This window comes from Phoenix dactylifera, chromosome 11, assembly GCF_051530095.1.
Source record: "Phoenix dactylifera cultivar Ajwa chromosome 11, Ajwa_hap1_PhDact_Kaust_v1.1, whole genome shotgun sequence".
Taxonomy (NCBI): domain Eukaryota; kingdom Viridiplantae; phylum Streptophyta; class Magnoliopsida; order Arecales; family Arecaceae; genus Phoenix; species Phoenix dactylifera.
Window position 1 is genome coordinate 21,542,875 of NC_143200.1, and position 70,875 is coordinate 21,613,749.

The 70,875-nt window shown below is 39.5% G+C and overlaps 7 protein-coding genes across 10 annotated transcripts; 2 read left to right on the forward strand and 5 right to left on the reverse strand.

Annotated features, from left to right (window-relative positions):
* Positions 1-8,118: 8,118 nt before the first annotated feature.
* Positions 8,119-8,637, reverse strand: LOC103715838 (VQ motif-containing protein 25-like). Its single transcript, XM_088707917.1, has one exon. It carries the CDS (start codon positions 8,635-8,637, stop codon positions 8,119-8,121), a length of 519 nt encoding a protein of 172 aa, XP_088564043.1.
* Positions 8,638-15,586: 6,949 nt separating this feature from the next.
* On the forward strand, positions 15,587-20,433 carry MEF19 (mitochondrial editing factor 19). Its single transcript, XM_008803618.6, has one exon. The coding sequence runs from the start codon at positions 15,888-15,890 to the stop codon at positions 17,580-17,582; it is 1,695 nt and encodes a 564-aa protein (XP_008801840.3). The 5' UTR covers positions 15,587-15,887; the 3' UTR covers positions 17,583-20,433.
* A 136-nt stretch (positions 20,434-20,569) lies between these two features.
* LOC108511564 (outer envelope membrane protein 7) lies at positions 20,570-20,955 on the reverse strand. The gene has a single exon (XM_017844636.4). It carries the CDS (start codon positions 20,953-20,955, stop codon positions 20,719-20,721), a length of 237 nt encoding a protein of 78 aa, XP_017700125.2. The 3' UTR covers positions 20,570-20,718.
* Positions 20,956-23,978: 3,023 nt separating this feature from the next.
* On the reverse strand, positions 23,979-25,010 carry LOC103713939 (uncharacterized). Its single transcript, XM_088707229.2, has one exon. The coding sequence runs from the start codon at positions 24,806-24,808 to the stop codon at positions 24,317-24,319; it is 492 nt and encodes a 163-aa protein (XP_088563355.1). The 5' UTR covers positions 24,809-25,010; the 3' UTR covers positions 23,979-24,316.
* A 10,093-nt stretch (positions 25,011-35,103) lies between these two features.
* On the reverse strand, positions 35,104-43,507 carry LOC103713946 (plant intracellular Ras-group-related LRR protein 4). Of its 4 annotated transcripts, none has more exons than XR_015971328.2 (5): positions 41,660-43,507; positions 40,454-41,367; positions 40,216-40,376; positions 39,944-40,088; positions 35,104-35,209 (listed from the first exon to the last, which is right to left on the reverse strand). XR_015971328.2 is itself a non-coding variant. In XM_008801010.6 (4 exons), the coding sequence occupies exons 1-3, from the start codon at positions 42,267-42,269 to the stop codon at positions 40,233-40,235; spliced, it is 1,668 nt and encodes a 555-aa protein (XP_008799232.1). In that variant the 5' UTR covers positions 42,270-43,507; the 3' UTR covers positions 39,775-40,088; positions 40,216-40,232. The 4 variants fall into 4 exon arrangements, 2 of the variants coding, with proteins under 2 accessions (XP_008799232.1, XP_008799240.1); XR_015971327.2 differs by lacking the exon at positions 35,104-35,209 and adding an exon at positions 35,679-39,646; XM_008801010.6 differs by lacking the exon at positions 35,104-35,209 and having other exon boundaries at positions 39,775-40,088.
* An 8,010-nt stretch (positions 43,508-51,517) lies between these two features.
* Positions 51,518-53,580, forward strand: LOC103713967 (cysteine protease XCP1-like). Its single transcript, XM_008801035.6, has 4 exons — positions 51,518-52,448; positions 52,560-52,792; positions 52,888-53,028; positions 53,116-53,580. The coding sequence occupies exons 1-4, from the start codon at positions 51,950-51,952 to the stop codon at positions 53,329-53,331; spliced, it is 1,089 nt and encodes a 362-aa protein (XP_008799257.3). The 5' UTR covers positions 51,518-51,949; the 3' UTR covers positions 53,332-53,580.
* A 792-nt stretch (positions 53,581-54,372) lies between these two features.
* LOC103713976 (damage-control phosphatase At2g17340-like) lies at positions 54,373-65,465 on the reverse strand. Its single transcript, XM_008801046.5, has 12 exons — positions 64,954-65,465; positions 62,848-62,913; positions 61,020-61,086; positions 60,825-60,893; positions 60,587-60,727; positions 57,953-58,081; positions 57,323-57,409; positions 55,485-55,559; positions 55,327-55,404; positions 55,134-55,211; positions 54,941-55,003; positions 54,373-54,809 (listed from the first exon to the last, which is right to left on the reverse strand). Exons 1-12 carry the CDS (start codon positions 65,121-65,123, stop codon positions 54,726-54,728), a joined length of 1,107 nt encoding a protein of 368 aa, XP_008799268.1. The 5' UTR covers positions 65,124-65,465; the 3' UTR covers positions 54,373-54,725.
* Between the last annotated feature and the right edge of the window lie 5,410 nt (positions 65,466-70,875).

Below are 70,875 nucleotides of genomic sequence, written 5' to 3' on the forward strand. Positions count from 1 at the left end.
AGTAGCATCTTTGAGCCCATTATAGTGTCTCTTGGCTAGATAGTATTTCATTATACTAACTTGCATGCATGATTAAAAAAACAGCATAATCATGGTGCATACATGGCCATAATTTATGAGATCATGCAAGTTACTTATCCATCATAACATATCATGCATGAATAACACTTTAAAAACTTAACAAACATAGTAATATGATCCACAATAAGATTAAAATAGATTACTTACCGTGATTCGCTTTCCAAATTTCTCAAGTTCAGATGACAAATCCTTAATCACCTAAAACAACATCATAGAGATTACATCATTTTCCATTTATTTATTATAAAATTTCTTAGTTCATCATACTATGAACTTATTTGCTTGGATCCCATCCAAGAATTTAGCCCAAGTCCAATTTGAAGCCTTTGGGATTCGATTTAAAACCAGATTGGGTCCACATGGGTTGATTGGGTTTTTAATTAAAGGATTGGGCCTCGTTTATAATTGGGTCCTCTGATTTGGTCAATGTGGCTCATTTGGGCTTGAGTCAGGATTGGCCCAAGGTCAATTCGACCTTCTGTCAGTTGAATTGGGCTTGAATTGGGCATGATTCACAATCAATTAGGTCTGCTGAGACCAACTCAGCTTAATTGGGTTCGGACCCATTTCAATTTAACTTAAATTAGCTCGGATTTAACCCAATTTATAGTTTGGGCTCGTCCAGACTTAGCCCAATCTGATTGAGCTCGGATTTAGACTTAGCCTAGTCTAATTGGGCTTGGGTTAGTCAAATTTGGCTAAACCCATTTCATTTTTGTTCTTTTCCTTTTTTTACTTTTCTTCGCTTTTCCTTCCTTTTCTTTTCTTTTTCTTTCTCTTTCCCTTTTTCTTTCCTTTTCTTCTCTTCTCCTTTTTCTTTTCTTCTCCTCCCCGAAGCTTCCTCTCCTCCCTTCTTCTCTTTCATCCCGATCTCCCCTTCCTCTCTTCTCCGACGAAGGGAGGACGGCAAGCGAAAAGGGGGACGGCGAGCGGAAGGGGGTCGGGCCACGACCGGTGGCGTCCGCGGCCAGGCCCCGCGGCGTCCCCGACCGAACCTGTGACGGCGGTGCTCGCGGCCGAAGCCGGCGGCCGCCGCACACGACGACGAGGATGAGTCCCCTCTTCCTCTCTTCTTTTTCTTCTTCCTTTCTTTCTTTCATTCTTCTTCTTTTCTTCAACCTCCCTTCACCAACCTCCCATATTCTCTCTCTCGCTCCCAAACCCTCTCTCTTCCTCTCTCTATTCTTCTCTTGTGAAGGAAGAAGGGGAGTTTGAGAGGTCCGGGCTCGCGGCGTCCTCAGCCGTGCCTGCGACTGAGCCCACGGCCGCGCCCTTGGCCCGCCAGCAGCCGATGCCCGCGCCGACGGGGATCGCGGCCGAAGCCAGTGGCCGTCGCCGGTGGCCCTCGGCCTGCCAGCAGTCCCCTTCCTCCCTTCTTTCTTTGTTTCTTTGTTGTCCCGAATGAATCCATGGGAGAGAAGGCAGGGGGGCTTACCTCGCTTCCGGGGATGAACTGCGATGCCTCCTGCTCCGGTGTTTCAGCCATCGTCCTAGAAAGTCCTTGGGGAGGAAGGAGAGCAGTAAGGCTCTTTTAGCTAGGGTGAGGTGTCACCCCCAGCTTTCCTGTGAAGGACCTAACACCTAGGCCTTCCTCTGATCCCCACCTGGCTCTAGTCAAATCCATGCATAAAGTAGGAGGTGGCAGCCATCAAACGGGCTGCCAACCATGGGCCCGGTTAGCCTATTAGATGTCATGGCCCAATGTTCAAATATGGGCCCAAAAAGAAGTAATTGGGCCCAGTTGATTTTTGGGCCCAGGTATTACATTCTTCCCTCCTTAAATAAATTTCGTCCTCGAAATTAGTCATACCTTAAGGTTCAGACTTTAAAAGTATTCAACATCGAGTCATCCTCGAGATCTCAGTTAGTCTCCCTCTTAAAATGCTTGCTCATAAGATTTTGGCAAAATCATGGCATCTCAAAACTTGATTCCCTCCATATATGATATAGGAGTTCTTTTGATCTCTTCCGAAAGAAACTAATCTTCCCACCTTAGATTTTAAATGCTATAATTCTTGGCCCAAGAAATTAATTGCTCTCGATTAAATCCACACAAAGATCGTAATCGGCTTAACAGAAATAGGTGAGACCATTAGCATCAAATAGTTTTCATAATCTATAATCCTTTTTCTTCTCTTAACTTTGCCTACAATTTAATGATCAACCTTTATCCCAGCAAAACCTCAAACCCTTTTCGAAGAGATAGATTGAAAATGTCATAGCTAGGTGTAGGGGCCATTCCAGGTCTAAGCCCAATCAAGGAACCATCAATCCGTTAATACTAAATTTAAGATGCTCAAAATCTCCCAGAAATTGCCAACAATAGAAAAACTCACTGGTGAAATTATATAGCTATCTCCAGATTATTCAGAGAATCAACAACACTTTTCTCCATTAGAATTCTAATTCAAATTTTTCAATAATTCTATTCATCAATACAGTTTCATCATTAGATCTTATCAAAAGAATAAGTCTAACATTTTCAGATTTGATCCTTTTGGTAGGTGATCTAAATCAAACTTTTCTCTTATACACGAAAATCTACATCTTAATTCTGAATAAGAACATCAAGTTTCTTTGCCAAAATATCAACTTCTCTCGATTAACCGATCTATCACAAGTATGATCACTAAATACAAACTCCTAAAACATCATATGCTATTGGGCATGTTTTCGTATCAACTCTATTGCTGATTCCACTCGCATTTCCTAATGACCCCATGTCATCATCATTCTCTTTTTATATAATATTTTCATGCATAATTGTCATACAAATTTCATCCTCGAAGAATATAAAATCTTTTCTTATCTAAGTCTTAAACAACTTATGAATGAACCCTATCTTGCCATCAAAATAATTAACTTCAAACTAGAAATATTATCCACAGTACTCGGTATCAAGTTAAACTTCCAAAATTACCTATATACTGATACACAAGTAATCACAATGTACTTTAACATTCCATGGCTGGTACTCCACTTAATATCAGTCAAAATCTAATTTAATCATAATCCAAAAAATACAAATTACTCCATTGAGAAATCTCCAAAATAATTTATTCTTATTTTGACATGGCTCGCTAGCATTCTGATTCAAAATACCAAAATCCTTAGTAGTCTTAAATCTTGGATTCTAATACCATACCTGTCATAATCATGCTCCTAGAATAATTTTATATTAGCCTTAACTTCTTTCTTTTTGTTGCTCATTGTCACCTATCAAAATATTTATGCCAAGCAGTTTTCGTGACTGATCGACGATGCAACCAATAAAATCTTTTCTTTCTTTCCAGTTATACGGAATCTCACTAAATGAGACTTAACTACCCATTTCCTTATTAAAACTTTATTATTTTTTTTTACTCATGATTAACCTATCGCTCTGATACCACGAGTTGTCAATCTCCGGACCCGGATCCGTGACACGGCCGTACTATTGCCGACTACCGCCACAATAGCACGAAGCCTCATACATGGGTAACAGGGTAGTCAAACCAACCAAACATTTTCATATGAAAGCATTCTTAGTACAACATACTGGTCAGTACCCAAATACAGAGCTTCTATATAGTTTATTTACACAAAAGTATACTTGCTTTACCCCAAAAGAAAGAAGCCCTGATACAAAATTAAAGTGTCTCTGGCAGCTTTCAGTGGTGAGGATCTGGAAAAAAATGTAAATAACGGGTATGAGCTACACAGCTCAGTAAGTAATCATACATAATCTTACTGGATCGAACATAATGGTGACCATGTTTATGCAGGGTTTGAGAAGCTGACATGCGTATTATCTCACAATTTAACAAGGCAAAATAGGTATGCTTGGAAAACAAAGCAGTATTTTCAGTCAAACAAAATTTTCATAAAACATGCATATGAAATCATGCCCCCGGTATGCCGTGGTCCATTCTCTCAGATGCTACTGCGAAGTCATTCTCGGCCACAGGTGGGGTCAGCTTAGTCATTTTCGGCCACTAGCAAGGCCAGCTTAGTCATTCTCGGCCACTAGCAAGGCCAGCTCAGTTGCATTCGATTAGTAGCATCTTTGAGCCCATTATAGTGCCTCTTGGCTAGATAGTATTTCATTATACTAACTTGCATGCATGATTAAAATATCAGCATAATCATGGTGCATACATGGCCATAGTTTATGAGATCATAAAAGTTACTTATCCATCATAACATATCATGCATGAATAACACTTTAAAAACTTAACAAACATAGTAATATGATCCACAATAAGATTAAAATAGATTACTTACCGTGATTCGCTTTCCAAATTTCTCAAGTTCAGGTGACAAATCCTTAATTACCTAAAACAACATCATAGAGATTACATCATTCCCCATTTATTTATTATAAAATTTCTTAGTTCATCATACTATGAACTTATTTGCTTGGATCCCATCCAATGATTTAGCCTAAGTCCAATTTGAAGCCTTTGGGGTTCGATTTAAAACCAGATTGGGTCCACATGGGTTGATTGGGTTTTTAATTAAAGGATTGGGCCTCGTTTATAATTGGGTCCAGCCAATTGGATCCTCTGATTTGGTCAATGTGGCTCATTTGGGCCTGAGTCAGGATTAGCCCAAGGTCAATTTGACTTTCTGTCAGTTGAATTGGGCTTGAATTGGGCCTGATTCACAATCAATTAGGTCTGCTGAGACCAACTCAGCTTAATTGGGTTCGGACCCATTTCAATTTAACTTAAATTAGCTCGGATTTAATCCAATTTATAGTTTGGGCTCGTCCAGACTTAGCTCAATCTGATTGAGCTCGGATTTAGACTTAGCCCAGTCTAATTGGGCTTGGGTTAGTCAAATTTGGCTAAACCCATTTCATTTTTTTTCTTTTCTTTTTTTTTTTCTTTTCTTCTCTTTTCCTTCTTTTTCTTTTCTTTTTCTTTCTCTTTCCCTTTTTCTTTCCTTTTCTTCTCTTCTCCTTTTTCTTTTCTTCTCCTTCCCGAAGCTTCCTCTCCTCCCTTCTTCTCTTTCATCCCGATCTCCCCTTCCTCTCTTCTCCGACGAAGGGAGGACGGCGAGCGGAAAGGGGGACGGCGAGCGGAAGGGGGCCGAGCCACGACCGGCGGCGTCCGCGGCCAAGCCCCGCGGCATCCCCGGGCAAGCCTGTGACGACAGTGCTCGCGGTCGAAGCCGGAGGCCCCCGCACACGACGACGAGGATGAGTCCCCTCTTCCTCTCTTCTTTTTCTTCTTCCTTTCTTTCATTCTTCTTCTTTTCTTCAACCTTCCTTCACCAACCTCCCATATTCTCTCTCTCGCTCCCAAACCCTCTCTCTTCCTCTCTCTATTCTTCTCTTGTGAAGGAAGAAGGGAAGTTTGGGAGGTCCGGGCCACGGCCGGGCTCGCGGCGTCCTCAGCCGTGCCTGCGGCTTAGCCCACGGCCGCGCCCTTGGCCAGCCAGCAGCCGACGCCCGTGCCGATGGGGATCGCGGCCGAAGCCGGGGGCCGTCGCCGGTGGCCCTCGGCCTACCAACAGTCCCCTTCCTCCCTTCTTTCTTTGTTTCTTTGTTGTCCCGACTGAATCCAGGGGAGAGAAGGCAGGGGGGCTTACCTCGCTTCCGGGGATGAACTGCGGTGCCTCCTGCTCCGGTGTTTCAGCCATCATCCTAGAAAGTCCTTGGGGAGGAAGGAGAGCAGTAAGGCTCTTTTAGCTAGGGTGAGGTGTCACCCCCAGCTTTCCCTGTGAAGGACCTAACACCTGGGCCTTTCTCTGATCCCCACCTGGCCCTAGTCAAATCCATGCATAAAGCAGGAGGTGGCAGCCATCAAACAGGCTGCCAACCATGGGCCCGGTTAGCCTATTAGATGTCATGGCCCAATGTTCAAATATGGGCCCAAAAAGAAGTAATTGGGCCCAGTTGATTTTTGGGCCCAGGTATTCACTGACCCGCACCCCACTGTCTTAGTTACAGATTAAATTAGATCTGCTAACAAAATGCGACAGTCTACAGGTACAGTGGTTCCTGCATTTTGTTGGACAAGAAGCTTCAGCGGACTCGTCACCACTTCTTCATACATGTTTACAGAGTCACCACCCATTCACAAGCCTGTCTCGTAACGAATTCCTTGTATCATCCCTCACTTTCTCGAATGACAAATCCAGGAGCCGCTTTATCTGATGTTGCAGCAGCATCAAAAGTTCGCCTTCAAGGTTTCAGGGGAAGGAGGTAGCCATGTAACGAGGGAAGATGGATTTCTGCCATTATGTAGCAGAATACTGCTACCCCAGTTCCCGGACGAACACTCACAGGTGGTTTGGTCATTTGGATTCCCATTTGGAATAAGATAGCTGAAGGCTTTAGTCACTAAATGAGGTCGTGGTTCCTTTTTTTTGGATGAACATGAGGTTGCCATCTTTCACACACAACTTTAGGGGTGGTTCGGGCCACACACACTCTATTGCACAGTGAAAGTGCGGGAAGGAAGGCCGTCTTGCATCCTCCATAAAATAATTTTACTGTTGTAATGCGTGATATTTTTGTAAAGGTTTCACAATTTTCCAATTGAAGGGATGCAAGAAGGTACTTCTGGCAGTGAGGGGTTTGGATTGGATTGTTGGCTACATTCATACCCAAACCTAATCTATGTTTTTAAATCCACATTCAAATCAAGACCTAATTAAATTTCTATACAAATACCTGACATTGGAATGAAAAAGGTCGGATATCGACTCGGTTTTTTTTTGGTATAGATTGGATATTTAACAAGTTATATAATTCGTTTCACTTGGACTATTTGTCAAATCATTTAATACTCCCAAAATACTCACCATGAAAAGAAAATCATGAAAAGAAATGAAATAGAATATTGTATCTAAGAGTGGCCATCTATTCAATTTTTACTTCTATTGTCTGAATTTTGCAATGATCAAATGACATGATGAATAAAAAAAAATTATATGATAACTAAACCCGGTGTAAATAAATGTACGGTAGAAATACTTCCACAAATAACAAGTATGGGAATTTGATGTAATAAACTGGGATACTGTTACTTTTACTTGATTTTTCCTTTTTATAATTTAAAAAATGAGATATATAGGCATGGACATGTATGTCAATATATTTATCTATTAATTAAACAGATTAAGCATGATGGATCAGATTATTTGTTTATTTAAAATGGTATATTCAGATTTGAAATCGTGCTATGTTTAATAAATATGTCAAATTGAGGTAAATACATGTTGAGGATAAACCTGCTTAATCTGTTCTATTAACTTATTTAATGAATAAGTAATATGTTTAACCCAATTCAATCTAATTATTAAATGGGTTAAACGGATTAAGAAGTTAAAACCTGAGCCTAATCTGATAATCAAACAATTTAAATTGGTGGATCTGTTTATGATTCATACCATTTTAGTCCAAATCCAATTCTGCTAACTGCTAGTCGAATATGAGTTGCGTTAACTTTTCGGATCGCACCGGCCCTAGCAAAACTTTCTATTTGGTTCGGTTGGTTGGCCGCCCCGGCCGGCGCTCTCGGGAGGTTTTCCGGTTTCAAACTCAAAACCAGCATTCCCACTGTAATTTTTCCAAGTATAAAAAGAGTTTCTTAATGTCGGCCCGTCCAACCAAAAGGTTACGTGAGGACCCGGCCAACTAGTTGAGATTCACCACAAAGAGGCAACCAGATGGCAAGATTGGGAACACATAGACCTAAAACTACTGAAGGACGGAAGAGAGGTCTCAATCTTAAAAGGTCAAAAGGCAAGACCCCTCGGTTGCCTTGAGCAACTTCAACTCTCAGAAATCTCTCACCCCACCCACCCAAAATAATTATAATAATGGAGCTTCACATCTTCTATGATTTCGACCAGAGGAAACTCCAAAATAAGCAATATAACATTAGCATGCTGCATAAAGATTTACAGTTCAAAAAAAGAGAAGAAAAATTTAATGAAAAACTACCCATATTTTCCTTGCATTAATCTCAAAGCCCAATCCCAAACCATTAAAAGAAGAAGAAAGGGAGAATTCGTGATCCAGACTCCTATTGCTCCAACTTTTTCCTACGGAGCAGTTGCCTCACCAATCATCACATCCATGTGAGATGAACTTAAAGGAAGCAAAGGAAGATCACTGAGACCTTGGAGAAATCCATGATCAATTTCTCCCATGTCGCGAAGGAAACCACCTGAGCTGCTCTCCACGCACAGCTCCCTCTCCACCTTCTCCTCCTCCGCCTCCCTCTTTACTACTTCTCGACACCCCGAATCCTCAAGCTCCTGCCGAGATCCCACAACATCGAATCGCTTGCACCTTCTCACCGCCTCTCCATTAATCGTCACGGGAGGAGTCCTCCTCTTCTTCTTCTTAGCTCCAGTTCTCTTTGTGGGCTTCCCGGTGAGCCTCTGCACGAGCTCCCGGAAATTGGCAGCGTCGGTCTTTATTATCTCCGGCGCAAATATGTGTACAATTCTTATCTCTGGCTTGAGCTTCGTGATCGCATGCGAGTTGTCGTGCATGGCAAGCGCCGGAGGTCGTGGTTGCAGCGCCGCACGCTCCTTAGAATTCATGAACTCCTCCATGATGACTTGCACTTGGAAGCATAAAAGATGGCGGGCAACGGGGTTGGAACTTCTAGTTGGGGGCGGAAGGGAACTCGGTAGAGGAATAAATAACGTTCGGAGGGAGTTGCACTTGTAGATGTGGGGGAAAGGGAGAGAGGAGAGCTTAGTTGAGGTGCAATGGAGAAGGGGTTTATATAGATGGGAGATCAGAAGTTTATATTTTAGTGTGGGAGGGGAAGAGTAATGGGGGTGAAGAAAGCAATGTCGGTTGGAGGCAAGGATTGGGTGAACTCTGGGGTCTGACAACAAGGAGAAGTCGATGCACACAAAAGGGAACGAAGAGTTTCCTTACACCCTACAAGCACATAATTAAGCATAATTTGGAGAAAAAAAAACAAAAAGAATGATAGGGTTATTTTCCTATCCTACTTTAATTTTCAAGTAATTTAAACTCTAAAGCATGCTTTAAAAAAAACACCCTTATGGAGGATTGATGCCTTGATTGTAGTTCGGTAGGGATCAAATGGGTCTGATTGAGTTGCATCAACCTAATTATGATGTAACTTTTGAACTAAGAATTCATTCAGCATTTCAACTTCGCTCGACTTGGATCTGATCATGATATTTGATCAAGCTAGGATAAAATAGGTTGATCATAGTGTGACGGATAACCGATCTTCTAGAACTATAACTAGAGCTTTCTCCCAACTCTTTGGGATCATTAGGGCTATGTTTGAAGTTCCTGCAAATTGTTAGATATTAATGAGGGTGACTATTAGCTCATCAACTAAGAAAGATAGCTTTAGCCAGCGTGTCCTAAGATAAGGATGAAGCTTTTCAAGCTGCATGGTTGAAAAACAAAACCAAATTGCCACATACAAAACCCTACGTACTGATCATGTTGAAAATATTAATTTCTCTGCTGCCAAGAAGTCTTCATCCTAGCTATAATTTTCATCTTGCAAGCTTCTCAAACTCATTTAAGAGTTCCTTTTCTTTTGAGACTACATTATATGAAGTGGTTGAATCAAGTCAATTATATTAGATGTCAAGCATAGTAGTTTTCGATGGGTAACCGAGTCATATACCTATGGCTAAACAAGCTGATGACCTTGTCATCAAAGGCTATATATGTCATTTGGATTCTCGGCATACCTCGATTCCTAGATTCCACTAAACAGTCCATGTATCTGAGTAGGGCAGGATTGCTTGAGCTTGCATGGGAGGCAATCATGCGAACATCCATGTTCTTGGGTTCCCAACATACCAACTCTCCCCAAAATTCCATCCTTGGTACCACCCCAAAATTTCATATAATTTCTAGAAATACTAGCTCCAAAACTCACCAGATTTGGGCCTTCTGCGGGTTTAAGGCATAATTAATTCGCCGAGCCAATACAATATATAAAAGGAGCGAGTCCCATTCTTGAGTTATGACTCGACTTGAAATATTATTAATCTTATCATTTATATATCACTAGTTGAATGAGGAGGGCTAACCTAGGGATATTTCATTTGCTATGTGATGTCTCACCATTCGATTTCTTCTCATCTTTGGGTGCTCATGTTCTTTTCCGCTCCATCAACTCCCTGCATTCCTCACAAACCTAAAAAATTTTAAAAGGATGATTAGGCCAAATGGTTATTTAAATAACCTAAGTAGCACATACGCGATGATAATTAGTCATACTCCAACCATTAAACTATCTTCTCAAGTTGGCTATCCCCTTAGTCATACTCCAACCATTAAACTATCTTCTCAAGTTATCTTTTGAAGCTGTCCCCTTGTAGTCTTTGTTTTCCCCTCTTGTATGGTCATCAATGTGTCACATCCCAACAGCTAAACCTTTTCTTATCCATTTGAACGGTTAGCTTTGTGAATCCTATGTTGCCATTTGTTTGCATACAAGCATGACCGGCAAACCTTTATTGTTATCATTTATCCACTATTTTAACAAAGCTCTTATATTTATTCTTTTCCTACTTCAGCATTATCTCATCAATCAAAGGTTTGAATGAGTGTCTTTAGACTCTCCATACATATGTATTATAATTTTGAGGTGAAAGATTAGTTTTTTTTTCTTTATCAGTGCAAGAGACATTTAATATAAAAGTTTTTAATATTTACATACAAGAAAGCAATATTAGCAGAATTCTCACTACTTGTATTCAAATTCATGAGGGTAGAATTGTATGAATAAACTTTGTCAGTGAAATTTTTCATCTAAGCAAACTTTTGGATGCTCGTTTTCTAATGAATAATGCCACATACTTTGAATTATAATTCATGGCTCTAATTTTATTCTTTTAATCAAAAATTCTTACTATCTTTTTTTTAAGATAAGATAAAAAATAAAGATAGAACCACTACTCCTTTTGCCCCCGTATCATTGTATATGACATAAACAAAAAAAGATACTACTAAATAAAAAACTTTCGCCAAGCTTCCTTTGCAATTTTCATCTTTCTTCATAAGTTTAAAAAATATTATAGTTGTGATTCTCATCAAAGTCTCATTATTTAGGATGGTTTAATAAAAAATCAGCAAAATTTTCTACTCCAATAATTTTTGGAAAAAGGAATATTTACTTTTTTATTGTGCTGCAATTTAGGGAGGAGTTAAGCAAGCACTAAGAGGCCGGCTGATGGCTCCACGGATGGGAGGTCGTGATCCGGATTTTCCGTGCAAAACCGACTGTCCGATGCCGCACGTGAGTGGGGCCCATGTGGCCAAGTCCGCGTTCAACGACCGCCGTGAGCGCGCACGAGATGCGCGCCTGCTGACGATATCCCGCGGGACAGCGTATCCTTCCACGCGGTGGCCGTGGGACAGCATATCCTTCTTTCAGTGCGAACCAGCTATCAAACTCCCATGGGTGACGCGGCGGGCCGTTCCGTGACGGAAGGTTAAGAGCCAGCTGTCGAAACGAGGAATGCCCAAGGGCTGCTTCTTCCTTCTTTCTTTTTCTTTTTTTTTTTTTTCCTTAAGAAACACAGTGCAGAGGAAATGCATCTTTATACTGAGACACGATGTGAGGATCCGTATAGACGTGTGTTTAGTTTTACATCGATTATTTGTTGAATAGATTTTAGGTACTTCTACAAGATTAAGAAATCCAAATAATATCTTCCGACTAGCCATTTTGGGTGATGTCCTATATTGTTACAAATGATATCAGAGCGGATCCAACCCATAACCTATGTAGACTAGAAGACATTGCAGCACGGATCCATTGGAGCTGACCATGAGCCGATCGTGGGATTTGTGATTAGATTTGAACTCTGACGAGAACGTCAGGACTTGAATGGAGGAGTATGTGAGGATCTCTGTGCGAGCGTATGTTTAGTTCCACATCGGTTATTTGTTGGATAGATTTTGGATACTTATATAGGATTAAAGAACCCAAAAAATACCTTCTGGCTAACTTTTTTGGATGAGGTTCTGTGTTGTTATAAAAGGTCTGGCTAATTGACAGCTAATATGTCACCTGATCTATATAGCATTCTGGTTTCATCTTCTCTGGTGTTTATTTATTCATTTTTTCAAAAAAAAATTTCTGTTGGACGTTTGTAGGATGGACTTTAAAAGTATTGTGCATGAGGCTTTGTTCACTTTTCTTGAAGTATCTTATTGCCTCGTTCAATTTCTTTTATTTTATACTTTACGTACAAGTGTACAACTTATGTGATAACGAAAATATTCAGGAAAGTTGGAGGATCACGACCATTCATAACACTATTTACATGTATTTCATGTGCCAAAGTCTAGTGGGTTATAACCTTAATATATGGAGATCCCACTACTAGAAGGTAATCTAGCAACAGGTATCAGATTAGAGTTCCTTTCTATATGTTGAGGTCTATTCAGAACATCTTACATCCATAAGCCAGAGTGGCTTCTCAAGTGGTTCAGCAAAATACTTGCGTATTGGCCATGGTAAATTAATTTCTTGTGTGATATCTGAGAAAATTAGTATCATCCAACTTTTCTCCATATTTTTTTTCTTTTCGGTATCGAATTTTCATTGTGCTTGACTCTTGCATCGAAGTTTACAATAATGAATATATACTTAGAAATGCCACAAGTCCTTTCTTTGAAAATCAATGTATAAATATATACTAATTTTTTGAAGTATTTTTAAAAATTATGTGCTTTGAGATAATTTTAAACCTACCCATAGAGTGAGTTAGGAAGGTATCATGATCAATAAGATCCTTAATTTGCATTTTCTTGTTAGATATGATGATTTGCCCTGCAGCTGGAGCAAAATTAAAGCTGATCCTTTCAGAACTATTCAACCCTTGTGCTTGAAAGAATTGCATAAATCACTGGAATTAAAAAAAAGGGGATATATAACATGTTCTTCCCAATATCAAGAGGATTTTCTAACTAGCGAAGCTTGCATGATATATATTTTAGTGCCAAAATTGGCTTGATTAGTTACAAGCTAGGATTTTCTTATGAATAACTTCTATACTTGATTGGCTTAGTAGTGGTGGATTAGCATAATTAAGCGAAACTATAAGCGACGAATAACTAATTATGCCGCTCAAATAGAATTTAAGCTTCCATTTGTTCCAACTAAAAATTAAAAGTACTTAAATGAACAAATGAAGATTCAAGATAAGTCATCTTTTAACTTTCTGTATGGTGATGACGTATACCTGAAGTAAGGGTGACAAAATTTGTGCAAGGGCCAATGTGACAAAAGTAACTATATCAAGAAGGTTAATAATTATTGAATGATATAGTTCAAATCTTCAATTCCAAGTCTCCCAAAGTGCAACAACCATGCCATACATGAGTTTTATTAGAACAAATAAGGTATGCTGATGCACTGCTTTAGGTGTTTATTTATCTATTTATCAGTGGATTAAAGGCCACCATCTTGGATATTCAACCCTTGTGATCTCAGGAGTATGACGTTGCTTGATGAGTATTATTTTCACCTGCAAATAAATAAAATGTTGGAACTCGTGATAGCCAGCGACCTAAATTTTAGAAGATACCAAAAGGTTTTCGGTTTGGTGCAGAGCTAGCTCATGGGCGTCCCTTAGCTTGACTCGAGCATGTCAACGACCCTTCCAAAGTCAATTAGCCACAAATCGAATTGATTTTTAAAAATTAAAAACAACAATATCTAATTAATACCCATTTGATGTACTATTCATGCCATCTCCTTTCTCACCGCTTTTTTACAGTCATGAACCATAGAATCATTTATATATTTTCCAAGGGCATAATAAAAATATGCCTCCAACTGCCGCGATGTTGCAGGTCATTTTGGACTGGCATTATCATGGTGATGATGGGCTTAGTGTCGTAGTGCAACACTTAATATGGCTCCAAAAAGAGAAAAAAAAAGTACCGGCTCCATTGATAAGCTAATGCTAGACGCCAAAAAAGTTTAAATCAGCAGGGGTTAAGTTTGGATTAGAAATTCTTGAGTCAAGTAGGGTGGTCATATTTAGAGCTGGTTGTAGGTCAAATTTTAGACTTAAACTATATTCATTTTTAGTCAAATAGAATTTATTTAAAACATAATATTTTTTAGGTTGAAATTCAACTTTTGATCAGCGCCATCATTCAGGATGGTCATGTTTTAGAGAGGTTATAGAAGAGAAGTTGATACTAGCTCAATTGATAAGCTAATGCTAGACACAAAAAAGGTTTTGTTGTGGGATGGGGTTCCCAGTTTAGTCCCACATCGGATAATCAGCGGAAAGGTCTGTGCCTTAAATGGGGGGTGCAAACACCTCTTCTTACCGAGGGCCCTTTTGTGGGACAAAATCGTGAGGGTAGGGGTAGTACCTCCGCGGACCCCCGCGCCGGCAGGGCTCGGGACTGTCATTGGGCCACGGCCCTGGGCGACCTCCCGCAGACCCGAAGCGGCAATCCCAGAGCGGACAATACCTCGGGGAGGACGCGGATGCTTTCCCTGCTCGTCCGGTGTGCGGGCTGGTGTCGGGGTTCCGACCCCGCATCAGATGGCGCTAGAGGAGGGCCCCGGCCACGCACAGACCTTCCCGCTCGGGGGGCTGTGTTGTGGGATGGGGTTCCCAGTTTAGTCCCACATCGGATAATCAGCGGAAAGGTCTGTGCCTTAAATGGGGGGTGCAAACACCTCTTCTTACCGAGGGCCCTTTTGTGGGACAAAACCGTGAGGGTAGGGGTAGTACCTCCGCGGACCCCCGCGCCGGCAGGGCTCGGGACTGTCATTGGGCCACGGCCCTGGGCGACCTCCCGTAGACCCGAAGCGGCAATCCCAGAGCGGACAATACCTCGGGGAGGACGCGGATGCTTTCCCTGCTCGTCCGGTGTGCGGGCTGGTGTCGGGGTTCCAACCCCGCATCAGATGGCGCTAGAGGAAGGGCCCCGGCCACGCACAGACCTTCCCGCTCGGGGGGCTGTGTTGTGGGATGGGGTTCCCAGTTTAGTCCCACATCGGATAATCAGCGGAAAGGTCTGTGCCTTAAATGGGGGGTGCAAACACCTCTTCTTACCGAGGGCCCTTTTGTGGGACAAAACCGTGAGGGTAGGGGTAGTACCTCCGCGGACCCCCGCGCCGGCAGGGCTCGGGACTGTCATTGGGCCACGGCCCTGGGCGACCTCCCGCAGACCCGAAGCGGCAATCCCAGAGCGGACAATACCTCGGGGAGGACGCGGATGCTTTCCCTGCTCGTCCGGTGTGCGGGCTGGTGTCGGGGTTCCGACCCCGCATCAGGTTTAAATCAGCAAGGGTTTAGTTTGGATTAGAAATTTCAGAGCCAAAGTCGGGTGGTCGTATTTAGAGCTAATCATAAATCAGGTTTCAGACTTAAATTATATTTATTTACAGCCGGGCTTCTAACAGAATTTATTTAAAATTTAATATTTTCTGCGTCGAAATCCAGCCTACGATCGGCTCTCGCATTCGGGACGGATATTATAGAAGAGAGGTTGGATGGAGATAGCTTCCTTCGTGCGAAGCCAACGCTGGATTACCAACCGCACAGCTCTCAAAGCTTTGCGATCGCCATCACTTGTCCGTCTGCACAGCTAGTAAAGCGTCAGCGGATGATCCAACGGTGATTTGCGTGAAGGAAGGTGAATCCTTCTTTCGGGCGAAAGATACAACCGGTCCCCAGGTTGGATATATGTTGGCTGTCTACCCAATTCAATCCAACCAAACTGCAGTCTGAGATCTGGTCGAGCGGTGCTGGATTTAATTTTGTGGCGATACCCACCCTTCCCACTCCCAAGAGATCGAAAACTAGAGACAAAATCTATGGTAACAAAACACACCATCCTCCCTCTGATAGAAGGTTGCCGAAGCATGAGGCAGCTCAAGCAGCTGCAGGGCCTGATGATCATCACGGCACTCATCGGCGACGTCGTTCCCCTGAGCCGCCTTATGGACTTCTGCGCCGATGCCGAGACTGGAGACATGAGCTACGCCCGCTCCATCTTCCTCCAAATCGATCGCCCCACCACCTACATCTGGAACTCCATGATCAGAGGCCTCTCCGGCAGCGACCAACCGGAGGCCGCTCTCTCCATGTACAGAGACATGCTGTACTCCGGCTTGTCGCCGGACAACTTCACGTATCCCTTTGCACTCAAAGCATGTGCGAGAATCTCCGACCACCGCTCCGGCCGGTGCATCCACGGCCGCGCGACCAAAACCGGTTACGAGGCCGACGTGTACGTCTTCAGTAGTCTGATACATATGCATGCTTCCTCCGGCGATATGGACTTGGCGAGGCGTTTGTTCGAGAAGGCGACGAATCGAAATGTGGTCAGCTGGACGACGATGATTGCAGGCTATGTCGACAACGCTCAGCCTACTGAAGCGATCAGAATGTTCAGGGTGATGGAGCTTGAAGGAGTGGTGCCGAATGAGATCACCATGGTTCATGTTCTTGTTGCTTGTGCTCAGAGCCGGGATCTGGAGACGGGAAGATGGGTCCATCGTCGACTGCATCAGCTGGGGATCGACCCGACGAGGTCGAACGTCGTTCTTGCCTCCGCACTGTTAGATATGTATGCTCGTTGCGGCAGCTTGAAGACCGCAAGAGAGATGTTCGAAAAAATGCCTCAGAGAAATGAAGTGTCCTGGAACACAATGATCGGTGCTTATAACCAGTACGGCCGGTCGAATGAAGTCTTCCAACTCTTTAAAGAGATGTGTACTGCAGGCATGAGACCGGACAAGGTGACTCTGCTGGGCTTGTTGGGTGCTTGTGCTGAGAATGGAGCTATGGTTTTGGGTCAGGGGATCCATGCTTACGTGGAGAAGACGGGGGGTGGCAAAGATGTTGCTATTTCTACTTCCCTTATGGATATGTATGCAAAGACCGGGGACGCACAAAGGGCATTCCAGATTTTTGGTAGCTTAGAAGAGAGGGATGTCTTGGCATGGACTAGTATGATCATATGCTTGGCGATGCACGGCCATGGCATGGAAGCTGTGGATGTATTCAGAGAGATGCAACAGGAAGGAGTTGCTCCTGATCATATTACGTTTATAGGAGTACTGACTGCTTGCAGCCATGCAGGAATGGTCGATGAGGGTTACAAATACTTTGAATCTATGAGAAGTGATTATGGCATCAGACCGATGATGGAGCACTATGGATGTGTAGTCGATCTATTGAGTCGGGCCGGGCGCTTGGAGGAGGCTGAGAGGTTGGTGAAGTTGATGCCATATCAACCAAGTGTAATGATCTGGGGGAGTATTTTGAGTGGTTGTGAGATCCACGGGAACGTCGATTTGGCAGAACGAATAGGAAATCAGATAATGGAGTTTGATCCTCAGGGAAGCGGAATCTATGCGCTCATTTCCAATATATATGCAGGGGCGGGAAGGTGGGAAGGTGTTGAGAAGGCTAGAAGATTGATGTGGCAGAAGAGACTCAGAAAAACTCATGGGTCTAGTTCTGTTGAAGTGAACATTTCATGTTTAGAAATCAACCACAAGTGATCAAGGAAACAGAGAAAGGTAGACTAGTGAGTTTTTCTCATCAAGAAGACAAGAACCTAAACTATCTTCAGCTGCGGGATATCGCATGTTATCATGTAAATTCAGAGAAGAGAAGCTTCCTTCTCTTTCTTGTTCTTGGGGTAAGGGGGTCGAGAAATGGTCAATCACGAGGAAACATAGAGCCAGTGGCATCAAGAGCTGCCAGGTACAGCAAGAAAGAAAGGAAATCGCTGAACCCGGTGCAAGTATCTGCGGACGTTGCCATGCACATAGCTAGGAAGTCAAATCGGCAGCTTGGTCTCCTTCTCGAAAAATTCCAGAGAGATGGAAGTTTGAAATAATTTAGCAGCTTGTTTAACGCACCGGTGCAAAGGATGGTTGGAGGAGGATTCATGAGATTCGAGACATGATAGAGGATGAACCTCCTCGAGCGACGCAAATGGCATGAAAATGTGATCGGAGCACCATTGAGACGCTCCCAAGCAGCTGCCACTTCAGCAACGAGGACAGAATCAGTGCGCAAATGAATAGCTCCCGCCAGAAGAACATAGCCCTACTGTTCCCTGGACGCATGAGCCACATAATTTAAGCGAACTAGGATGGAAGGCGTAATTTACTTCATCTCATTAGATATCTAATTGATTTTAATAAAATGGGTTCTATCCTGGATCCAAAGTCAAATACAGCAAAAAAAAGAAAGAAAGAAAATTTTTGAGAATAAAAATAATGACCGTCTTTGCTGCTGTTGTATTGTATTGTATTAGTAGACATATACTTATATAAGAATACAGATGAAAAGTTTGGTCCAATTAAAATGATGTTGTCCATAGTCCTCCTTTGAAGCTGACTCAAAACTCAAAATGATGCAAATATTTCTCTTCTTTTAGGCAATTTCCTTATCCTTTATGCTTTTCTTTTTCTTTTTTTTTTCGATGGAGTATGTTTTGTTCTTTCTGTTTTCGAGTTTTATTTATTTATTTTTATTCACTGAAAGACCATTAGCGAAGTGTTGTTCTTTAGTAATAAAATTTGTAGCAGAGAGGTTGATTTTGCCCCGGAATAAAAGCTGATAATTCTCATAGTAATTCAAGCCCGAACGGATTGTCAGTCACATCATTACCCAGGTTAATTAAAAGTTACTCCACGATATACCTCTCAGCATATATTTGTTTATATTTGTTTTTCCGTTTGTCGCAATTTTTAATGCCACTAAATTTTTAAGGGCTCGAAAAAGTGTGGTCAACGGAAAAGTAATGAGATGCCTCTTATTTGGTTGGAGTTTTCAAAGGAGAAAGATGAAAAAGTTGTATTTTTATGGAAATATGATTCCCATATTTCATGGAAAAGTTTTTTCCATGAGAAATATGGAAAAATTACTTTCTCATGAAGCAGAAATCACTCCATCTTTATTTTTTCCCAAAAAAGCCCTTCAGCATTAAAGAGACATTAAAGATCTAATTTTTATTAAAAGTATAATAGGAATTACATATAACTTTTCCCAAAAAGTGAATGATCAATCAAACTTAAGCATTCAAATCTGTCACTTTTTCATATTTAACCAAACATACCAAAAGTACATTTTTAGGCATTCTCTTCCTAGGAATATTCTTTTCAGGAATCATATTTATAGAAGGAAAAATGCTTTCCACGAACCAAACAAGCCCTAAAGGGTTTTCTCACCAAAGACACGATGGTTGATCTTTTCTTTTCCCAAAAGAAATCACTATAATACAGAAAACATCTTATACACTGAAGAATCAATTGAGATACCAACATTAATCCAGGCACGCAACTCCAATGTGGAGAGTGCAAGGCTTCCATGCCCAGCCACCATTTCACTGCCTGCCATGCCCAAACCTTGATAGTGCAAACCGAATGAACTCAAGGTGAAGAAAGAAAGTCCTGACACAAGCTCCATTTATTATAATTTAGATTGAACTCTCTGCAAGAAGAACCTTCTGCCCACCCTCAATAAAATTTTAACTTCATTACAATTTCAATCAATAGCAACAGAGTAATTTCGAACCTAATTCATAATCTCTGTCTCGCGGCCGTGTGAATGAAATTAGGACAGTTCGATGTTCGAATTTAGACAAAAAGAAGCCAAAAGCTCCTGCACTTCAAATCTAGGGGTTCTGCTGTGTATGAAATGCATTGCTTGAAATATTTAACAACCCCTTTGTTCCCAAAAGCTCCTCTTTTCATTTCTGAGCATGAAAGAAATAAGCATTGCTGAAAGGGGGCTTTGGATAAATAAATACATGCGCAATTTTCACCTTGAAGGCCATCTAACAAATTAGAGGTGCTTCAATTGTCAATTAGAAATGGAGGATTCTGCTGATAAAGGGAATAAGATTGGCCATAGTATCTTCTTCCCCAACCCTGACAAGTCCTATATTTCCAGCAATATAGGTAAACAGATAGTAACAACAATATATTGCCTTGAATCAGGTTATCTCCCTCACCTTTAGTCATTCAGAGTCCCAAAACAGCAACAACAAACGGCTATTGCCCTCATCACTTCACCCTTTCCCTAAAGCATTTGCAAGCATCCACTCCCCATAACCTCCTTACCAGGTTTCCAGGGAATAATCCCCTACGAATACAATAGCATTACAGAATCAAAGGCAAACCAAATAAGTTTCCGCCGGAAACTACCGACTTCGAGTATTTTATCCACGTATATTTCTCAAAGCCTACCTTCATCCCTCTTCACACACTTGGAAGTCCTCATTTTTGCACCAAGACTCTCTCGTCTTGACATCATTTTCCAGTATGACACCTATTTACACCAAAGTCTCTCCAAGCTTTCCAATGTTGCAAATCCGCTTGTCCAAAAGCGTGGGAAAAGAAAGCGCGGCGCGCTGCTCAAAGACTTAAAAAAAACGCGTCATTCTTGATGCTCAAAAGAACAAACACATTCTAGACAAAAAAACTAAACCAATTCCAACTAATCAAAACATCAACGGCTCATTGCAAAATTAAAGTGAGAATAGAAATCCAGATCGCATTATCCCATAACCACTGCAAGTCAACAAGGAAGCACTTCGTACATTAAATTATTACTTTTTTTTCTAAACATTAAAAGCCCTCGCGGATCCACAACCCTAACCGAAGTACGATGGATGAACACGATCTAATCAGATTTCGCTACTACCTCGGCCTTCTCGTCCTCGTCGGATACGTTGACTCCGGAGGACCCGTCGGCGTCGTCGTCGGGGTCCCTGGCGGGATCGGAGCGGGCGATGGAGCCGCGGACGCGATCAAGGAAAGGTTTGAAGGCCGTCTCCATCGTCAGCCAGCCGAGCACCAGCCCTCCGGCGACCAACAGCGCCGTCTTCAGCCCGCCGCCCTCGCGCTCTCCTCTACCCATCTCTCGCTCTCGTCGCCGCTACTCGCTGTGGGACGAAAAGGGAAGGGGAAGAAGCGGAGAAGTTATAGAATGGGGGCGAAATGGCGCCAAGCGGTTGACGGGAGCCGGAATAGGCCCCGGGTTCTGCCTTCGTAATTAAGGCAGCCGAGTTCGGATGGCCTGTTCCACGGCAAACAAGATACAGCGTTTGCTACAGCGTGTGTGAAGACGAGATAGCTGGTGCCAAATTGAACTTTGGGGTGCAACTTAAGCTGGCTAGGTCCTATGGAATATATATATATATATATATATATATATATATATATATATATATATATATATATATATATATATATATATATATATATATATATGTATATGTGTATATATATATATATATGTATATGTGTGTATATATATATATATGTATATGTGTGTGTATATATATATATATATATATATATATATATATATATATATATGTATATGTGTATATATATATATATGTATATGTATATATATATATATGTATATGTATATATATATATATATATGTATATATATATATTGTGGTGGTTCGGCTGCTCAAAAAACACTAGTAAAAGCAGAAGGAATAATAAATTTTTATTTGGACCAGATCCACCATGATGCAGCACGGAGAGAGACATTTGTATTGCACTCTTTTTCTTTTTGTCCATCTCTGTGCATGCTGCTTTGTGGTTGGATTGGTCCTTCAGCTCAATGGTAAATCTGATCTCACCAATAATAATCACTCTACATCAAAGACATATTTGATTCCAGCCAAATCCAATCCAACCACAGGCCAGGCCTAACCATCTCAGTCTAGACCATGCCCAACTCTAATAAACAATTTGGGAGGCAGGATTAACTATTGGATTGGTTGTTCCAGGGAAAGTTTAAGCTAGCTTGGGATGAGAGCATTATCATACAAACAAGGGTTAAGAAATGAATCTAGGAGGAGGTGGTGGTACCTTATACAAATCGAATCCAGGCCTAACCAGCTTGCCTTTGTCATGTGAATGACTTGGTGCTGGTTAACGAAGCTTATGGAGATGGGGTTCAAAAGTAAACTAAACCTTCAAGCATAATTTGTAACATTTTATCGATCCCTCCGCATGGGTATATCGACAGAGTTTCGACTTCCACCGAAGGATTCTGATCGCTTTGCGTCGTTGGTTTTGTGCAGTAATTGTCTCCGGGTCTCCCCCTCTTCTTTTATATAATGCAGCATTTTTTTTTTTTTTTTGAACTCATCATCGACACAGGAGGCATTGCCAGTGTGACAACATAAAACATCTCAATTGTCGATGACTGTTTCATTTGATAGGTAGTAAAGTAGAGGTGGGTGGCACCCTTCCATCCAATTCTGCTGGCTGGGCCCGACAATCGAAAGCCTTATATCAACGCATATTGGTATTAGAGATTGTCCATTGGGATTTTACTTTCTTTGCGAAACTGTAATTCTGAAACATTTTTTTCCTTTTTTTCTCTGGGATGGGTCTATTAATCGAGATTTTTATTTAAATTTTATTTTACTTGCACTAATCACAAAGTCATATTACATATCTAACAACTGATGCTGCATTGGACTATCAAGTGGCCCCATGAGTGTAAATCCTAACCCGAAACCCTCGAGGATATCACAATATATACTTGCTATTGCGCACAGTGCTTGTAAGTAATTATTCTATCTAGCTTCTCTAATAGTTGTAGGCTAATGCCAACATTAGGTGCAGAATGGAATCCGAACAATGAAATGAGCCACGACTTAGTCACAGTTGGATGCTATTGTTATCCATCTCTTAATTGATACTACAAAGTGGCCAACAAGGAGCTCTAAAAATGAGGACCCCGGACAGGAAGATAGCTTCGTCCAATGCAAGGCTAATAATGAGAGACATCTTCAGCAAATTTAATAGTAAAATTTGTTGCATTGGATCTAGTATTACCTAAGATGGCATTCCAGAACTCGTCGACAAGAACATCTGATCTGCAGGCTCCCCCCTCTCCAGCTTGTGTTTAAAAAGGAGGCTTGTTCAGCTCCAAAATACTCAATGTTGTTTAAGGCAGGCATCACAAAGACCATACGAAATCTTCATCGCATCAAGATTGACTCTTCGAGATGATTCAAATGCAAGATATGAGACCAACGGCTATTGTTGATGTCACTGAAAATGGCTTGATCACCTGAGTTCCTAGACCCCCATCAAATGCAAGTTAATTGGTGATGCTGTCTGTTCGGAGCAAATACAATTTTTAGGAAGAACGTTGGTGCAAGCAACATGGAGAGGCCACCCACCAACCCCCCTCAAAAAGGATGCATCACCTAAATTCTTTTGTACACATACGAATCTCATGACCATGTTGAGATTGTTAATTATCTATGCATATAATTAATCCATTTCGATTAGATGAACATGGGGTTGCAAACAGGACCATTTATATGTGACATGTCACTTTGTACCATCGATTGTGGTAGAGCCCACCTTTCATGTGATGGATCCCTCCCAAAGTTTGCGATGTAAGTGGGCCGACATATCGAAACATAGTCCTTGCTGCCCATCCTGATTTTTAAGCACCAAATTTTATGATTTTCCATTACTAAATTTAGGCTTGTAATCAAATACATATTGGAAAATAAATCATAAACGTTGGATCTAAATTGCTAGCTGGAAGATATTATTTGAGTTTTTTCATCCTGTATAAGTACCCAAGATCTACTAAGAGAATAACCGATATGGGACTAAACATAAGCCTGTATAGATCCTCACATCTACAGACTTTGGAAAAAAATAAAGAACTGAAACATGCCCTAGTCATACGTGGTGGATGTTAGCTAGCGAAATTCAGGGCAATTGTGGTCCAGTTTGGATTAATTCGCCATGAGAAACATGACAAGAGAGATTACTTGTTACTGTCTGCCCAAGCCTACTTTCCAAACACAATTGGGGAATAAAATCGCATATTAAAAAAAAAAAAAAGAAGCTACAACATTGCAGAATTTGCTTGACATCCAAAAAAAATAAATAGAATAAGACTATATAGATGACACATTCATGCATGATTTCTAGAAGAATTATTCTTTCTTCGTTCAAACATGCTAGATCTGAACAATCTAAAACCACTTCAACTCCGTTAGACTGCTCGAGTCCGTAATCGTTGAAGTCTTTATGTGCTCTTCTTGCATGGATCTCCACTAGCCATAAGGTGATGAATTATGACAACATGAACATATGCTTAAGCAGCTCATCTATGTATTCCTCTTTGACACACCATGATTCACCTCCAAGAAAGAGAAGAGAAGTATGTATCGAACACCATGAAGCCTGACCTGTCCCAAAGGTCGCCGCCAACTCGAACCTCACTGCTCTCCTGTCTTCCCATCATCGAAATTTTTGGCATAGCTGAACGAATCATACCTGAATTGCTGCGTGGTTGGCAAGGTGTTCGATCTCACGAGCTTCCTGAACTCCGACCGCACCTTGTAGAAGACGTGCCGCCAGGTCCCCTTGCTGCGGCATCCGAGCATTGCCGTCTCCTCCTCGTTCATCTCGAGGTCCCGGGCGAAGGTCGGCTTCCTCGAGAGGATCCACCCCCACCCCCAATCCCACCACCTTCTTAGAGGGCCGCTGGTGAATTCCCCGATAGAGGGCATGGACTCGGACCTCCTGAAGGCCCATGCAGCGGAGGCGGAGGACAAGGGCTGGATCCTCACGGAGAAGGAGGAGATCCTCCTCCTGAGGCCTATCATGTGGGTGTCCTTCTGGTGGTCTTGGGAGACGGGAAGGTCATCCTTAAGGGGCATGGTGGGGAAGAACCTCCCCTTTTGGAAGTTCTCAAAGAAGGAGCTCATGGCTGGAGGAGAGGAGGGAACAAGGTGGCTTCTTCTTTTCCTCCTCTCCTTGTCTTCAGTACCTGGAAGAAAGAGGGGTGAGGGTAGATAGAGAGGATTAGGAAGGAGGCGGTGGCGTGGCGGTGTAATGGTGTTATGTTTAACAGCTCTTGGACAGCCTGGTTTTATTCCTGCATGTATGGGGTGGATGGGGGGCCACGTAGTATTTTAGAGTTTGGTTCTCTTCCTTTCGATGGTGGAATCTTTCTGGCAATTTCTCAGGCAAGTCATCTCTCGTGAAGTTCGCTTAAGTTCTCGACAAAATGCTCTCTTTTCTTTTGAGAATTCATGTTTTTGTGGTAGTTTATATTTAACTTCCCTATATCAGAAATTTGGCGTAGTGTCTTAGTCAACCATCTCATCAAAATTGGTAGAAATGGTTTGATTTCTGGTCCCATATTCTTTCTTAACTAGCTGGCAATCATATTAATTTGTTAATACACTGATAAAATAATAATACTAATGTGATTAATTACATTTAATAGTCCCTATCGGAGCAAATAATTGCTCGTAAACAGGGAACACCATGGCTCTTTAATAATTATATGCAAACATCATAAGTAAAATTGCTCTTAACTCATTGCTTTTTTGTCTTTTTCCAATTATTCACAAATTTTAGAAAGAATCTTTTGGGTATCTCTATTTTTTAGTCACATCTTATCCTCCATTACATGTATCATATAATTTTTAATATATCTTCAAAATAAATTTTAATGCATGATAGTTATAGAATTGTCCATTAGATTAATCCATGAAAGTAAATAATGAAAGTTGAGAGCAATAACTAGAGTTATCTTTATATGCTTATGAAAATGAATCAAGATAAGAAAGTGCAACTAGCTTTGCCACAATCATTATTTGAGATTAAATAACCTCCTTCCAAATAGAGGGTGGTATCCTTCAGAAATTTCTATACGCTATTTATTTTTAACTATTTACTTCTAAATCTTAGATGGATTGATTCTAAAGTAATTGCCCATGCCAAATTGCCAATGTTGTGGCTTCAGTCTCAACATGTATTAAAGCTAGAATTTCACGAGAAATTTGATTCAAAGATCCATTTGTAATTTTTCTAGAAAAAGGAGGAGGAGGAGAAGACGAAGAGATATTCCACCGCTAATACATCCACCATCCTGTGGTCACGGGAAACGTGAGGCACGGTTTGGTGCCCTGTGAGAGTGGGTCCCACGGAAAGTGTCGTCGGTTGGAAGGTCCGCCTCTCTGATAGTCGCCCCCTCTTCTTTGGCCGTATCCGCTTCCCTTCTCCTCCCCGGCTTCCTCGCCGACACCGCATGAGATAAACGAAGGAAACGGGGGGTTGGTAGAAAAAGAGGGCTGCCTCAAGGTCCGACTTCAGCATCCACCATCCATCCATCGTTGCGGGCTCACCAGCTGTTTGATTTGTGAAAGCTAAGGAAGGGAGTTCCCATCGTAAATAGCAAACTAGAAGAACCGCTCGATTTTCTCCTCTCTTTTAATATTGAGTGCTCTCCATGGATCCATCGTGATACAACTAGCTGCAATATAAAAAATCCAAAATTTCACTCAAAAAAAAAAGCTAGTTAAAAAATATTTTTTTTAAATCCTTTAGTCTTATATAAATATCTAAAATCTCTTCAAAAAATTATCATATATCCCTCCGGTTTAAACTCTACTATCCTAAAGGTTCAAATCTATTCAAATTTAATTACAAACATTACGATCAGTCGGTGATCACCCTTAATGAGCATGTACTGTAGTATTTCTAGTTCATATGGGCCATAAACTTAGCCCGTTCAGATATCATTTGCAGTTAGAAAATAATTTTTAGGCTTCTTAGTCGTGAATAAGTACTTAAGATGTTTCTAGCGAATAATTAATGTGGTCCTCACATACGACCCGTTGATAGAATATGGCAAAGTGCTGCAAATAGGATGCATCATTTGATATTGAGACCACCGGTGGCATTGTATGGGTCTTCTCCTATACTTTAAAACAACTATCCTTGACGGGCCTTTTCCACCCTCACCGGAAGGGAAATCCAAGTTTTCATTAGGAAAATAAAGTAATTAGCATTTGCATGTGAGTCACTAGAGAGGCTGCAATTCTTGCTGAAAAGTTAGCTGACCAAAGGAGAGGAGAGCTGTGATCAGCCAAGGATCGCTAGTAAATTAACTGCATGGAAAAGAGAATAGAAAGTGATGATTAGTAAAAAGAAATTTGTTCCAGAGCAAAGTAAATGGCCTGCCTTGCGATCATCTTGGGAGTACAGCAAGATAAAGCTGGCTGGCTAGGGCTGTTGCCATCTAGGAGCTTTTCAAGGATTTGCCCTCTAAACTCAAGAGAGAGGAAGGAAACAAAGAAAGGCACCTATTTGGATCAATTAATTAGGTCATAGTTGCAATACTTGTGATATAAACCCTATGATGGGGATCAATTAATTAGGCACATATTTGGATCGGTTAATTAGGCCATAGTTGCAACACTTGTGATATATACCCTATGATGTTTCCTTTGAGGATTTTATAGGGATGGCGACAAGGTGGAATGAGACGAGTGTGCCATTATTTACACTCCCTCTATCTTGGGGAATCATATATCCATCCCCAACTCGTACCTTTCGGGAGAGTCAGGATATCCGAATATACTTAAATTTCCGAACACATCATGCTCCATCCTGTCTAGAGGTGGACAAGATAGGTTGGGATGGATCGGGGCAAGTAAAACCACAAAAATTCTCTCTCTCTCTCTCTCTCTCTCTCTCTCTCTCTCTCTCTCTCTCTTTAAAGAAAATTCAGCATACAAATCAAATAAATAAAAAGAATTCTGCATTAAATTAGAATACCTCATGCAACATTAGACAAACTAAAATTCTAAGACATTAAACATGACAAAACCAAACATTTGATAACAGTACAAACAATAAATAGAAATATTATTTTCCAAAAAATCATAGATATCTTAAACTAAAAAAATCAAATAATTAGAAAAAGGGAATTTTAGTAAATACCTAATGTAAAGTTCAAGGAAGGGGGATATGCCATTATCTACTTTTGCTCTGAACCCACTATAGGATTTTATTTTAAATGCGCATCTCTAAATGGGTCTAGTAGGGTCGCGTACCCAATAAAACTATATAAATTACCAGCCCTAGAATTTTAAGAAGAATATTTGCCTCATTTGTTGCAAAAGTTACTAGTGCTCTAGCCTATAAAAGATTATATAGATAACTTTCCAGCATATTGCAGGAAAAAAAAACTAAAAATGATTCAGGCCATGTAGGAAAACATTTTGAGGGAGACTTACTCTTCCCCAATTTTGATTTTTGATTTTGGCTGGTTTTCCCACTTCAAATACAACTATTACCCCCAAAACATATAGTAATTATCATGCCCCGACCCAATGGCACAAGCCGAGCATATGACAGATGGCCGCACTTCCATAAGGTCGAACCCACAGGACATGCAAAGCCTACCTTTTGATATATACATATTTAAGTCATTCTAAATTCAAACAAATAGTCTAATATAATTATCCCAAGGAAATAGACTACAATCATTTAATAATAATGAATAAGAATAGTCTAATTGATTTATTAAAAAATATATATATATCTTCTAGATCCTAAGCTCCTTACTGCCCAATCCTAAGCCTCGTCTATTCCTCTACATCTGAAAAAAAAATGGAAGAGAGAGAATGAGCTTTACAAGCTTAGTAAGTTTCCAAAACCTCTTGTTCGATCAAATATATTGTAGAAAAAATATAAATTTTCAATTTGCATGATTTTTTAAAATTAAACCATGCCAATGAACATATCATGTCTATCAACATAGATTTCAAGATATATAATATATTTAGCCAAAATAAATATGGATGGACCATCTACTCTCACTCTCTCAATTTTTACGACTATGGCCACGATTGGCCTGTGGCAAGCCCCAAAAGAGACTAGATTGTGACTACAACATGCTATTCATCGGTCATGCAGGTCATGCACTAGTAATCAATCTCTAGAGGTCCAGAAGGAAACTAGCTTTAATATCATATGGAAAACATGCTTCCACCAGCATATGCTAGCGATCAACTTCGATTGGCTGGGCTCGTAAGGAAACTAATTCCTAATTGCCTCATGCCATTAGCCGATATGTGCCAGTAATCGCCCCACTAAAGATTCATAAGGAGACTAGATCCTAAGCCTATGTGATCATAGTCAGACTAGAGAGTAGCCAAAACAACACATAACATATACAATATCATCGTATTTATCAATACAATAAAATACAGTTCATGCCCAAGTAAAATATCCCATACTTGATCCAATATTTTACAAATCATTTTCATAAAGCTTACATATGTTACTAAATTTAAACAAATATAATAGCAATAGATTAATTTTCAAAAAATGCAAATCAGATGATAGAATGCTTGGAGATAATTTCTGCTCTAAAATCGCTCGAAATTTACCAATCTAGATAATCATCCAAAAATCTAAAATAATTAAGTATCTTTTTTTTTTGATAGAAAATTAGGCATCTTATTAGACTTCTTGAAATGTCTCATGATAGGGCCTAGTTTGCATCCAGACCACCTAATCTTGCCTAACGTCTAGAGGTCCTAATTGTCCCTTGGATCTAACAATTAATTACAACCTCACACTAACACATGGATTTCACAATGAGATGGAGTTCATGGTTATATGAATGTAAAGGAATCGGTCCTAATCACGCCTTCTCGTTATCCGAATCTAAGCTTCCACCTAATTAGATTAAAGTTCCCTAGTTAGACTAGTTTTGCAATTAAAAGAAAACTAGACTAAATAGAGGGAATTAAGAGAACAATTCGGGGGAATCTATATCTGATCAACAATCAAAGAGAATGTCATACGAAGGAGAGAGAAAGAGAAAAAAAAAATATTTGTGGAAATAATAAATGAACAAGAATGAGAAAAAAGTTTGAATAAGATGATGAACATGAAAGGAAAAGAGGAAGAGAAAGAAGAGAAAAGAATTCCCTTTTTTTTTTTTTTTGTGAATTTGAACAGAAGACGTTTGCCGTGAATTTGGGCCTCTGACATTAATGGTAAATTGGGCCTCTCACATTAATGGTAAAATTGGGCCTCCCACATAATGAACAACTCCGGCCAATGAAACAGAAAGCATCACAGACATGACGTACATTTCGTGGGAGCGCCATGTGCTGTACTTTCGTTTCGCGCAAACGGCACGTGAAGTGAATAAAATCCATCAATATGTGTCACATAAAATGGGCCCATTTAAAAGTTAATAATCGTTATTGGGAAGCAGCATCTAAAACTGCAATTCCCTTGACGTCACCTTGACGTAGCAACCGACTACTAGATTGCATTTTTGGTACGAGTGTCATTGAGTCAATCTATTCGCACCCCACCACTACGTGCATATTTTACCTGCACAGGCTTGCCTCCGGCCAGAGCCTACACTGTTCGCGTTCAGCAAGTAGCCGTGCCAAGATTGCAAAATTTCACCTAGGGATATTTATAAAAGGTTTCAAAGGCAACACATTGGTGTAGAGAGTAGGGAGATCAGGCTCATACACACGCACTGGACCGGCTTCCATCTTTGGTAAATATATAGTTCCATACTTCAAAAGACAGCTTTGGTAAATAACTGCTCGATAACGGTGACCAGTTGCAATTTTTAGGCAACTGGAACGCCAGTAGAGAAGATAGCAATGGAAAGATTACACATCTCTATGTAACTTCTTTTGCATATGACCGGTGTATTGTGCTAGCACATATCTATTCGTTGCTTATGAGGAAAGATTGATTCTAAAGGGATTGCAACATTTTATAAGATCAACTTTCTGGGTCTCTGGTGGCATAGTTCTGAGAGATAAGGATTTCTTATAAAAATTCGCTGTTCCTTATAAAGTTGGTGGAAGCCTTGATAAAGGGCTAGACGTTAGAAAGATAACCAACTGCTTGTGTTTTAACGAACGGTCTTGACTTGTGAGGAAACTTAAATTCTAACCAAAACCATAAGCCTCTAAGCTCAAACTTGGGCTATAATGCTGATCTGGAAGGGCCGGGTCAGATTGGATCAGCCCAAAAAAACCGTTTTATAGGCTCCTAGCATCAAAACCCTGTGCGGAAAAATTTCAAATCAGGCCCATGGCCCAATTTGTGGGAAGCCCTACCAACAAGGCTAGTGGTTGTTGCTCGGGCAGCCATGGTTCATGTCTATTGTACTATATAACCCAAGCACTGGAGGAATCTCTTTATGAAGCTCAGCATTTTCACATATTATACCCTATCACATATGCCACACGCGTCATATTTTAATGTACATAAGTAATTTAACTTGATCATATTAGTTTAGGGAAGTAAGGCACTTCATACTGGTCGAGTTTTGCGAATGGTGTTACTCCTAGTGAGCGTTTTGCTATGGAGGTGGAGCAAACTGGGGCTTTTGCCCAGTGCTGCTGCTACTTTGTTCATCTAAACCATGGTTTGTGAGTTGCCCTTTAAAGTTTGGCACTCTTGTGGGCCTCTGGCTAACTTTGCTGCTCTCCTGTTTTCATTAATTCAGTGAAATCAGTGGTGGCTTGCCAACTTTTTTCTTTTTTTTTTGGCTAAAAACACACATATACCTCCCAGGCTTGTTTGTGAAAGTGATTCTCTAATTCCCCTCATCTCGCTATTATGCTCTTTAAGCTTTCTTCTCTCAGTGTTGAAAAAGAAGAAAAAGAGAAAAAAATTTTATTTCTGCCCGTCTGTTACAATGTACAGGAGCAGTCTTTATATACACTAAGAGGCTGACGAAGTTTGATAAGGCCGATTAAGTTTGGCATAATCAATCACAAATCAATCAAGATAAAGTTTGGTAAGATCGACTAAGTTTGACATAATCAATCAATCAATGGACTCTAACACTCAGAAGAGGACTTACACTATTATGCGTCTTATCCCTGTTTAGATTGTTCCAGAACGGTTAATCATCAAATAATCACAAAATCAACAAACAAAACATAATATTAAAATATGTAAGAAGCTATGCATGATTAACTTTGTAGAGATGTTATTGGTGTAGAATATAATTATATTCTAATCTTGACAGGGTTTGTTGGATATAGTTAAGAATTCATGAATGGCATGTATGTGACAATTACCGGAGTCATGAATGCGTGTTCATTCTTAGAGTTGGAAAACTCCTAGACCACTCAAGTGAATTAAAACATGGTGAGCTGCCCTTGCTCTCGGATCAAAAGTATTTCAAATTTAGCCTATGTGGATAATTAGACTGAAAATTCTATATAATTTGTGGATTGGACCAATACAATCAACAAAATTATGAAATTATAAGTTAGACTTGGCCTATATTCATACATAAATCATATTAGGAGGGAAGGAAAAAAAAAAAAAAAACCTCAGGCCCTTAGTAGGAATCCAAGTATTAAATGCACACGGCGCATGGACAGATCTTCTGATTTCTTTCCTAGTGAATTTCGTATCATTCTATCAGCAAACATATAGCAAGCAAACACGATAATATTCTACTATATTGTTACATTACTGTCATGAGATCTATTAAACTATGGTGAATAGCTTGATCCATAGAAAAGTATTTTTCAGGTTATCCATTATTTTGTTTCACTATATTTTCCAACATTATTATTCAATGGACAGGTTATTCCTCAAACGGGTTTCAACGGAACAACATTATATAATTTCTTTGAAGCAATTTCCTTTACCTGAAACAAAAAAAGAAAAAAAGAATGAGCCTTGAAAACTTACAAAACGAGCTTGACTTCAAGTTTGAAGCTTTCACTTATCGTCCAAATTAATTAATTCCCCATTTGATATGTAACTTTAATCAATTCATACCAATCAAATAGCTAGCTACCACAGAGATTCCACAACTGAAAATTAGAACTCGCTAAGATCATCCCACCTTTCCTTTACAAAATATGTTACAACATATAAGTCTTTTATAATATGGAAAGTGATATGAAATGAACTAAAAAAGGAGAAAACGCAAAACAATTTTCGTAATTCTCTGATGCAGAGTAGAGAGAAACGAAGGGCTGCAAAAGAACAATAAAAAAATCAAAGAAAGAAAGAAAAATACATGGGATCACTCAACTCGCCAAGGGACCATACTGGCCGTACCTATAGGCAAATGACCCACCCCTCCAGAACTCTTCCTCTTCCTTCCACACCCCATCGTCAAAATTCTGCGCATAGCTCGCCGAGTCGTAGCTCGCCGCCGGCACATGCCGGGCCCCTGCCCGGCCCACGGCCCTCCTTAGCCTGGCCCAAGATGCAGCCCGTGTGAGCCTCCTCGCGTGTCTCGCTGCCCGCCTCCGCTTGCCCACATAAACCCCGACGACCTTCACGGCAGCCCGTTTCACCACCACCCACGCCCTCGCCGGAAAACCACCTTTTGCTCGCCGATTCTCCGGCAACTTTTGGTAGATAAAAAATCCCATCGCCAGCACCACCCCTGTATGCCGCTAGTGACGGTATTCACCAATCTCTTCTTCCTCTCTCCCTCTCTCTTCTTCTTAGCTATCATTAGCTTCGCTCTCTCGCGCGCGCGCGCACGTAGCGGTTGCGAACTTTTAGCTTTTCTTGTAGTAAAATATACGCAGAGTGGGTTGGGTTGGCAACGGAAGAATCTCTGGTCCAGCATTTAAGGGATTTATTGGCTACGTGACGCATCACATGACCTGAATGCCCTTGTAACGGTTGTGATGGAACGGCATTCTCGTCCATCTCCGGTTGCTTCTCATGTTGGGCCTGCCTTAGCGGCTAGTGGACCCGACCCCTGGTTTGGAACTGGAGAATCCCAGGGGTGATCCCGTAATTCTGTAAAAATGGTCCATTTCGAGCACCAAATGCTATCCACCATCCAAGCTGTCCATCTAGACCAATCCCAACCGTCCGCCACCTCTTCCTTGGGAGGGACGCAAGGATAGCTGTCTCTCCTGTTCTCGGGCTTTGGATATGTTCAAGATCTGACGGAGTCCACGACGGGCCCACAGAAGGTCTCGGTAATGGGCTGCTTCCAGCTGAGGCCGGGCGCCACCACATAACTTGCCAGTTGGAGGGCCAACTCGCAGTCACATCCTTGTGGCAGCTTTTGTCAGGACCACAATAGGGAAGATTCCGTGTGTGGCCGTTTGTATGAAATCAAATGCAGTAAGAAAGCTTCTGGCCCGTCGGATCGATGGTCGACGGACCAGATGGGCGTAGGTGCAGAGGGAATATCGTACGGCATGAGATCGATCGAGTTGGTGCGGACGTCTGGTGTTCGTTCCATTTAAAAAATCACCAGCTTTCCAGGCCTCATGATTAGAACGTACTTTGCACTTTGATCAAGCCCGTGTCATAACATAATAAAGGGAAACAACCGACGGCCCACGACCCTTTGATGATTTTGCCACTTCGTGCTACCTCTTTTCACATGAACAAAAAATTATCGAAAGATTGTTTCACATTCTTCATGTCTTTCTTTCATAGCTATAATTCCACAATTCTTTCCATCTCTAAACACTTTCCACGGCAGGATTGCTCCTTGATGTCGAGCTTGTGAATAACATCAATTACGAGAAGAGACTATGAAAAATTGTGGTATTACAAAGACGGGGAAGAATCTGCAAGGAGACTTAAATCATGCGGACATTGTTAAACAGATGGAACAAGTAAGCTAGTTTGTACATTCCAAAATTATTTTTTTTTTTGGTCCATCGGTACTTCACACTAGTCTCGTGTGAGCACTGCCATCTGAGTTAAAAAAACAAAATACTTCAAAACATTTGAAATACAATGAAAAAACTACACTCAATATATGCCAATTTTGCTTTTTTTTTCTTTTTCTTTTCGTACAACAGCAGCTCATACACCATGGATATAAGTGCGGCCAACAAAATAAAAAAAAATAATAATAAATAACACAAGAGATTAAGAGCAGACACGTGGTTCGCCCAAATTTTGCTTGTTTTGAGTGTTATTCGTGCAGGTGGGCACATCATACTGAGAAGGCAGTTCCATTTATCTCCCTTGGTACGGGATTTCTCTTGAACAGAATCAATAAATTCCTTGAGAGGTGAAGGAGCTGTTTAGATGCCAACGCAGTGTATCCATGCAGTTCTTCCCTGTATGGTTGCTGCTGATGATTTTTATTTTTGATTTTCAGATAAAGGAATGCTACCGATTAGAGAATCTTAAGGTGATATCACCGAAAAGAAATCAGAATATGAGAAATTGCCCGTTGTGTGGAATCAGGCAGCCCTACCATGGATGCTCTGACGAGATAAATTCCTCCTTGAATTCCTTCTCTGTGGTAGCTACGTTCTTCCTCACCCTGAGCCAAAGGTCCAATTTGGCCAAAAAATAGCTTACGCCTGCATCCAAACAATCCTAGAAGATCACCTACTGACAGCATGCTTTTGTTTCCCCTGCTTCATCACTTTCTTCTATGCCAAATTTAAATTTTAAATGATTAATTTCGACCAAAAAATAATTTAATGATGAATACTTTCAAATCTGGATAGACAAAAACACTCTTGTATCTCCCCATTCTTGTTGATGTTTTTGTTCATCAATCATATTCTCCTCTAATTAAAAGAAAACACGAGTTTAATAAGCTCTTCTGCAAGTCCATTTTTAGTACTACAAAGTCCTCCTAGTTGACTCAACAACTGCAATGAAATTTTAATACTAGTGCAATTCCACTAACTCTGGAAGATTGCTTAGTTTGACGTGCCAGCTTGGTTGACAGAAGTTATCATAATCCTCTCAAACAGATTTGTGTTATAACTTTGTTTATATGCTCTTCAAGCAAGCCCATTTCTTTGGAGAAAGTAGCAGTTACAAAGCCACAAAGCCTGAACCTGGGATTTACACAGGTCCTATTCAATATATCTCCCACGTAACAAGAAAAAAAAAAGGCACTCGTACAACATCTGGATTTCATTTTTGTTCATATACAGCAAAATCTAAACTATAATAATTCCAGTTGTGTCCCAGAAAATCTTAAAATATATATATGAATTCATCCAGTAATCATTTATCAGTGAGAGGTCTGCAGAATTCTCGCCTTAGGTGGAACAAGAACCGTTAACCAAAGAAGAAAAGAAAAGAAGAAAAAAGTGAAGTTCCAAAAAATAATCCAACTTTCTGCTGAGAAGCTGATCTTGGATAAGAAATCATTAGACAAAGTTTTGTAAAGCTGGCACCAAGCTGAAGGGATAAGGCTTGAGATTTAGTGTCAACCCAGCGAACAAAGGAGCGGGATCTCGGGAGTTCGTATGACACTGGCATCCACTATTACTAGTGGTGGGTGCCTGCCAGTTGGTCAGGTGGCCACAACTTATCCATACCTACAGACCAAGAAGGCAGGCCCCTTCCAAGAAAGTAATACATGGAGTCTGCCTGGCTTCTGCTAAGGATGGATCTTTTCCTCATCTTTTTCTCATAACTTGGACACATATAACAGCCCTATGCACTTGAAATATTCAATATCCAATATATCTTTTCGATCACATTCGATGGAGGGACCAGAAATGAGTTTCAGTTAAATGGCAAAATAGGAGAGGAAGATCTAAGATTGGCTAGATGGTAAAAGATTTTACTGCATGGTAAAAGTTTTTACTGCATAGTAAATGACCCAGAATGAGAAAATATGTCCATTGAGTAAAATCATAAAACTACTTTGATGGCCTACCACCAATCATGTCAGGATGCAGCACATGAAGTCATTGTGTAGTCCATGGAAGCTAAAGAACAGACTTGGAATGAACAACTCAGTGGAGATAAGTGAAGGGCATAATGGCACAATATCGAGAACACCTGCACCCCTAACAATAGATCTCAAAGGTGGTATGGTCATGGGCCAGATATGCTATATCAATACTATTAATGTTATTCCTGCATCCATATAAGGAGCCCAAGGGTGATATGGGCATAGAACTTGATGAAACATTAATTGGAAGGACATGTTAATAATTTGCATAATTGTGTCCCAGGACTCTTCAGTAAAAGCAGACAACAATGGCTAGAAGAAACAAATATAGATTAACCACACGATCTTCAGAATCACTCATAAAAGGCTGGGATCTGGCAAAAATTGGCTGTGCTTTCAACTTTGGGAGATAAATTTAATAGAAAAAATCTCTTTTTCAACAAGGTAATAGTTGTTAGGAAAGTGAAGACTGCCTGTGGTACAACAGTGACTGCTAGAAATATTGAGATATTCCCCAGTTAAAATTATGAGAACTGTAAAATAGTATACATTGCCTAAACAAGATCAGTTATCCATATATGTTTGAGAGGAGCTTGGATGAGCAGGGAATTCAACTACTGGAACTTCTTTCCTGGCTAACAACTTTTTTCAACAAAAAGTTTGAGAAACATAAGTCAATAGCTTAGGAGTTGACTTATCCAAATAATCCAAATAAAAAAATGTAAGCAGATTTTTTTTTGGAAAAAAAAAATAAAACTAGTCAATATTTCTCATGATTTTAACGCATACAATCATACAACAGAAATATATAAAATTTCTCAAATATTCGCCTTGCCAAGACGAAAAGGTGGTTGACTGCTTAATTAAATCTATGGAGAAAAGTCTTAACAAAAATAAGAGCTCAAAATCAGTAGAACTAAAACAAAGTGTTTGAAAGGGGTAAAAACAATAATGTAAATTTTGAAAATAAAGCAGCAATGCACATGATACTTTAATATAAATTAATTCTGAAGACATCATTTGCCATCTGACTATACCTAGTTCGGAGACAATAATATTGCAAATGAACAGTGATACCAGCCAACAAAAGGACGGAATTGGAATCTTAAAAATCTGTCACCAAAATGGTAGCACAGATGGAACGGGGCTTTGTTTCCACCGGAGTGGTTCAGGTTCGAAATGCGCGGGCGTCAATTAAATTTGGGGACCGGATGCCCTACGCCTGGACGCTTTCGGTGGAAGCGCTACTGGTCCGTTGGTACTGAGGTGGCGCTGGGGTGATATACTCACACATGGGGCAACCCACGGGTCGGGAAGGACACGCGAAAACTTGCGACCCGCATCGAACATTCCCTGGTGGAAGGAGGGCCTAGTGGGAGCTGCTACGCAGGTGGGTTTTCCCTCTTTTTTAACCAAAAAAAAAATCTTAAAAATCTCAAGAACCTTGAGAAAAAAAGATATTAGGGCTCAAAAAGGTCTGATGAAGCAATATATGTCAAGAAACAGAATTTAAACTAAATTAAGTTAAAATAAGTTGAATTAGATCAGAATTGGATAAGAAAACTTGCTGGATACTACTCCTGACACCAGCCAGTACAGATAGCTGCATCGAGTGTTTCTGGGTTTAAGATGTCTGGCCAAGAGATTTGCTCATTCTTTTAGTTTCAATCTAACTGTTTTCATGTCAACGAGATGACCAAATGGTCTTTTAGTTTCAATCTAACTGTTTTCATGTCAACGAGATGACCAAATGGTCAAAAGGCATACATAATCGACTCAAATTTTGGGCGTTGTCTGTGAAAAAATTGCAACTTCCTACTAAGCCAGTATAACCAGGCTCCAATAGCATGGAACCAGAGTAACAGTGATTTTGAGTGAATAGACTACTATGGCACTTGATAAGCAAGTCACCAACATAAAGGTGGATTTACATAAAAACATTATATCTACACTTAACCTACTACTCGACACAAAGCCTAGAAGGAAATACACTAGCAGAGCAGACATTTATGTCGTCTAAACTATAGCTTACACAGAAAGTTTGGCGGATACTAAGTTACTATCTTGAGCACAACGAATGATCATTCCCAACCGAAATTTCAATTGAAGAGTCTGAAACCCTGACAATACCCTTGTATGAATCAGTATTGAATTTCTGGCCAAGAAAAGTTTGGCAAAACAAGGGCTTGCCACAACACCAAAAGGTTAATTAGTAGTTCAGAAACCTAAATTAGTAGTTAAGCTCAACCAACCAAAGAGAAACAATTCAAACTTCAGTGTGCAAAGAATTTAGCCAAAGACAGAAAAACGAGAGGTCCAGTATAAGCAGTTGACTTCATCTCTAACATGCTAGCTATCTGCTAACAAGTCAAATTGAAACATCTATCAGATAAAGATAACATAAATAAATTTGCTGAAACTCTAATCCAATATATCCTTTAATAACGGGTTCTGACTCAACTTTTCTAAAATTCTAAACATTGATTTGAGATATTGTAAAAGTTGGGAGGGCCTAAAGAGTAATTCTTGTATTGTAACAACCAAGACTCCGCCATGACCTTTTTGGAATGTTAAGGGCAAGATTTATTTAGCAGTTGTTCCCCATTCTACTGGCATCTAAGATTTCTAAATAAGATTTTTATCTGCATGTGTTTCCATTGTTATATTTGGACTCATAAATCGTTTGATGGAAATCTTACACCCCTATTTCTCAACAACATATCTTCTACGACATCTAGAAGTTCACTCTATTATCTCAAAAAATCCAATTGTGAGCTGCGGTGTCTGGCTAAGGGCAGTAAAAACTAATTTATGGTGATAATCTTTTCAATATGCTCTCTAAAGCTTTTGCACGGATGACGTTGATACGATGCTGTCAGTTACAGAAAGGTGTTCAGCATCCACTACACAAGGAAATACAGCATGATCAGTAATCCATCAAAAAACTCTTTTCCATAAGATGACTCAAAACTAATCCCCCAACTCTTCACTTCTATCTCCTGACTTATAGCTCATCCAACACAGAAGCCACACCTTCCAAATGTTTGGACGGTGAAGTATTTTCTGCCCTAAATAATCATGATGTCTAGCTATTAGCCTGCAAAAAAAAGCATGTAAACTTCATCTTCAATGTCCAAAGCACCTAATAATTTTTTTTTCTAAATTGGTGAAAGAGTTCATGTGCACCATGTTACAAAAGAAAATCAACTACAAGACTATTCTAAATTGGTATAATAGTTCACATGCACTATGTTATAAAAGAAAATCAACTACAAGACAATGTAAAGAATAAGAAATATGGCATACATTTTTTTCATTTCTATTTGCCACAGGAAGTTAATAGTACACCTCACACAAGTTCAAAGACACTAGAAATACAAGTGAAACAACAGACCTAGGCATCGCTGAAGGAGGAATTTTACCCAAGTCCCAAGGCAAAAATTAGATTCGCATCTTCAAATTCTTCTTTTATGTGAATCTGGACAAGACTACTTGCATCATGATCGTGTATGCCAACAACATCACGAAAGATGTATTCCCTGCAATTTATATGCATCTAGAAGTTAGAAAAAACCAAAAGCCAAAATGAAGACTAGCAGCCAAAGTTTGTAATGTGGGTAAACAAAGCCAACATAACAAAGAACAAAGATACATTCACTTCCTCACCATGTGGCATCAATAAATCAGTTAATATAATCCAAGCCATCATGCTTTCTTTTGTTAGGCCTTGAGAAAAAGCAAAACTGAGCCCAACTCTTCTTACTCTTTACTGGTTGCGGCTTCACATCTTTCTTCGCAACATGTTCAGCCATGTATTGTACAACAGCCTGTAAAAACAATATAATTCTAATGCACTGAATGATGAATACTAAAACAACAACAAATCTATGCAGAAAATAATTACCTGTGCACCCATTTCAGCAATATGCCTTGGTGGCAACTCCAAAGGGTTCTCTTCTGCATGAAGCACGCGGAGTTGTGACAACATCCCAAAAGAGTCTGGAAGGACCCTAATCTGATTATTGCTGATATCCAACTCTTCTAGCATCTCAAGATTGCCAATAGAGCGTGGGAGAGATTGTAAATCAGCAAAATTATTTCCTATGTTCAGCTTGACAAGTGTGGTTGCAAGGCATAAGCTCTCAGGAACCGATTCAAGCTCATTGAAGCTGACATCAACCTCCTTCAGTTTTGACAGAGATGCCATGGTGGTTGGAAGTGATTTGATATTGTTGTACCGGACAGAGAGAATCTCCAGAGATTCCAGCCTCCCAACAGCTTCTGGAAGGCCTTTCAGCCGATTATAATCTGCTCGGAGTTCAACAAGAGAGACACAATGACCAATAGTATGCGGAAGTTCTTCAATATCATTTGTTTCAATGATTAACTTCTTCAAGCGTACAAGATTTCCAATTGCATCTGGGAGCGAGGATAGCTGGTTCGAGCTCAGGTCAAGTTCCTCAAGTTGCACCAATTTCCCAATTGTAGAGGGTAATGACATTAACTGGTTTCCCCTCAGATCCAGATATAACAGGCTATAAAGATCTCCAATAGAGTTAGGAAGCTCGCCTATCCGATTTGAGTGCAGGTCCAATTTTTTTAAAGAAGAAAGAGCACCAACAGTGGCTGGCAAAACAACAATTCGATTTTCGGAAAGATCAAGAGTGACTAGACCAGAAAGCTTCCCTATCGAATCAGGTAACCAGTCAATTTGATCCATAAGCTTGTTCTGAAGGTTGAGATCTCGGATGCCTTTCTTTGCAGAGACCTCTATCAAGCTAGCTAGTTTAATTAGACTGAGTTTCTCACTATCTTCTCCTACAGAATACATTTTTTTAAAAAAAATAAACTATCATCATTATTTAATGATATTCCAAATGATTTTATGCATAGACACCATAAACAAACTAAAAACTATAACTAGGGAATGAAATTATTGCCTAGTTGTGTCTACAAGGATATAAATCAATTCAGCAGATACAGCAAGAATTCAAATATAGCAGACGAATCGTCTTTTCAAGTTATATAAAGGAAACAAATATGAGTTCTGAAAGTGCACAGATCAATGCAAGGAAAAGACACTCGTGTGAAATTAGAGTGCCAGACTCACCAAAAGTAGCCTCAGGCCTAGTTGTAGGATTCAGCAACAACCGTTGCAATACATGAGGGTCACCACCGCCAAATCCATCAGCATACATTGTGGACTTTGCTTTCTTCAAGTAACTGTCATCTCTACTAACACCTTCGAAGCTCTTTCCGACCCCTTCCTTGGACTGAACCACAGATGAAGTAGTGGTGTTAGTATCGAAGCTTGTCTTGGAACTGGCTGCAGTAACTTTCACCGAATTCGCAGAAATAGAGGGAGCCAACCCATTTGAGCTGGAAGGAAGGCACTTGGAGGCCCTCTGAATCAAGTCGTCGAACAGCACGTGGATGTTCTCCAGATCAAGCAGCTTCAGAGCCTCCCTCTTCTGCTCTTTGCCCTGAAAGCAGACCAGATTCTTCTGCATCTCCTGAAGCACAAAGAAGAGCTCCTCAGGGATGTCGAATCCCTTCTTCTGCTTCGATATGGCATCGATGCGGGCCTGCTCCTCCTTGTCCACGTTGCGGACCAAGGCCATCGCCGCCTCGACCTCGTCAATGCCCGGCCGTGGCGGCAGAGATCGGTGGATCCTCGTGATCTCCTCCACCACACCATCAATGGACTGCAAAGGACCCATTTCTTTGAAAATTTGGACGCCCAGATCGGGGGAAGCTGTTGGGGAGCTCCGACTATGGGAAAAGGGATCGCTCACGGGCTCGCAAGGAGAAAATCACATCGGAAAGGAGCTCCGTAACCAAATATCACGAGCTCCTCAGATTTTCTAGAACTCTCTTCGGATAAGAAAGATGAGAAGAGAGACGAACGGATCGTCTCCTTCATATAAAATTCGAAGAAAAAAATCGAAACTTTGGGTCAGAATTCCAGAAAAGAACCGGTTTTGAATGTATCAGAGACCAAAAATCGGGTTAGTGGAAGCGAAAAAGGGGAAATAACCAGACAAAATCCATGAATTCCTCCAAATTTAGGAAAATCTCGGTCCAAAGGAAGAATGTTACAGGAAACCGCCCGGAAAATCCAGCAGAGCAGGAAGCGCCAAGACCCATCTTTACCTCAAAATAACGGAAGTAAAGAAGAAATCAAGCAGCCAATTCATCAAACCCCCATGAATTCTTCCATTTTCTCACGAAATCTCATCACTGAAATGGCCAATTGTATAGTCCTCTGCCATTAAGAGGGTCAGCAACAGAGCAACCAACAAGGAAGAGAGAGAGAGAGAGAGAGGAGCTTAGCTATTCTCTCTCGGAAAGAACAAAGAGGCCGAAGAGGAAAACGCTCGGAAGAACGAAAAAGTTCCGATTTTTATCACCCACCGCGCACGGATTACTCGACCCACCCGTCGGATTTCTTCAGCGCAGGAGCGGTTTCCACTGGGCTCTTCCTTAAATATAAATCGATATGTATAAAAAAGAAGAAACAAACACTGAGCAACGCGAGAAAGAGAGAGAGAGAGAGAGAGAGAGAAGGCGGTTGAGAGACAGAGCGAGCAAGCGAGCGAGCTATCGACAGTGTTATTAAAAAAACAGCCCTGGTTCTTTCGAACAAATATATATATTGAAAAGAAAAGGCCGGACCCCTCTGTCTCATTTAAAAAACAGCTTTGATTCCTTAGAAGAAATTATATATTGAAAAGAAAAGGCTGCACCTCTCTGTATCTCTCTAAATTCCAGCTGTTGGAAGGGTGAGAGGGGAATTTGGAGATAATTAATGGAGGCTGGAAGGGTGGTTTTGTTTAGATCCCAAAAGAAGCAAGCGTGAGGGTCATCTAAGACTACCAACCTGCAAGGAAGGCTTCTTAGGCAGTTGTGTGGTCCCACCAGTGGCATGAATCCACCAACATGCCCTTATGGCTTGAATGGACTAACATTTATTATTAGCTTTAATCTTATCCCCTTCTTTTGACTCACATGTTGGGAAAAACAAAGTGCTTTCTAATGTCACAAAAAGCTTGAAAAGCTTCCCTAGCCGCCGCCGCCGCCGCCTCCTCCTCCTCCTCCTCCTCCTCCTCCTCCTCCTCCTTCTTCTTCTTCTTCTTCTTTGCTTAAAGAAAAGAGGAAGGGAAGAGAAAGGAAAGAGTCCACCCCCGCATAGCAGCCCGCCCCGACCACTGGGCCCCCATCCCGCCAAGAGAATGTTCGATGCGGGTAGACCGAGTCGTGTGTTGGGCATCCCGACCTATTTTACTCATACCCTCCACACCCGTGGACCGGCTCGGATGAGTACGTCACACCTGGCACCACCCAGGCTATCAGCCGACCAGTAGCCTTCTTTTTCACTAAGCAAACCATTACATGCACCGAAAGAAAATTATAAATCATATAAGATATATGAGCAATAGCCTACTCCCTTGTGCACAAAATTCAGAACTAGTTGAGTTCTAATTGCAATGGTTACTCATCATTATCATTTTATTTTAGTTTAGGAAATGCAGATTTCTGACATGTCATATAAGCGTAGCAGCATATTATGAAGTCAGTGAGTAATGTCAGACCATTGTTATACTTTTCAAATTTAACTTTCGATACATGTGTATATGTCGACTGGAAATGGAAAGCCCATGCAAGATTGCCAGCTTGGAGTTTGTAGCTTTGCCATATGACACCACTATAATCCAATATACCAAAAGTGTAATTGTATAAGATTAGTTGTACCTAGTATTATGACAAAAGAACAGTTATCCCATTCGTTGTTTATTAAATTAAGAAAGCTGAAATCATTGTAGCTGTTTATGGAGACGTAGGGGAGGATGAAAGAAAAGAGAAGCCTGGATACGTCATGCGATCAATTCCTCCAAAAGTCGAACGTCACTCCATTAATTTCCTCCTAAAGTGGAAAAGCACTGCCGTTACCAAATTGTTTATTATAAAAAACTTCGATTTCCATAATTGCGTGTTGAGGTAATTAATTTATTAATCAAATTACTTCAACTCAAAATACTTTTAGTTCTTAAAAAAAAAAAATGGAGGACTAAATACTCAGTTCTATGGCTTTCATATTAAATCTATAGTAGGAGTGCGAAAGTAAATCGAACCAGGATTAGGTTGAGATTCGACATTGATCTATCTCAACAGGAGAAAACTATATCATATATATAACGCCGATACTAAAAATCTAAATTCATTTTGAAATTCTTGGATATCCTATCATGCCAAAAATATGATATTCTAGAGCATCAATCGGATTCTAAATTCATTTACAAACATCTGTTACTTTGAAGGTGATTTGCTTTAGTTTAAGGCTAGAGAATTTCTGCTCATCATATATATTTGTTTCCTTTAACAATAATCTCTTCTTCCTATTGTCCTTCCAAGCAGGGCTTTAATACCGTAGCGTGCAATTATCAGATAAAATAATTAGATATTCAAGCATTACTTTGCATTCCGAGGTTCATGCTCAAGCTTGATTGAAATGGACCTTTAAATATTTTGATTAGAAACCGGCGAGTTGGTTTTATGTGCATCACAAGCAATTATGCCGACATTTGAAAGGATGTTTGCCAAGAAGTCTATCCAATGCGACATCTACTAGATTCAATTTACCGGATGACTTCCAACATGGACCATGATACGAGATTTGAAATACTCCAAAGCATCCAAGTTAAACTTGATTTGCTTGGAACTTTACCAAAATGAGATAATAGAATCTTGAATCTATACCAAAACCCTGGATCAAGATCCTAGTTCCTAGGGTATTTATGTGCTTGACATGCTTTATAAGACTTGCCTGAATCAAAATTTAGAAGCTTCTCGACCAACTAAAATGTTACTGTTTATGCTAGCATATCCACTTAATATGTGATAAAGCTAGTCATTATATCATATGTAGCCAGCAATTTTGCGCCATGGCTTGCCGTATGTCATTTGTACACCCAAACACTGGAATGCAGTCGTCATCTCATCTCTCTCTCTTTCTATGTATGTATGTATGTATGTATATAACAAAATGAAAAAAACTTGGTAGGTCATTATCTTTCATCTTTAATTATTCTTTGAAAGGGTAAGTGTGAAAGTCAGACCCGAGCCAATTATGGCCAGGTCATTATCCTTCATCTTTAATTACCCTCTGAAAGGGTAAGTGTGAAAGTCAGACCCCAGCCAATTATGGCCAGGTCATTATCCTTCATCTTTAGTTACTCTTTGAAAGGGTAAGTGTGAAAGTCAGACCCGAGCCAATTATGGCCAGGTCATTATTCTTCATCTTTAATTACTTTTTGAAAGGGTAAGTGTGAAGGTCAGACCCGAGCCAATTATGGCCAGGTCATTATCCTTCATCTTTAATTACCCTTTGAAAGGGTAACTGTGAGTGTCATGCTCGAGCTAATTAAGCTAGGTCATTATCCTTCATCTTTAATTATCCTTTGAAAGGGTAAATGTGAGAGTCAAGCCCGAGCCAATTAGGGCTAGATTGTCCATCTTTAATTATCCTTTGAAAGGTATATGTAAGAATTATGCATGAGCCAATTAGGCTAGGTCATTATCCTTCATCTTTAATTACCCTTTGAAAGATAAGTGTGAGAATCAGGCCCAAGCCAATTAGGGCTAACCTGGGTGCAACTCAGCATTGGCGAATAGGCGAGCAAGGGATCACAAGAGATTCCGACTCCGACCCCAATCTTGTCCTCCCCATTGTCTTTCATCTCCCAAACGCGACCCAGCCTCCATTCTTTTTTCGCTTTCCAACGTAAACATCTCTCGTAGCACTCTTTTCTTGCTCCTCCACTGCGTGAGACCCCATCTCCACCCTCTCTTCTTCCCCTTTGGATGAGACTCTGTTCTCTCTCTCTTTATACCAACCACTTACACCCGCTCTTCCTTGTTCTTCCTATCTCTCTCGTCCTCTTTCGTTAGTAATACCCTCTCCATCCCTCAATCTGTCTCTACTTCTCTTCTATGGTTGCCTTGTTTTTTCAATATAATTGGAATGGTATAAAGAAGAACGGTTCATGAAGGACTCACTTGGTGCCTTGTTTCTAATTAGGCTTCTATCGAGTAAACGATATAGTGTGGATTTAGGGTTGATTGGAGAAAACTCTAAAACTAGGATTGGCCTTAGAAGCATTTAGAATTAGGGATATTCGGTGATGAGTAGAATTTGACTAATTTAGAATTTGATTTTAGGGTGCTTGTATCCTTTCTAGGCAATCGTTTGTTGCTTTAATGATAGTATTGAAATTCTTGTGATTTTGCTGAATATTAATGTTAGTTTAATTTAATATATGTATATGTTATTAGTTTGGGCGGCATATCATGATTGGTTAATTTTGTTACATATTAGAGGCATCATATGCTCCCCATAATTTTGTTGAGCTATTAAAAAGATTGTTTTGTATAGAGTATTGCTTTGTAAAAGCTTGGGCTGACAAATATAATGTCATGAGTCCACGTCCTTGAGCAGCCATTTTGTTCCAAAAACAAGGCCACATGTTAAAAAATTTTCCTAGTTCACCCCTCCCAGGACCCCCTTTGTCAGGATCATAACTGGATAATAGTCTTCATTAGAAGTTTGTTTTTTCATGAAATATTTGTTTCGAGCTTGCTTTGGATTTATGTGAATGTAATTGATATTATGGTTAGTTACAGTTTGAATTGCTATTTAGATTCAAATACTCTAACAAAAGCTAAATTTTAATTGAACTATATCTCAATTTATGTAAATTGCATACTTAACTGTGATCATGTTGAGTGAGAATAAGAACACTTGATGAATTGAGTTTATGGCTTGAGTATGAATCTTGTTAGCCGGCCATGACCCATTGATTCCTAGCCATGGGGCCTATGCATGACATTGTTCCTATCAAGTCAGGTGTAATCGTGGCCATATCTAGTTAATAAGTTAAATTCGTTAGTCTATACTTTATGTATTGGTTTTCATAAGATAGAATGGAATCTATTATTGGTTTAGAACTTTGGAAGAGTATAATTTTTTTGTGTGTTTCATAGAGTATTATAATATTTCTGTACAAAATAATTTTCTGATACATATCACTTGAGTTTAAATATATCCTCGGGTGCTTGGATATAGGATACTCACTAGGTAGTCGTGCTCATTGTCTTGATTTTCCCTATTTTATAGATACTAAGGCATAGAAGCTGGCATGGTATGATATTAGGAGTATAGTTAAGGCAGGGCTAGATGTTCTATAGCATGAATTGAATCTTATCCTTTTTAGTTTATTTATGAAATAGGTTTAGGTTTTTTCTACTTTTGGTGGTGATAGTAGCAACAGTAATTATTTTCCTTTAAGACTTGGAGTAGTGGTAACTCAGATACTTTGATGGAAAGTTTATTATTCTGGATTTCTTGGTTAGGTATTTAATTCTGTATCTGAGGATTCTAGCTACTCTGATATTAGTCATAGCCTATTATTTAGTTGAAGGATATCTAATTATATTGTTGGCACTATTAATTACTATATGATTCTTGATGCCTTGCATATGTCACAAGGTCCGGTCTTACGGGATATTCAGTCAACTCCCGTACTTGGCTCATGTGGGTTGGTTGGGACGTGACATTAAGAATGCTTGGCTACTGATCTTTTTCAGGATCCATAGTGACATTTCTTTAGTCTGAATTTGGAACTATTCGGACCATCGATGTCAAAAGTTCTTCTAATTTTCATCTGTATTTATTCTGGGTATTTGGTGTTTCTTTCTTCTTTTTTTCCGGTTAATTGAGCTAGTAGTTGGTGGCTGGTTTTTGATATTCTTCTGTTTGATTTGTTAAATGAAGGAAAATACTGGTTTTCTAGGAGAGCGCAGAGGATATATTTTTAAGTTCAAAGAAAAAAAAAGTTTAATTTCTTGAGCTTCACATATGCTACAAGGGGAATGGATGGCTAGCCAGCTTCGAGTATAATTCAGCCAATCAACTATTGTGCACATAAGACCCACGGATTGAGTGGTAACAGGACAGGTGACTCTAGAGTTCTTCTTTGAAGTAATACTAGCTTAACACAAAAAGGTCGCACAATTATGTTGCAACTAAGTTATCAATCATTTCTATATATAGTTTCGAGTGAAATATTGTTAGTTCTCCAACAGTAGTCGTACATCATATATGTAAAATTTTTAATCCAAGATTCTGGTGTTGCGCAATCTTTTCAGTTGATATGCCTCATCACCTTGTTCGTCGAGGTTGGATAGGGAATGAGGACTAAGTTTAATGTCGAGTTTCATACTTTCAGTCGATCACTATCTTTTGAAAGTCACCAGATATTTTGGTTTTAGTAAATGCAAGCAAAGTTCGGTTGCCTGTTTTAAGTGTTTCTCATCAAGGAGATTCGATTTGAGGGGAAAGAACCTTGTGGCATTGGTTGATTTTGAGATTTCCATCTTCTTGCATCCTCTGCCGGTAGTGTATAAGATTGCATCAGTAATGGGGTAGATTGGCGCAATAAAAGTTTTCTTTGTTTCTATTTTCTTTCTTTCTTCCACTAAGAATGCAATAGAAGTATAAAAATTTGTGTTGTAAAGTGCCAGAACATCTTTCCCTCAACAAAAAGAAAAAAAAAATGCTGCTAGAGCATCTATTTGGAAAAGCAATTCATGCCAATTGGATGCGGATCTCTTTGCATGTGTTTTGGTATTTTCTGAAACGAATTGGGAGTTGATGTCTTTTCTTCTTTTTCTTTTTTTAACCTCCTTTTTCTTGAGGGTTTAGGGGGGGGCTGAGAATAGATGTCAGGCGAGGGCGCCGTGGGTACTCTAAACCTGGCAATGATTGTGCTCCAATTTCTAAACTCTCCTCTATTTCTTCTCAGACTATCTCATTGGGGTATACTCTAGGAGCGGCAATGGATTGGATATGGGTCGGGTAGGCTGCAATAATATGGGGCGGAGCGGGTAGAGTCTCAGGTGAGTCCGAATATATATATATATCCGGGTCGGATTTGGGGTGGGTTTTACCATTGCCTACACCTACTCCAGATCTGATGTGGGTTGGATAAAACCCATCTCATTAGAGTCGGGTTAGGTCGGGTATCCAAAGTGCAGGGTAAATTGTCACTTCTAATACATTACCAGAGTTGTGCTAGGACTAGGAGAGAGCTGTTGGATCGAGCTATTGGCTCATGGGCCTTTAGAGCCTGTTGTGCTCGATTTTTGAGCACAACAGGCTCTGAAGATGGTGAACTGACATAGGGAACTGTCCACCTTTGGGTTGAATTATATTATTGGTTTGCTCATCCGTACCCTCCCATGGAGGGTTCATCATTGTCCTTGTTAATGTTATATTTAACCCTTTGCGGGTGCTTCCGACCAAGTGTAAAATTGGCTCACTAGGACTTATAAAATGATGTGACTCATGGGCATGATATAACCTTATGATTGGAAACCATACCTTTATGAACTTCACTAGTTTATTACATTGATGGGTGGACTTATGATCTTGATGGGCATGGCAGGTAAATTGTTTTAGACACCTTACTTGGGGCATATCCCCCACCAATGTTTGAAGGTAAAGCTTTGGCATGGACACTCCAATGTTTTATCAATTTAATCTTCTTTTTTGGGGGGTAACAAATCCATTTAATAATCTTTGTAGTATATTGAATGGTTTATTTGAAACCATATGTTGAGCCATTGGACCTTCATAGCCCCCACTATACCGACCATACTTTTGTAGTCCATCATTGCCTGAAGGACTTTTATAATCCTAGTTTTGGCCCGAATCAGAGACTTCTGTAGTCCTATCATGACTTTGAGTTGTTTACATGTAATTGTTAGAACCAAGCCCTGAAAAATGAGGAACCTTGGAGGAAGGCCTTCAGGAAGTTGTCCACATTATGCTGGCGGGTTTTGGTGTAACTGAGCTGGTTTGTTTTTCTCCACACCAACTGCCATTTAAAGTAGACTTTGCCCCTTTTTTATATCAAAAGATGATGTCTGGATATGTTCCTTTGAATGAGTTCCATAAAAGATTCACCTAACTTCGGTTGGCAGTGCTTCTGTTGCTTGTTTCAAAGAACTTGGATGATTTCAAATGTAATTTCTATTGAATCTAGTTAAAAAGTAATAGGATTATCTCTGGAAGAAAGCTTCTGTTAGTTGCCGAGTCAGGTTTCTCGGTGTTTGGAGTACCCTTTGTTTGCATGAAGCAGCAGGATTCAGCAGTTCAAGAGGTGCTACAAAAAGATTTGAGGTACAATAGTATTCATAGAAAAATCAAAGATATTTCGTGCAAGTTTACCTCTATCTAGATTCAAACAAGGCAATAGTGGAAAAATAATTTAGGCTACAATGACACTTCAACTTGTCATGGTAGTTGTTCCTAGTGCTTTCAACGCTGGAAGCAAGAAAAGGGTCAGGAATTGGGGATGCAAGAGTCAATGTGGCACAATGTAGAATGTCTGCTTACGAACAAGTCTTTTGAGTTGCATCTAGTTTGAGCATCTACCTAAAACAACATAGCTTTTTGCTTATTTTAGGGGTTGCTTATTTTTTGATTTTTGTAGGTAAGGGAGGCATCGCCACCCAATTTATTAATGTCAAAAGCTAAAGTATATTACATGATGAGTAGCCAATAAGGCTTATTATATACACTAATAGCTAAAGTACCCTGCAGGTGCTGCTATTCGTAATTTTTAATTTTTCAGGCACATGTGAAATCCCTGCATCTTTTCCCTGTTTCAATCAATGTTCGTGAGTTCAAATCCTGATTAAGTTATTCGTAACATGAGTCACATTACTTTGTAGCTTCTCAAGCTCCTTTTGGTAGCTTCTAACGCCTGTGACTGAAATGGCTTATGCTGAATTAGGCCCAGGGATCTACTTATCCAGTGTTCAGAAGTTTCTCAACCCTTTGATTACAGGCACTCAGCTATGGAACCACGTAAAAGACCTGATGACCGCATAGCTTTTCTTTTCTAGTATGATTCAGGAGAAGGAAACTGTGATAACAGCCAGCTAACTTTATCTGCTCGAATTGTACTGATAGTATATCGAGTGGTGACTACTGTTTAGGTGAAAATAGCCATTGATTGATCGCAGGACCAAGGGCAGTCTCATCGTTCTCTCATGGCAGATGTTGCTTGATGCTAAACCTTGTGGTATACGAGAACTGAGTGATGGTTGAATTATATATGGAAGCATGGAACAAACTATTACCATCTCCCTTAAGAACAGGTCTTAGGTCCCTCTGTAACCGAAATTATAATTTAATAGATGCATGCTTGAAGCTACAGACTTCTCATAAATTAAGCTTTAAGTCTTAGTATGCTCGAGCCCAAAGGCCCCAAACAATTCAAGTGCTTTGCTTGCAAGCAACAAAATAGACAAAACTATATATGAAGGCCAATCTTCCATGCACCTCACATACAAAGAAAATCTCTCTTCCATGGAGTCCATGAAGCTCTCCCTTCTTCTTCTCTCTCTTTGCCTCGTTGCATGCTCGGCGGTGACTAAAGATTTCTCCATCGTTGGCTACTCGGAAGAGGACCTGACATCGCAAGGGAGGCTGATCGATCTCTTCGAAACCTGGATGGCTAAACACAGTAAGTCCTATGCAGACCTCGAAGAGAAACTGAGGAGGTTTGAGATCTTCAAAGACAATCTGAAGCACATCGATGAGACAAACAAGGAGAAGAGCAGCTACTGGCTGGGGCTGAATGAGTTTGCAGACATGAGCCATGAGGAGTTTAAGGAGAAGTATCTTGGACTGAAGCCTCACTTGCCAAGTGGAAGGGATGCCGCATCCAAGTCCTCAAAGCCGTTTGTGTATGAGAATCTCATGCTCTTGCCCAAGTCGGTGGATTGGAGAAAGAAGGGAGCAGTGACCCAAGTGAAGAACCAAGGGGCTTGTGGTAAGAGCTACTATCACCACAGTCGATCTTTATATGCTACAACATCTATGTAAGGTATTGGAAATCTGGCTCGTAACTAAAAAGATGAAGTACGTTACCGTGGACATGCAGGGAGTTGCTGGGCTTTCTCGACGGTGGCGGCAGTGGAGGGCATAAACCAGATTGTGACGGGGAACTTGACGTCGCTTTCTGAGCAGGAGCTGATCGACTGCGACAAAATATTCAACAACGGGTGCAATGGGGGGTTGATGGACTACGCCTTTGCGTTCGTCGTTGCTAATGGACTCCACACTGAGGAAGACTATCCTTACCTCATGGAGGAGGGCATCTGTGAGGAAAAGAGGGTGATCCACAGAACACTCAGCTCTCTCTGTCATGAAGGAAAGCAGTCCTTTAGTTACTTATATGGTTACAATATCTCTTGTTTTGTTGTCTTCAGGTTGATCAGAGAGTCGCAACCATCAGCGGCTATCAGGATGTGCCGGTGAACAGCGAACAGAGCCTGCTCAAAGCATTGGCCCATCAGCCTGTTAGTGTTGCCATAGAAGCCTCTGGCAGGGACTTCCAGTTCTACAGAGGGGTAAGACTCGCAGTGATTTAGAGATTTCGTTAGATTTGTAACCCTTTTCTTCGTAGGAATGTGCTGAAGAGAGGCACTGGATTGCAGGGGGTTTTTGATGGACCTTGTGGTACAGAGCTGGATCACGGAGTGACGGCTGTTGGCTATGGATCGTCCACGGGCCAAGACTACATCATCGTGAAGAACTCATGGGGACCGAAATGGGGAGAGAAAGGGTACATCAGGATGAAGAGGAACGTAGGGAAACCTGAAGGGCTATGTGGTATAAACAAGATGGCTTCTTATCCTACAAAAAATAAATGAGAAGCTGAAGTTTACTCTCAAGGATGATTCTCCATAACCCTATCGAGATTATTAAATCTTATCTACATTCCACTTGCTCTCAGATGTAATCTTAGAATTTATGGGATGAATTTTATTGCACCAGCAGACCATGAATTTCGATTGGATGTAAAGCACCTATTATCGCATAGCATGACCTGTAAGTTCAAAAAATATGACATCATTAAGTATCATGAATAAGAAATGAGCAGCCGAGGGCATTGGCAGGGATAATATCCAGAAACCCATCGATGTTGTTGCATTTATCAACATACTCCGAGTCATAATTGTGGAATTTAGAGGGATTTTGCTGCACTAGCACTCTTTGAATTTCATTGCAAAGCACCTATTATCCCAATATTTTGACTTGTAAATTTTCAATATATATATATATATATATATATATATATATATATATATATATATATATATATATATATATATATATATATATCACATAAAACGTCGTGAATTTGCAGTACATCCAAATGAAGCCTAATTAAATGATAAGATTATGAAACATCATAAACATTCACATACTCTAAATTTCTTTTATTGTCCAGTTGTCTGGTACTTACTAAAAGAGTGAAAAAGTAAAAGAACGTTACAAATGGTTGGTGGGTACAGCTTTACTCTTGCTGGGTGTTGGGTCCAAGCCAGTTGGATGCATGCAACAAACATAACAGAAACTAAAGATTTGGTGATCCAATGCCTGAAAAGCTAATAGACTATGTAAAAATATAGAACAAAACAACAAGACACAATCTTAACAAATGAAAGCAGAACGAGAATACAAGATTCATTGAACCGACCATGAAAGCATGAGATAGATATCACTAATTATAAGGTACAGTTCTACAAGGACCATAGAATGCGCCGATACAAACACTATTAAGATATTGTTCAAACAGCTATTATTTGCCAAATGTCCCATTCATCTACCATTTCACTGGTGATCCATATCAGATAATTACCAGGAATGAAGTCAAACATATTAATAATACTGGAACGAAAAACAAAACAGAGAAAAAATGCACCTATGTTAAACTGGAACTGTAAAATTCTAGGGTAAAATTCATCTGTTACAATGTATATTTTGAAGCTGACATACATGTATGGCTGCATTCTTGTAACATTAAAGCATTCTTGGAATATTCTCCGTCCAAATACAAAACAATTTTCCTACTCTTTTTATTTGTAAAGCAATCTGACCCTATTACACTGCGAAGTAGTATAAATAATTATTTGTCCGTCATGGGCCTGGCCAGCCTTTCTTTTCCTGTATGCTTAGAGTGAAAACCTTGATGCGTAGATTACGTAGCTTACGCGAGTTGCACACAAGAAAAATAGAAGAAAATGATTGTCTTAAAGCTGCCTCAGTAATTTGAAACCTCATTGTACTTGAACACACAATCATAAAGCCTCCCTCCCAAGAACTGAGCAACCTCTGGGTGCTTGACCTGGAGAATAAAGAAAAAAGGAAAAAGAATCAGCTAAATTGGGCTCCTTAAATTTGTTGACCCTTTATTAACCATAGCACGATTTCGCAAGTAATATAAAAAAAAAAAAATATCACACTACAGAATGATACCATCCCAATCTTGATTGAATCACATTTCATTTGAGCATAAAGGTTAGTCTCTATCGCCCTTCCCTGCATGCAGAAAAGGAAATGGCATTTAAACATGAGATTCTATTACTTGATCATTCAAATTTTAAATTGTTATCATAAAAGTGCTAAATTTCCCCTCAGCCCAACAATACTTCTCAACAACATAGTTTACCATTCCCTCCAATATGACTAGGTCTGCATCACTCGCCAGATATGCTAGCTCTGGTGAGACACTTGTAAGATCAATGACCTAGAAGCCATAGAACTCGGATCAGACAATGTGAAAAAAATTTACCTTAACTAGCTGGTTAAGTTTGTAAAGCCTACGATATAAATAGAGAATTGCACCATGATCATCTTCTTACCGGCAAATCATTGCCAGAATTCGCAACAAGAAGACCAGATGCATCAACACCCACAAGTTGCCCGTTTTCATCCTTCAGCTGATAACATGTCATCAGAAACATCAATATTAGATCTACTCACATGTGACAATTTTGGACATGAATGCAATCTCCACAACCTTTGAAATAATCTCAATCAACTCAGGATATGTAACATCATTGATTGAAGGCAAGTCATTAGCTGCTAGAACCACCTGCATCAACATAAAAAAAAAAAAAAAGTACAGCTGTTGTTAAGAAATAAGTAACAGAAAAATTAAAGCTGTTGTTTAAAAAAAAAAAAAGTAAAGCTGTTGTTAAGAAATAACTGAGTGTCTGCTATAGATGGGAATAGGAAAAGGTAAGTTGCATGTTTTTGTCTGTAAAACTACGAGGACATTGACAGAATTATCCATCATGACTGCATAACAGAGGGCAAAAGTTATGCCTGCAATTTAGGAAGTGACGTACCACAACTGCACAAGGAAGGGTCAGAGCATGAGCAACAGACTGAATTTTAGGTTCTTTCTAAGATTTTCCCAACTGCAATCCATGCCAGTGCATGTCACAGCTGTAGCCATCTTAATATGAATAGGGGAGGTAGGAGCCCTTAACATGAAAGTCTTTGGCAAATCCCAGGGCACTGATATTGAACACCAGCAATTTCAATATCAAAAGGCTGACTTCCAGATCAGTGCGATACTTTCTGTAGCATAAAACTACCTACTTTATTGTCCTGAAAGACAATATTGTCAAAAAGGAGGGCACAATCAAATGCCATTTCATTGATCAGGTGAAAACAGCATCAGCCTTCCATGCCATGAGCACATTCACCACTCCAAACCAAAGAAACCTTCATCTCTCAACAAGAATCAGTTGGATGTCCGCTCATGTCATTGTGCAACAATGTGAGTCATTAACACTGACATTTTTGTGGATTGGCATAATGTTAGTAACAAATTAGTTCCATACAAGGATAGATATATAAAGCCATGATAAATGAACCAGGCAGAAGTCCAGGTCACTGTTGATCTAGTTAATATGGTAAGACCTACATTATTTTTTCCTTATAACTGTTGTTATAGTCCATGAAGACATCTCATTTCATTTGTTTGTCTTTTTGAGAATCAAATCATTTCTAAGCAAGCATGTAAAAGCAGATGTTTGGGATAAGCCGAGGTGGATGCATTGTAAAACTATGAAATTTAATATCTAGCATACTCAAATGGAGTAAGACCAATAAAGCCACATAAAATGGTTATGTGCATCAAATATTGAAGGGGGCCCAGAAACCTTGCAGACTAATTGCGGAAAGTATATGATAGGAGGTAAAAAAGGCTATGATAGCAGAAATGAAAATTGTAAGGATTTGGAAAAGCTGTGCCAGTGATCATATATATAGAGCCCTTATTAGAAATGAATAGTGAAATTCATTCAAATGATCCCTTATTGTTGGGTAAGACATAAATGTCAAGTACCCAGTACAACTCAGATTTTACAATAAAAGATATTGACATAAATAGTATGTGAAATTAGAATAGCAAAGAGAAATGCATTAACAGAAGTGAAGAATCACAAAAAACCTTAAGCATGAACAAACTAAACCAGCTGAGAATGAAAGATTAAGCATTAAACTAGGCAGAGTACTGTGTGTCAAGTTTTTGTAAAGAATGTCAATTCAGTCAAAAAACCATATAAAAGGACAATGAAGTTCTTCATTGGATTCAATTATTAAAGGATTGCTCTTTTTTTTTTAAGGTGAGAGATTATAAAATTTTTGTTGCTAACATGAAGGTGCATAAATATCTCCAGAAGTACTCAAGTATTGCCACAGCAAAAATTACAAGTAGAAAGTGCTACCTAAATAACTGGTATAAGCAAAAAGAAGGTTCTAAATTTAACCACACACACAAAAAAAGGGGTGATTCTTTCATCTTCATTACAAATACAAAACAGACTGATTGGTGGAGAGATAGACCTTTGTTCCTCGGCGGAGTAAGTCTCTTGCAAATGGCAATATACCCAGTATGATATCTGCACCAGAATTATCTACAAAAATGACAGCCTGTCATACACAAAAAAAGACGCTTGTTGTCATGCCAGAATTTGAGGGAATTTCAGGAACATAACAATTCGGCATGGATCCTTGTAGGTGCACCAAATTTAGAGCCTGTAGACTCTGGAAAGATGCTCCATGTTATGTGGTTCCCTAGGATAATATTAACAATTCGATTCCAAAAAAAGTGATGCAACCATGAACCTTGCTCAAAGTGATAATGCTCAAATTAATGTAGGATTGGCAGTATAATTAACAGGAGTTAAACTTAACCATGAGGTTAAAGCCACGACCATTTGTAGCAGAAGTTGATTTCAGGACGCACTTATTGTTCAAATGGATTTTGTTTCCACAGATACACTAGGAAGTAAATACACATAGCTGACAAAACCTCATTCGACTGGTTATATAAATAATAACAAATTGATTAGAAGAGCATGATTCAACCATGCTCAAAGTATAAGAAAATCCCAAATTGATCTAAAGTGCTACAAGGTGACACCATCAAACAAGTGGAATAGGAGAATTGTGGAAACAAGAAATTAGGCTTACCTTTTTCCAGGACTTCTTAATCCATTTCATTTTAAACACATCCAAGTCATCAATAACCCAAGGTCGAGGGACAAGATTCTGACAACTTGCCAAAAAGGACATACCATCCTTCGCAAAAACCTCTGCAAGCTTCAAGAATTATGAAAAACAAAAAGAACAAAAGGTGTGTCAAATCAAATTCTGCATCAACCCAAGATGTGTCCAAAAAACAAAGAAAGTAAATGTCACAGTTTTTGAGATTATCTCCAATTCTCCATATATAATTCAAATGATTGGACTACAAAATGTGAACTATTGAAGAATAAAGACATCAAAAAGAATCTGTTAAGAGATCTAATGAATCGAGGCACACTTTGAGTTGCAGTTGCAAAGACATACTGCATTAGCATGTTCAGGAAGATAAAATGGCATGCTTCATGTGATGAATATGTCCTCTAGCAGCCATCTGAACTATATGTCATGCATAATAGGCCTCGATGAAAATTTTCTTCTGCAGACCTCTTGAGGAAATGTTCTGCGCACCATCATGTAAGATTAAATTTACCCTTAAGAGTACCTTCCTCGGTAATTTAGGAAAATCATGCACTTCTTGACGAAAGCAAAAATTATAACAGTGAAATTGGATGAGCAAACTCGGTGAATGAAATTTAAAGATCCAAGTTTGAACAAAATTAGTGATTCCTAAACATTTGATGAATTTTCCACAATGGTTTTGAAGGGATTCTCCTCAATGCAGGTATTCTAATTATTCCATTAAACTGATGGAAGAAAAACAGGAGTTTTTATCCAGCAGATGTACTGAAAATTTCAAAATTTTGTGGAGGGATCGTGCTTTCAAGATACAAACATTTCTAGGAAAGCAAATGCACAAATCTCTTGCAAAGGATGGAGCTTGAAGAGACTTTAATTGCAAACAGTGATGAATAATCAATTTGCAAGATTTTATTTGTTGGTTTCTCTCGTGTGTTTCATTGAAAATCATGTGGACAAATTATATGATTGATTAGCAGCAACTCTTCACATAATTTGCTTTCATTCTTATTAGAAATGGAGGAAAAGGCTTATAAAAGCTTAAAGAGATGTTGAGGAATTAGCTATAAAAGTAATTTCTAAGCACCAAAATTTTAGGCTCCAATGCCATCTTCAATAAGATGTCATCACACATTCACCCCAGCATTTTCCCTACAAGACTTAGCTTGCTCATAAGTTTTTAATTTTAAAGATGTCAAACAAAATCTGCTAAAGGTGGCCTGATGTGCTTATCAGGTTGGCAAGGAATGCTGTCATTAAGATAAGATTTGTGTGGCATCTTTTCTTTTAGCTTGCCAACCATTGACTGGAAGATACACTAGCAGTTATTTTGTTAAGGTGGTGGTAGATCATCAGGAATTGAAAGACTGAAGAACCTTAGCAGAAAGGAGAAGCAACCTTGCTTTCTTTGTTAGCCTGCACTAGTAAGGTCTACATTGCACTGCAACATAAAAACTATATAATGAGTTCTTCCTTATGATAAGAGAAGCTTAAAGTGTTGGTCCATCTGTACATATACCCCAGTTCAAATACTGAAGTGCTTATGTATATCACCGGGGAAAAAATAATAAAAGAAACAGGAAGTCATAAAGCATAACTGTATGACATAGAAAAAACCCAAACTTCACATCACATCATATGTTGCAAGATCCATACCACTTTCAGAGTTTGTCATTAACTATGCAGTTTCTTAGGTCAGATTTGAAATTTTGAATCCAGTATTACATTACTAGTGAAACATATATATCAAAGACCTTCCATATATAGGAAAATAATATGGTGTCCTCTGGGGAAAAAATACAGTAGAGAAAGAAATGCATGCTTGAGCACATCAACACACAATCAACAAATCTATCGCATGAAAAACAGCAGTGTCAACCCACACTAGGAAATGGAGCAGAGAACAACCAAATCTGATGTATCCAATAATTGTTTCTTCCTTAATCCTAAGATGTAAGAGATCCCTATTATAAGAAGAGAGCAATAAAACTCATCCAGACAAACATATATATAAGTACATCTGCTTCTGTGCATGGTTGCTAGTCTATCAACAATTGGATTGAAGCATCTAATGCTCGAGGCAAATTATAATAAGTTGTCAACCCACTCACACACAACTTCTTACATCATTACATCTCCCAAGAACCCTTCTCCCACCCCCACACCCACCCAACAGGAGAAAAAGGAAAAAGAAAACTTTCTCCCTTCCTCCTGGTCTTCTCTTCCCCAGAATAAATCAGTTATAACCGTGGCAATCCACCAACTTCATCCACATTGGTTTCACAACCAGCTTGCCCCCAACCTACAAACTGGTCTTCACTCCCCCCCCCCAAACCTCCCCTGGGGCACTAATATTACGCACTAGTGGAAGGGCAACATGAAAGGAGGAATCAGGAGATAATCATGGGGATAGGTAGTCAAGGGGAATGACATTGGAGGAGGATAAGGTAGTGAAAGTGATGGGGAGGAAAAAAAGTGAGAAAAAGAGTGACATAAAAGAGGGCGAGGAGGGGGAAAGAAGGGGAGATAGCTGGTGGTCGTGATGTGTGGAATGTGTATACATGTGTCTATTAGTGCACTCTTGTCATCCAAAAGATAATATACCTGAGCAGATCCCAAATCAAATATGTTGCCAGCCAATATTCCCCTAATCAAGTTCTCTACACGTTTACCCTCATCTTCAATAGCATCATTAAGCCGCACAACATCCTTAAAGAGAGAAATAGCTTTTGCATTCTCCTCATCCTGAAGGCAGATAATTAGGATATTATAAATTTATAATTATTATTGCAGATAAGATAAAACAATGTCCAACACTCCAAGAAAAAATCTAAATATTTACCTTAACCTTCTTGAATATATCTGTAAATCCCAATTCTCTAAGGACTTGCTCGCGAAGCCTGCAAAGAAGCTAAATTACCTTGGAAGCATTAGACCCAGCTTGTGTTAGCTTTATTGAGATTCAGAACCAGGTGCTAGCACCATAGAAACATGAGGAAAGCATCATGCAAATTGATTTACACAATAACTGGCTTACAGTGCAATCTGGTGGCCCACCATGACTCTCAGGATTTTTCTTCAAGTCCTCAAGAATTGCTGTGTATCTTCATGCATGACATAAGACAAGAAGATCAACTAAATTAGATAAAGTTACAAGTTGCACTTAATTTGAAATTTCATTTGAATGTCTTGTTCCTACTGCCACAGGTTCAAAAAGATAGAGGGAAAACGGTGACATGAGATGCAGGTAAAGTTGCCTGTGATTCATATGTCATACATATCTTCATGCATGCCATAAGACAAGAAGAGCAATCAAAAATTATAGAAGGTTACAACTAGCACTTATTTGAATGCCTTGTTCCTACCACCACAGATTCAAAAAGCTAGAAGGAAACCAATGATATAAGATGCAGATAAAGTTGACAGTAATTCATATGTCAACAATTGGCAGTGAAAATGTGACCACGTGAAAATAATACAATTTGCAAGCAGTATATAATTCACAGAATACAAATTTAAATCTTTATCAGATGATTTTAAGGATTTATCTTTTATTTTTCGACTTACAAAAATAAAACAAAAGTGTAGTAACAGTTAAAATTGCTACAAAAGAACAGCAAAGAAAGAAAGAAAGAAGTAATAGACAGCATTCTGAAAGAGAGCAGAAAGAAAAATAATAATTATGGACAGTATTTCAGCATCTCCAGGAAAATAAATATTGTAAATGTAGTTCTTCGAAGCACCAATAAACAGGACATGCAATCCTATGAGCACTTCCATATACATTCAATTGCTTGTCTGAAATGTCAGATCTGATTTATCTAGATTCTCAATCAGAAATACATGGAGAACGCGCATTTTATGACAACAAATCCTCAGCAAACAGAAAAAACAAACAATAGAATCTTAGTATGGTAAGCTTAGTTTTAGAGAACCTAAAGAATTTGCTGGTCTGGTACATGCTTTTTGACATAGCAGTTTCTTCCACTTCTAAATAATACTGATGTGCTTTAATTTCTTCATTTCCTTTGGCAATAGATGGAACTCACCAAGTAAAAGGTTATTTAAACTGTACAAAACTTGTTCTATTAAGGGTGTGTTTGGGTGGACAGCTAAATCATGATATATCATGGCTCTACATTATTTTTGATATTATAAATCATGGTTTTTTAATATTGGATTTTGGTTGTTCAAACAGAATCTTCTAAAAGCCCTAAAAATTATGGAATTGAAATTTCTACTTTGGGTAGAATTTTCCAAAATCATATTTTTCTATCTTTGTTATCTCAACTTTTCTTTCATTATTTAAGCTTCTCTTTTTAACAATCAAATACTTTCTAAAACATCTGAACTTTTAAACTTTAAGAAATTTACAATCAAAAAAAAGATAAAATCATGATTTGAAATTAAATACCTCCACATATAAATCACTGACAAAATCAGAAAGCATCAGGAATTCAGGATACTGAGTGATCCATAGGAAAAAAAATGTTAAAAATACACTCAAAAAGCCAAGAAAATCAAATAAGTCACATAACATGAACAAAACTTGCCTGTTATGACCAGCTTCAGATTCTGCTATTCAAAATCTGATAAAGATAGGGTTCTCAAAGCTGAATTAAGAGTTCAAATTCATAGAAAATGAAAAAACGAATATTTAATAAAATAGTTTCCTTGGATGGATATCATTTGATATTTTCATGGTTATCAAATTTTACTTTTGTGACAACTGTAAGTGTGTGTATTTCTAAACAATTCTACCACCTAATATATATTAAACATACTGGCATATTTACCATATCTGAAAAGAAACATAGCTTGACAAAAACCAGATCTAAAGCTAGAATCAAAAGATGAAACACTACCTCTGAGCAAATTTTTCAGCTTTAACAGGGGCATCAGCGACTGTAGGGTCATTCTCTGCCCGTTGCCTGCATCGAAGCCAGTTAAGAAAGTATAACATACATCATGTCTTCCCATAAGCATCATCATATAAAGGTGAATTACTTACAGATAAAGCATGAAGCAAGGCAAGAATTAAAATGAACATCAATAGTTTCGTACAAGTCTTGGTAAGCAGCATCTTATCAAGAACAAGGAGTTTATTCTCATCTACAAAATGGCTAATTAAAAAGCTTAAATATTATCCTAAAACTTAGCTTTTTGCTTTAATGAATGCAATTCTGCTGGTTGCTCTCCTAACATTGACTTTGTGCCCTATTAACAGGAAAATCCCCTAAATGGACAGTTGATTTTACAATGTTTGTCAGCTCTGAGATGAATCTTCTTCCATTATGGTCACGCTTGAATTTTATTATTTGGGTCCCTAAACCCAGGAAATCCTACTTCTAAAGAGTAATCTGTACAATTCATTACTTCATATCTGTGAACAGCATATGCTATCTCATGTTCAGTGAGCTGCATGATTAGTCTCTTCATATCTATGAACAACATGTGCTACCTCAAACTCTTTTGAGCCCTCTGTCCATTAGAAAACAATAGGCTTGATTTGCTAAGGCATACTTCGCCTCCATTAAACCCAATGGGCAACTCAAGGCAATTGAACTCAAACACAACCAGTGGTTATTGGCAAAAACTGATTAGGTTGGCCTGGCTGTAGAAAAAGTGTACAATAGTATTGGCGGCTACAAATGAAAAACAACTGACAGCTAGAAACAACTCAGCTGGTGTCGGGCGATCAATCAACTGCTGCAAATAGCTAGAAAAAATCAAATAGCTAGAAAAGGAACTGAAATAAGTAAAGGGTGAAATGAGTCGGCAGAACAAGAAAAAAATTATTATGGAAGGGTTTGCTTTTATTGATGGTGGTATTTGACCTGGTTTTTCCTAGCTTATTTTCTAACTAATCATAGTGCATGTATAGAATATAGATACTGATCAAATTACCTATGTCAAGCTTCTATTAAAAACAATATTTATCTCGTAAATGGGAGGCAACCATCACGCATATATTGCAATGTAATACTAGGGAAATCATGATCCAATCCTATGATAAGATCAGGAAAGAAAAAACCAGATTTGGGATCAGTTTCTGAATATAAATAAGGAATTGATGTGAAAAGATAACCAATGTCATAATAAAGATCCCTAATCACTCTAAATTAAGGAAGAAAATGAAAGAAAAAAAGAAACCTGCCGTGTAAAGAAAAGAAAGCCAGGCATTATTATCCAATTTCTGTCTATCATCTACATACTACAGCAATTCATAACAAAGACTACAAACCTCTTTTAAGCTCATATTTGAATTACAATAAAATGCAATTGCTTTTTAAATTTTTAGTAACTCGTCATCACTAACAAACCTTCATCACATGTCATAAGCAACGTCCTCAGAATTTTGAAGTACTAAGTTCAAGAAAAAGGAAAGATGCGATTTAGGGTTTAGGGAGCTCAAATCTAAAGGGAAGAGAGAAATGTTCATATCTTCGCACCATTTGTCATCTTCCTTGTTTGGCAAATAAAATCTTATAATTCTCTATCTTCAAGAAGATTCAGATTGATGTATCCAGTTGCAATATGTTTTGAGAGCAAGATATGATATTTCCACTACAAACAGTGAATTGCAATTGTACTTGTAGCAGATTTCGTCAAGTTTGTAAAATTTTTCTCCCTCTACGCGTGAGAGAGTCTTTTTATCACCATAAAAATGTTCGCAACCAAACAAGTTTCAAAAAAATATCGTTCAACGATCAGAGGTAAATTGGGAAAGAAAAATGATCATAACTCAAAACAATTATTCAATCAAAACTTAGCGCCTAGTTCAGCCGTCCATGCAAGCACCGCTTAAACATCAACGCAATAAAACAAAAATATCATGCAAGAACAACATTTAAACAGCCAAGAAAAAAAATAGCACTTTTAACGCTTAATCCGACCTCTAAAGATAAGAGAAGTCTGAAACAAAAAGAAATGTTCGGAGATCGAGAGCAGTAATTTCAAGATATGCCGACCTGAAGGAGGTCACGGAGTTGAGGAAGAGATCGATCCACTCGATCTCGATCGGCGTCGCCTTTCGGGGATTGTCAGAGGGGAACCGGTAGGGAATCGTGCAGGCCCTGTAGTTGGACTCGATCGGCGTCTGGAGGAGCGGAAACGGCACCGATGGAGACGAGCTCTCCATTCCTCTCTTCCTCTTCTTCTATTACCCACGATCTTTAGGGTTATGATTGAGGGTTAGGGTTTCGTCTCGCTCTGTTGCTTTGCCTTGCCCAAAACAAGGCAAAAATTATAAAACCGTCGTGCGAGTTGCAAAACCGCGAGAGAAAGGGAAAGAGAGAGAGCAGAAGAATCTACAAAGGCTTCGTGGAGGGCGGAGGCGGCATAAAATGCGCTCCAATGTCGAAGCACGTTTTAAGTGGTACGTAACGGCGTCATAACGTCATAATCATCGTTATAATCGCTTCAGAGAGTCCCTTTGCAGGATGCTACTCTAGAAATTCAGGAATGATGAAAGAAATATAATAGAAATAAAGATTGTTCTTTTCACCCGAAGACAGACGTCACCTTAGATTTCGTATTACGAATTGAAAATATTGTAACAATAAGAAAATGGTTTCATTTAATCGATACTTCAAAATAGTTTTTATTTGATAATTAACAACTATTCTATTGCAGGGTTATTATGACAAAAATATATTTTTGTCAAATTCTTTATCCTAGCTGTTGTGGTTCAAATTTGGCCCGAGGGTGACCACATCGGAGGAGTCAAGAAAGCTGTCGGAGTGAGGAAGAAAAGGACGAAAACGGCCTCCTGCACGGCAGTGTACCTGCACAAAGCCTCACCGGTATCTCCGGTGAGGGTCCTTTGACGATCAAGTTAAGGTGGTAATCAGTTGGTCCAGCTAAAAGTCCCTTAGGTGTTATCTGACAGGGCTATTTATAGTCTCTGTGGAGAGGCCCAGGTAGCGGAGGTATTGACCGTCCTCATCATGAGAGGGGATGGCTCTAAGTCGGATGACGCGCAGCTAAAGCTTGCTGGTGGCGTGTGGTGTCGTCCGTTCTTGGAAACGGTAAGGTGTTGATAGTCGTAGCAGGATATGGTCGGGGTAGCATGGTCCTGTCCTTGGTTGTCATGGGCCAGCAAGCAAAACATGGCGTGACGGCGTCGCTATGTACGTCCACATACGATGGCGTGCGCACGCATATGGGTGCGGCCATTGGCAGAGCCGAGCTCATTGAAAGGTCGTATCATGCATTTGGTAAGAACGACCTGACGGGGCTGAGGTTAGCCCAGCACTCCGAGTTCCTTAGGTGTGCTCGGCGGAGCGCTCCGAGCTCGAGAGTCGGGGCGTATCATTGGAGAGGGCGCCCCGAACTCGATCGAGGCGAGTCCGCGAATATAGGATGCGCCCCGAACTTACTTGGGCAAATCAGCGAGTATAGAAAGCGCCCCGAACTTGGTCGAGTGAGTCGGCGAGTATAGAAGGCGCCCTAAACTTGGTCGAGCGAGTCGTCGAATATTCGAGGTCGAAGGAACTTTCGGAGTCGGACTGGTTCTGGGCCGGACCAAGGTTCCATCTAGCTAGCGTTGGTGTCTATTGGGCCGAAATTAGGTGGCCCTTTTGTTGTGGGCAGGATGATTTATTTCGTCCCGCATCACCAGCCAATTTATGATAAGGTTGGAGATTGGATGCATTGGGTGGACCAGCTACTTTGGATCAAGTATTATCTTTTAGCTAAAAAAAAAAGAAGATGATGGTGTAGAACAAAAATGATAATATTTTTTAACAATAATATAAAATAAATAAACATGCACTAGCATTGACTCCTTTTGTATGTTCTAGCAATATAGGTATATTGCAATAGGTTTGATAGAAAAATAACATAAATAACCTGTCAAGCTTTCGAATAATTTATTGATCTATTCTCTAATAATCTAAATTTTTGAGATCTAGTAGCTCGTTAATATTACTAGGACTATAAATAATGGGCTCCAATTGTTTATAAGTCAGCATTTTTTTTAATTCACTAGTTTATCAGTTTGAATTATTTTTTACTTATTATCTAGGTGACTTAACAGCCTAAGTTTCTACGGTCTGGTAGCCGGTTAGCATATTATCAGATGGCATGATGCACATGAAAGATCCCAACAAAAAGGGAAAAGAATGTGAGCTCTGAAAAAAAAACATGAGATACTCTAACCATGTTGTATTTTTTGGGTCGTGGTGAATTTTATTACTTTTCTTTTAACTCTCTTTGCAAAACATAGATTGTTAATTGTTTTAGTAGTTGAATTTTTAATTACATAATAAAATATAAGAGATTCAAAGTTTTTTCTTTTGAATTATCAGTTAGCATGTATAATAAGAGATACGAGATTTAAATGGTGCGAAATTTTTACATGCCATATGGCATGCACGAATAATTTGCAACCAAAATAATCAGTAGATTCTTGGTCAATCTACAAAAATTTACCATCTTTTCTGTAACTTGGGTCATAGAAGATCCGCATGCAGGCATTTTAGGAGATGCTCCAACGTGTAATACTAATATCGCACATTAAAGCATCCCTGTCATTACATAATATACTTTCTTATTATAATACAAGCTCTTATATCCGACACGCAAAGCCTCCCTATTTCATGAGGAAAAAAAAAACTATGGTGCAATCCTTCCTTTCTCACAAGGAACTCAAAAGGAGAATGCCCGCGAAGAAGAGGTTGGGAACTGAGGTGGCTTGAACATGATGAATTTCTCTGGAGCTCCCCTCCATTCTCCCTAAGCTGGCTTTCTCCAAAGACCTCATCTTAGTCTCGGCCGCGAAGAAATTGGTGAGAATTATTGAATTAAATTAAATATTTAAAAATTTAAAAACTGCACGCCAAATAAAGCAAGCCGCGGTCAACCAAATATATGACTTGGTCAACGGTCAAGTGGCAAGCATCCGCGCATAAGTAAGGGAGCAAATGAAAAGATCTCCAAAGGAAGCAGGCCAAGACAAATGTCATGCATCCACGTGCAAGAGCAATCATGGAGAGACCCTCCAAAGAAGGAAGAAAGCATGGGTGGTCAAGATGAAACAAGCCGCAGGATCAAAGGAGCACAAGAAAACACGTCATCAATTTGCGGGAGGAGAGTTTGCTTCTTTTGACGCACCTGAGCCTATATAAAGGGCTTTAGGGATCATTTCAAACATAATGAAAATTTTCTATTCTTCCTATTCCAAGAGCCTATATAAAAAGGGCTCTAGGAATCATTGGGAAGGGAAAAAAATTCTCTTTCCCTCATAATTTCAATTATTTTTCTGAGTTTCTTTTAAGCTATCTGCAAGCGTGAGCATGCTCTTTTTTCTCCCCTGAATGCGCACTGACGAAGAAGACGTTGTTCCGTACTGGGTCATCGTATCTCTAGAAGATCTGTGCCAGCGGACCCGTACGTGAGGGGCATAAACTTTTATGAAACAACGCGTCAGCTTGCTTCGATCGACATTCCATCTTCTTTCATTTATTTATTTTATTATTCTATTATCAAGTTAATTATTTGTTAGTTTATTCTTCTTATTTACTGTTTTTGAATATTAATTATTAATTTATCAATTATATTTGTGCATCTAGGCTAACACGAACCCCACCCAATGCAATCAAGGCATCCATCGTTCCATTCCGAGAAGCCCAAAGGAATCCTATCGCTCCCACCTTTCCAGCTGCCCATGAGATCCCCGGACATGTTGATCGGAAGAGGGCAGGAAAGAGTTCGGTAGGCACGATAAATGTCGTCGTGTTAGGTCCAAAATTTGAAGACCCCCCTCCCCCCGGTGTGATTGTAGCCAAGGATTCAAGCAATTCCAAGTACAAAGACAGATTCAAGTTATCCCAGAGGCGTAGCGATTAGGACTTTGCTTCCAAAATGATTAGAAATACGGTTGCAATTAACTTCGGAAACAGAAAAAAGGATGATAAAGAGGAGAACAAGAATTTTTAATTAACAAGTGCCGGGAGGGCTCCACCCCCGGAACCTCCGAGGGGGCTGCTGTTGAATGGCATAACACCAAAACAAGCATAAAGCCCGTGATTCACGGAACACTGAAAAGGATACCCAAATGATATATATATATATATCAGGATAGGACTGTTTCGCCATCATTTTAACATCCTTTGTTTCAAGTATCGGGGAAGGGTTTTTATAGAAAAATCGGAATAGCTTTATCCCACCAACTTTAAAAACTTTGATTGCATCAATACCTGTCATATCGCCTTGCTGGTGCAAGCATTAAAATTGCCATGAGGATGAACCCCATCATTTGGGTTTTCCCCCAAATCATGCCGTGGGACAAGCATAAAGGGCCCGGCCATGCATTGCTGGGAGTAGCTTGGAAAAGAAATTCCATAGGTGGGATTGCGGGAAGGGGTGGTGGAGGTAGCCAAGGCGAGATATGGGAACTTTCGACAATTGTCCCCACGTCATTTATTGCTTTGATTTCATCATGTTCCACTAAAGCTGTATATCTTTATGATATTGAAAACCATCAGGGATTTAAGCATTCATATGCATGATCATTGTAATTCAATGCATCATCTAACATGAGGCAAACTATATGCAACGAAATTATCGAGTCTATTTGATGACATTTTGTTCAAAATTTGCCAAGCCTCACAAGATATCGTCGGTACCTAATTGGCGCACACAACTTGCACAATAATTCTTAACAATACAGATAAGAGCTTAGACATACCTTAATGAATTAATACTTGTATTCTCCATTTTTTACTCCCTTCTTGCAATCTTGCCAGGAAAATAATTTGATAAATTTTTCTGGTTTCCTAACCTCTGCTCTTATATAACTACAATAGGTTGTTGTTAACAAGAGGATGAGTAGGTCTATTGTGCAGTAGAAACATTATCTCCTATATAAGGTTGAGTCATTGAGGCCTTGTTAGGAGAGTTTTTGGAGGGCTAAAAAGCACTTTCTGATCCTCCAAAAGTATTTTTACATTAAAAAGGAGTGTTTGGTGAAAATTTTAGAAAGCTGAAAACAATTTTTTAGGAGAAGCTCCATTTTGGAGCTTTCCCAAAAAACACTTTTAGGCAGCATCGAGAGCTATTTTTTTACCAAAATATTTTCATTTAAAAGTTTCTTTTTCCTCTCAAAACACTCCATCCCGCCGCCTCTTCCTCTCCCAGCCATCCCTCTCCCTCTCCCTCTTCAACTTCAACGCCACCCTCAAGGCCCTCTCCCTCTCCCCCGCCGCCGCCCCCGACGCCCTCCACCTCTGCCGCTCCCTCTCCCTTCGTCTTAGAATCGCATCGCTAATGAAGAGCAAGGTGGACGAGATGAGCGATGCGTACGACAACTTCGCGGCGGCGGCAACGCAGATTTAAATCTTTTGTTTGAAGTTGGATCAAAAATTAGAGAGATAAATGGTTATCAGAAGGATAAAAAATTAATTTACACTAATAATTATAATATTTTATATATTTATTATTATAATATACTATAAATATAATATTATATTACATTATATCATAATACATTGATATACTATGTTAAATAGTTTAATATTATATTAAATTATTATGTTATCGTATACAATATTATATTACTATATTATAATAATATTCTATTACATTACAATAACATTATACTATATCATATATTTATGTATTAATACATGTTATATTTATACTATACTCTGTTGTATAATACTATGCAATGTTCTTTATAGTCATTTTATCATACTAAAAGTACTTTCTCAATTTATTTACCAAACACATGTTAAAGGGGCACCGCATTTTAAAAATATAGTTTTCAAACAGCAAATAGCATTTTATAAAAGCTCTATTTCAAAAAACTCTACTTCCAATAGTTCTACTTCCAAAAGCTCTACTGCCAATAACTTCTTCAGACAAAGCCTGAGTTCAGTATATGAAGTTTT

What these genes read in the sequence shown, in the direction of transcription:
- LOC103715838 (XM_088707917.1), bottom strand. Translation starts at nt 8,637, where the DNA reads ATGGAGGAGTTCATGAATTCTAAGGAGCGTGCGGCGCTGCAACCACGA.
- MEF19 (XM_008803618.6), top strand. Translation starts at nt 15,888, where the DNA reads ATGGTAACAAAACACACCATCCTCCCTCTGATAGAAGGTTGCCGAAGC.
- LOC108511564 (XM_017844636.4), bottom strand. Translation starts at nt 20,955, where the DNA reads ATGGGTAGAGGAGAGCGCGAGGGCGGCGGGCTGAAGACGGCGCTGTTG.
- LOC103713939 (XM_088707229.2), bottom strand. Translation starts at nt 24,808, where the DNA reads ATGAGCTCCTTCTTTGAGAACTTCCAAAAGGGGAGGTTCTTCCCCACC.
- LOC103713946 (XM_008801010.6), bottom strand. Translation starts at nt 42,269, where the DNA reads ATGGGTCCTTTGCAGTCCATTGATGGTGTGGTGGAGGAGATCACGAGG. An exon ending in TAGGCCTGAGGCTACTTTTG is followed by an intron (nt 41,368 to 41,659) that starts GTGAGTCTGGCA and finishes TGTATTCTGTAG; the next exon opens with GAGAAGATAGTGAGAAACTC. An exon ending in TTGCTGAAATGGGTGCACAG is followed by an intron (nt 40,377 to 40,453) that starts GTAATTATTTTC and finishes TTGTTTTTACAG; the next exon opens with GCTGTTGTACAATACATGGC.
- LOC103713967 (XM_008801035.6), top strand. Translation starts at nt 51,950, where the DNA reads ATGCACCTCACATACAAAGAAAATCTCTCTTCCATGGAGTCCATGAAG. An exon ending in GCATCTGTGAGGAAAAGAGG is followed by an intron (nt 52,793 to 52,887) that starts GTGATCCACAGA and finishes TGTTGTCTTCAG; the next exon opens with GTTGATCAGAGAGTCGCAAC. An exon ending in ACTTCCAGTTCTACAGAGGG is followed by an intron (nt 53,029 to 53,115) that starts GTAAGACTCGCA and finishes ACTGGATTGCAG; the next exon opens with GGGGTTTTTGATGGACCTTG.
- LOC103713976 (XM_008801046.5), bottom strand. Translation starts at nt 65,123, where the DNA reads ATGGAGAGCTCGTCTCCATCGGTGCCGTTTCCGCTCCTCCAGACGCCG. An exon ending in ATTCTGGCAATGATTTGCCG is followed by an intron (nt 55,212 to 55,326) that starts GTAAGAAGATGA and finishes TATGGCTTCTAG; the next exon opens with GTCATTGATCTTACAAGTGT. An exon ending in TAGTCATATTGGAGGGAATG is followed by an intron (nt 55,004 to 55,133) that starts GTAAACTATGTT and finishes TTCTGCATGCAG; the next exon opens with GGAAGGGCGATAGAGACTAA.